The sequence below is a fragment of the Peromyscus leucopus genome, chromosome 8a, assembly GCF_004664715.2.
Source record: "Peromyscus leucopus breed LL Stock chromosome 8a, UCI_PerLeu_2.1, whole genome shotgun sequence".
Taxonomy (NCBI): Eukaryota; Metazoa; Chordata; class Mammalia; order Rodentia; family Cricetidae; genus Peromyscus; species Peromyscus leucopus.
The window spans coordinates 27,388,429-27,454,999 of record NC_051085.1 but is presented as its reverse complement, the minus strand read 5'-3'; the positions used below and the strand labels follow the sequence as shown (position 1 = coordinate 27,454,999).

At 40.5% G+C, this 66,571-nt stretch overlaps 1 non-coding gene and 1 pseudogene across 1 annotated transcript; one reads left to right on the top strand and one right to left on the bottom strand.

Moving 5' to 3' along the window:
* Positions 1-16,273: 16,273 nt before the first annotated feature.
* LOC114698637 lies at positions 16,274-16,427 on the top strand (annotated as a pseudogene).
* A 6,445-nt stretch (positions 16,428-22,872) lies between these two features.
* Positions 22,873-22,945, bottom strand: Trnaa-agc. Its single transcript has one exon. It is a non-coding gene; the product is annotated as a tRNA-Ala (tRNA).
* Between the last annotated feature and the right edge of the window lie 43,626 nt (positions 22,946-66,571).

The window sequence follows — 66,571 nt, the reverse complement described above, 5'->3', positions numbered from 1 at the left end:
CTATGAGGAGGGAACAATGGGTAAGATTTTCAGCTTTGTAAGATAACGACTTCAATACATCAGTGGTACAGAGCAACGTGAGTGCACTTTCTGTCACTAGGCTGTGCTTTAAAATGGTTCAGATGGAAAAACTTTATGTAGAGTTTTTATCACAGTATAAACAGTTTCAAACTGATTTTTAATCACAGAGATTAAGAACCAAGGCTTGTGCCAGGCACTGAGAATACAGAAATAAATAAAATGTCCATAGTCCTAGGAGCACCTATGATTAGACAAGACTCATGTCCTGCTTCTGCCGGGAAAATCCTAGTTGACCACACTGGAAATCTACATCTTTCTTCTGTTCCGTATCTATTTTAGCACTTGTCATATCCTGCTCTGCATTGTATCTGGTTCCTGTAACATTAGTCTCTCTTTGGAGATAATAAAATACCCTAAGGTCAGGAGCTCCATCTTATCTATTCATTTTTTAATCTATCAAAGCACTTAATACAGTTCATTGCACATAATGGGAGCTCAATAAATGCTTGTGGAGTTGAATAGAATGGAGTGGAAGTTAACTCCAGCCATCAGTGATGTTCAGGGCCAGAAATGACACCTTCCTCAGAAAGGGTGTACCAAGGGATGGCACCCTCAAACAAAAAGATCACAGAAAAGCCTTCCTTCAAAACCAGATCTAGGGCTAGGGATGCTGCTCAGGGTAGAATTGTGGCTTAGCATACGTGAGGTGCTTAGTTAGAACCCCCCAGAACCACAAACGAAGCAAAACCCACCACAACTCCATCCCTCTGCACTGGGGATCCCTAGGTATTATGAGCTTAATGGATAGGGCCAGATATGAATAGGCCAAATATCATGAGTATGCTAAAATGTCACAACTAAAGCCATGCTTTAAACATGGAGGACTGGGCTTAGGCACATAATAACATGTGTGGACCTGTAACTTCCTCATCTCTGATAAATTCAATTATAACCCATCTGGATATCAATAGTGACTGAAGTCTCTCTCCTTGAGTGTTGGGAGGTTTTTATTTTTTTCCTTTCCTTTTCTTCTCTTTTCTTTCTTTCTTTCTTTTTTTCTTTCTTTTTTTTTTTTAGATTTCAACAAGCTGGGACTCCTCTTTTTAAACTTCAGGGCCAGAGTTTTTGTCTTATGGCCTAGATGAGGCCTAGGCCTCTGGATACTTAATAGTAATGGTTTTGATTCAGTGAAGATTGCTACATGTCAAGATCTATGCTAAGACCTTTACTGTATTCTGCCATGCTTCTTTCTAACAGCCCCAGGAGAGAGCAGGGTGCCCTTCTTCCCATGTGCTTACCCTCAATGTCTTTACTTTTCTTTCTTTGTGAGATTAACACTTTTCTTTTAGGAAGCTGTATTTCTCATTCCACGAAGTGCTGGGGTCTGTCCATTCTCAGGATTCTCAACAAAGAACTTTGGTGTGACAAAAAAGCGAGATCAACTAGGGTGATCTGATTCCTAAACCCAGCAACAAGAGCCAATACACGTAGATCACTTCACAATACACAAACAAACTCCTGAATGCTGTTTGGTCTTGTCTCTAAAACGCCATCGTTCACAGTTCCCTTCAGTTCAGTGGCCTGTCAAGTCTTGTTCTAATAAATTCTGCTTTTCTTCTATCTTTGCTCATAATCTAAAAGCCTTTGTTAGTGGTTCTCAATCTGTGGGTCACAACCCCTGTGTGTGTGGGTCTAACAACCTTTTCTCAGAGGTCAAATGTTAGATATCCTGCATATCAGATATTTACATTGTGATTCGTAACAGTAGCAAAATTATGGTTATGAAGTAGCAACAAAAATAATGTTATGGTTGGGGGTCACCACAACATGAGGAACTGTATTAAAGGGTCGCAGCATTAGGAAGGTTGAGAACTGCTGGTCTTTGTGATGCAATACGTTTTTTTTGTTCCTATTGCTGTCTGAGCAGGTGTGTAGGCATGTGTTTCTAGCCACACATGTTTATTATTTCATCACTTATATGTACAGAGCTCTGGGTACAGCTCAACTATGTTCTTGCTGAAGATCTTACCAAGGGGCAATCAAGGTCTCCTCTAAGGTTTAGATTCTTGTTCTAAGCCGACCTAATAACTGGTAAAACTCCATATTGAAGTCCCCTTTTCTCTTCTGGTCAAAACCTGGATCTGTCTGCTGTAGTGGGTAGCCGTTCCAGCTTTGACCTGGAAGTGCCACCCCCATTGAGGCTTCAGTAACTGTCACACCTACAAGGCAGAGCCGAGAAAGGACCCCTGAAGACCCAAGATCCAGATGTGCTGGCTGTCTTGGTTCCGGGATCCTGGACGCTGGAGGTAGACTGAGCAGAGTTCTCCAGAGAACACTGCTGGACTGCTCTTTACCTTTCCCGGACCCTGTTACCTATCCCTTCACTTGTAAGTGACCCCACAAAATAAACCTCCCTTTTAACTACATGGAGTTGCCTTAATATTTACACCAATAGTCTGCTCTTAGGTCTAGAAGATCTCTCCACCCAAGATCTTGCCACCCAAACCTATCTGTAGTTCTTTTGCAACACAGTTTGTTTTTTCCCCCAGGACTCTGTAAGAGATGTCAAGGCATTCAACAAATATGTCAAGAATCAACCTACATGAATCACTATGCCAGACCATATGATGAAACCCAAGGTTGGCTTCAAAGAGTCCACTTTGTATCAGAAGACACAGACAAACCCCAAGGGTATGAGTACACATGAGACTCAGTGGAAATGAACATGGAAGGTAGAGTATCAAATTTTTGTTACAATAAGAGTGAGAGAAATCTAAGAGGAAATGAGAATTTGGCTTTAGAGAAAAGTTGGCAAAATGGCTTCCTGGACCTCTATTCTGAAGGGAATTTCTCCTTGCTTTGACAATGCTCCTTATAACTGAACACACAGTAAATTTTCATAATTAAAAATATTGTGATGAGTTACCTCCATATCCTGTTTTCTTGGTTAGTTTAAGGCAGTGGTTCTCAATCTATGTGTCATAACTCCTTTGGGGGTCAAATGACCCTTTCACAGGGGTCACCTAAAACCATTAGAAAACACAGATATTTGCATTACGATCCATAACATTAGCAAAATTACAGTTATGAAGTAGCAATGAAAATAATTTTATGGTTGGGGGTCACCAAAACAAGAGGAACTGTATTAAAGGGTTGCAGTATTAGGAAGGCTGAGAACCACTGGTTTAGGGGAATTTAGGAACCAAGGAAAAGAAATGAAGTTTGGTCATCCTATAGAAAATAAATACTGTTTAATTTAAAAGCACATTTCCACTGAGGTGCAATCTGACTGTTACACTAATTTATTGACTGCTAATTTTCTTAGATGATGTATCTTATTTCTACTTGTAGATTCTATTCTTTCTCTTGGGCAAAGGTGCTACTGGTAGCCAGTTAGGCCAGTAACACAGAGGCCATCAAAGAGCAAAACAAAGCAGAATAGACAATAGCAGTCTACACTCTTTCAATTATAATACATCTATACCAGACACATGAAGTTTTAATTGTTATTTTTTTATATAAAACAGTAAAGCAAATGATGTGATCATAGTACTATTCAAAGTAGTTTCTAAGAGATATGAGTTTTTTAAAATAATATTGTCAGATATATAGAACCAATAGCCTAGCTCAAAATCTCCCATTTATTCAACAATTCAGCACATATTTATTAGTAATCCCTGTATGTCAGGTATTAGATTATGTTCCAAGAGTAAAGCACTAAATAAGACACATAACTTCACTCTCCTTAGGAAGTAAAGTGTAGTGGCTATCACCACAAAGTGGGCAATTACAGTATATCACAGAAGCTCCGTGGGAAAATAAAGGAAAAGAATTTTGTTTCATTTCAAGAAACTATTTGAGGTTTCTTAGATGAGGCATTTAAGTAGAAGTGTGAAAACAGAATGGAAGATATGGGTCACTTTCCTTCAACATCCAAGCAGGAACTCAAGAATTTCTCTGGCTTATCTGAAATAGCCTGCCTGGAACCCACCCCTATCAGCTCTGAGATCTTCTGCAGTGGGTAAGTGTCATCCTTGGCACTGGCCTCTGTGAACTGGGGGTTTTAGAATGCTGGGACCTTACGTTCTTTAGTGTAGCCAGTACCAGTTGCTTCAAAACTTTGAGCAAAGGTTGCTTCAGTTATAAGTCAGGCAAATGTCCCAAACTTATGCCTCCTCCCAAATTACACTGATGATACACGTAGTCAACAATACATTTTATATAATATCATCAATGACTTCATTTTATTTTTTACCTTCAGTTTTTTCTTCCAAACATGTAAATTATCTTCATGTAAACCTACTTACTAGTCAGTTCTATTGTGTTCCTCAGACCACAACTTGCCTATGATATTGATGTGGACTATTTTTATAAGACTGTAATATATTCATTATTTTCTTTAAAAAAACATGACCTTATAGCCTTTACAACATAATATAATGAATTACAAATGCACTTAGTTTTTGACCAGCATCTATACATCTGTCCTATGGACCTTTCAGATAACATGGATATAAAGTTATTCAGTGTAGCATTGCTTATAAGAAAAAAAAAAAAACTTTCCGATTGAGGATACAGCATTCAGGTGGTCCTGAGTTCAGTACACTCAGCACCACACACACACCTTTAACCCATTCATCACTAATTCTTTCACAGGAGAAATGAAGGTTAGCCATTAGAAGAAGAGTGGGGAAATTCTATGAGAGAAAGACATGGCAAAATTCTGAGGATGTATTGTTCACACAGCAGCAAAAAAGTATGTACAGTGTGTTTTGTATTTTCTTCTTCTTCTTCTTCTTCTTCTTCTTCTTCTTTTTTTTTTTTTTTTTTTTTTTGGTTTTTTGAGACAGGGTTTCTCTGTATACTTCTGATGCTTGTCCTGGATCTTGCTCTGTAGACCAGGCTAGCCTCGAACTCACAGAGATCCACCTGGCTCTGCCTCCAGAGTGCTGGGATTAAAGTCTTGTGCCACCACCGCCCAGCTTGTATTTTCAAAGAATACATTGCAGAATTCCAGATACAGACAGATGGAGGGCAATCAGTGTATAAAGAGTTTTCAAAGAAATTTTTTTGATGCTAGATCATTATACCAAAAAAAAAAATTTTTTTTTGCATGCATCATCTTTCATATTATTTACCAAATAAGAATTCGAAGCTTGGCACTGCATAAGAACATGGAGGAAAAGCTCCCTCTGTATGAGTTGGTTATTGAGAAGAGTCAATATAAAAACAAATAGGAATCAACCATGAGCCGCAGGCCTCACCCATGCCTCACCCATGCCTGAATGGATGGAGGACACAGAATGTGGCCCCCACCACCGACATTTTGGTCTGGGGGTGGGGAGGTGTCACTGTTAACCAGGAGTGCCAGAGGTACCGTCATACCAAGTGCTGCTGGAGATCTCTAGGGCTGGGGACGGGAGAGAGGAAAGACAACACTGCACTATTCCTTGTGGCTGGGCCAGGCAGTAATCAACCTACCGCCACCTGCGACCTAACCAATGCCCTGGCGCTGGGCGGTTGGGCACCATTGTGGTGAGAGAATGCAGAAGAGAGGGAGAGGTGGAATGTTTTGTGGGCTGGGGAGAGAGGCGGATCTGGAGAGGTGAGGGTGGTGAGGAACAGGCTGACGTGAACGGCCGGTTGGCCAACCTAGTTCAGGGAGATGGCTGGGCTTGGGCTATGGCCGGAGCCAGGTCTTGGTCCCGGGCCATGGAGCAGCCAATCGGGCCTGTGTTGATGTCTGTGGCTCCTATTGCCACTGGAGGCCGTGCAGGGCCCTGTGGTCTGGGCTACCACCTCAGGTCACATTGGTATCCAAAGGCTGTGCTGCTATGGGGTCCATGCCAATCTGGGTGGCCTGCGCAGCCACCTAGGACCATGGTGACAGCCTGGCCCAGGCTGCTGCCAAGGACTGTAGCTAGAGTTTTCCTGCCTTGCCCACAGTCAGGACAAATCTCTGTCACCCGCCAGTCCCACAGCCGCTCAGACCCAACCAAGTAAACACAGAGACTTATATTGCTTACAAACTGTATGGCTGTGGCAGGCTTCTTGCTAACTGTTCTTACAGCTTAAATTAATCCATTTCCATAAATCTATACCTTGCCACGTGGCTGGTGGCTTACTGGCGTCTTCACATGCTGCTGGTCATGGCTGCGGCTGGCAGTGTCTCTCTGCCTCAGCCTTCCACTTCCCAGAATTCTCCGCTCTCCTTGTCCCACCTACTTCCTGCCTGGCCACTGGCCAATCAGTGTTTTATTTATTGACCAATCAAAACAATTTGACATACAAACTGTCCCACAGCACTTCCCCTTTTCTTTTTTTAAAAAGGAAGGTTTTAACTTTTACACATCTCCAAAGCCAGCTTGGTATATTTGGGGATTTGGGCGTAGCTTCTCTTACTACTTCCTGCTGGAGGGGGGCGCTGTATCTTATGGGGACACAAAGAAAATTTAAGGATCATGGAGTAGTCCGTGAGGCTGTATTGTCTGAGCCAGTTGCCTTGAAACGATTCTGGATGTTGAATCATCTGGGCCATGGTGTCATCAGAGACCTTTCAGGTGGTCTTGGCTGGTCAAACCTGATGTATCTTAATCTGGAACAAATCCATAGGCTCTGGCTTTCTGTAGAAACAAAAGCAGAGCCTCTTTTCCAAAGCAACATATCCTTATAGCCAAATTTTGAAGTCAAGGTACCTTTAAAATACACATTTTGGCATAACTCAAAAGCTTTTGCAATCAAATGTTTTTCTTCAGTTACAAATATCAAAGAGAACATAATCCAGATTCTCTGTGTGGTAGCCATCTTTATGTGGCTTATTTTTTATTACCTTGAGCCTATTGCTTAAACTGCAGCCTTTTAAGCCTGAAATGGTGCTGCGGCTGCTGGCTCCGCCCACTTCAGCTTCCCAACATGGCGGTGGTACGTTTTCCACCAGCTTTGGGAGCCACCCTGGGTCTATGCTTTTATCCAAGCAGTGTGTAGCCCAGAAACCTCTTTTTGTTTTGTACTAGCAAAGGCTAAATCCACCATGCAGCTTAATGTGCCACTTGCAGAGGCCTCATTCCCGCCATACTGCAGGTCGAGCACACACGCCAGGAACCCGCCAGTAACTCAAACCGACAGCTGCCGCTCATTTGAGAGAGACAATTAGGAAGCTGTTTTTAGTTCTGTTTTAGAATCTTTTCTCAGGTTTTAGGTGGAAACTCTTGCCCCACGTTGGGTGCCATTTGTAGCTAGAGTTTTCCTGCCTTGCCCACAGTTAGGACAAATCTCTGTCACCCGCCAGTCCCACAGCCGCTCAGACCCAACCAAGTAAACACAGAGACTTATATTGCTTACAAACTGTATGGCTGTGGCAGGCTTCTTGCTAACTGTTCTTACAGCTTAAATTAATCCATTTCCATAAATCTATACCTTGCCACGTGGCTGGTGGCTTACTGGCGTCTTCACATGCTGCTGGTCATGGCTGCGGCTGGCAGTGTCTCTCTGCCTCAGCCTTCCACTTCCCAGAATTCTCCGCTCTCCTTGTCCCACCTACTTCCTGCCTGGCCACTGGCCAATCAGTGTTTTATTTATTGACCAATCAAAACAATTTGACATACAAACCATCCCACAGCAAAGGACCATATCTTGGTCTGCGGTTCTGCCCCGGCCGGGGTCTGCACTGATGTCCTTGACCCATGTTGCTGAAAGGGGCCATGCGGATGCCTGGGATCTGGGCTGCAACCTGTGACCATGTTGGTGTCTGAGGACCATGCTGCTATGGGGGTCATGCTGGTCCAGGTGGCCTATGCTGCCACCTGGGACCATGGTGACATCCGGGCCCAGGCTGCTGACTAGGACCACGTCTGGGTCCATGGTTCTACCACAACCAAGGTCTGTATTGGTGTCTATGGCCCATGTTGCCATTAAAAGCCCCAAAAAACCTGGGGGCTGGGCTGCGGCCTATGGCCATAAGGACATCCGAGGGCCGTGCTCCTTCCAGGGACATCCTGATGAGGGTGGCCTATGCTGTCACCCTGGGACATGGTGTCATCTGAACCAAGACTGCTACAGAGAGCCAAGTCTGGGTACGTGGCCCGATAGCAGCCAGGGTCTGAGTTGATGTCTGGGCTCTCGTTGTCACTGAGGGCCATGCCAATGACCAAAGTCTGGTCAGCCACTTTGGGCCATGTCACTCACACCAGGGACCATGCTGATCTGGGTGGCCAGGGTTGTCACCTGGAGTTATGGAGACATCCAGGCATGAGCCGCCTGCTGCCTAGGGCCATGTCTGGGTCCATTGCGCTGCGGCATCGAGGACTGGGGTGGTGTTTGTGGCCTCATCCAGAGACTTTCCGCTCTCAGAGAGGTGGTGAGTGAAGATTAAACTCTCCAGACCACTCCGCTTAATACAAAGTTACCCACGGGAAGCCAGAAGAGTTGTCCAAACCAACAGACACGCAAACCGTAACCCAGAAACGTGAAAAACCATGGAAGAAAACATAATGCCTGGAGTGGCCATCACTCCTTAACCCCTGAATTCAAAGATACATCTGCCAACTAGTGAAAACTTCAAGTTTACTAATAAAAATGATCAATGACCTGAGAGGGAACACAAACCAGCAAACGAATTTACTCCAGGACCTGGAGAGGAAAGTCAGCCACAGAGGGAAAAGTCGGCAACACGGAAAGAAAATCAGCAATGTGACATTGCGATCATCCTAGAACCTGACAGCTCTAGGCTCTTAAAGATGAATTGTAGTGTGGTTTCTGAAACCACGTCAGAGTTCCCTTCATACTCTCACTGTCTGTGTTCAAATGCACCAGTCTGTCTTACGCCTTGAAGAGCTTTTTAAGTCTGGTGGTATATTGAGAACTTGAACGACTCACCCAGAAAGTATTTGTCTGCTCAGTTACCCAGCTCTGCCTACTGTTAGTATAAATTGCTCACAATACAAAGAATTGCATTTTCTTGTGTCTCCACCAATTTAATAATAATAAAAAATTAGTTAGACATTGAAAGGCAGTTGAATTTATAATGGTGGATACAAGTTTTACAAAATTTTAATTTTTTACTTAAAAGCTCAAATATTATCATAGGTGTTTCATCTTTTTTTTTTAGAGTAGCAAGTTTATTTTGCTCATTAGAAAATATTTCTCCATCATCTGACTAACCTCAAATTAGCTGTCATTCTTTCGAGTAGAGATGGTGCTTCACAGACTCTTTACCAGCTGCGTTTTTACCCAGTTATAAGCCACATGAGCATCTTTCCTTGGGACTCAGTTTGCAAAGGAAGTGTGCTGTCTGTGTACTGACCCTTGCACCAGACAAGACTGCCCAGAAGACAGACACATAACTGAAAATACAATGGAATCATCTGTTTTTCCCATTTCACAGAGGATATTCTGTACTGCAATTTGTCAGTCTCTGAGTGTATGGCAGGAGGAAACTGAAGAGGTGCTCTTGATTACTTCAAAGATTTCTCACCACAATCTTGGTGTGATCAGAGAAAACAGCAATAGTGAAAATGACCAACGCTGTTTCATATCATTATAAAAGGAGTTTTGATTTCCTGAACTCACTCAGAACATCTTAAGGACCCCCTAGGCATCCACAGCTGGCAGATTGAGATACATTGACATAAAAAGTTTCTGAGTACTAGGATAGAAACTGGTAACATTATTTGTCATCAATAAAGAACACCTGATAACTGGGGTCAGGAGTGAGGGAGATTTTTCACTACATACTCTTTTTTTATTATTATTTTTAAATTTGATCCAAGGGGAATGCATTAGTCATTCTAAATTAATTTTTAATATTTTTTTAAAGTATAAGAAACTCAAAAGATGAACATAGGAAAACAAGATGACAGCTTTATTTATACATAGAGAGTGTTCAACATAGCTACAAAATTTCAAAGTGACTTGCTGGGCCAATATTAAGACAATTCTTGGTCCACAGCTCTCAAGGCTTTTTAGCTTAGAGTCATTGGCTAGGCTCAGACATGAGCTGCAGTGAGGAAAGTTTAGGCATGGAGAGTGAGCAGGAGTCTTGCAATAAATTGCACCTCAATTTGATAATAAAACTCAGGGAGGAAAATCAGAAAGCTGTGTGTAATTTCAAACAATTAAGAACATCCAATCATTCCTGATTCTTATTGTGTTATTGATTTTTCTTTCCTCCAAAGTCTCACTCGCACTCCCAAGTGGTAAATCCACACAACTGTATAAACATGTCATTTGGAATAGATTGTGATTTCCTCTAAACAAGCAGCTACAGTTACCTGCTGGCTGTTCTTGGCCCAACCTGATTTCCCTTGTGTGTCTATCATCTAAAGCAAGCAGTCATAAACCAAGATACTCATGGGTCTCTAGTAGGTCATATCAATGTATAAAACTGGTCAAGAAAAACACCTCTCGCAGTCCTCTGTGCATCTTACACATATTCATCAATGGTAGAAGTAAAGTATAGGAAATATATCACGTTCCTTTTGACTCTTTCATGAGTAAACAGAAATTCAAGTGTGATAATAAGTAGGACCTGTAGCTAGAGTTTTCCTGCCTTGCCCACAGTCAGGACAAATCTTTGTCACCCGCCAGTCCCACAGCCGATCAGACCTAACCACGTAAACACAGAGACTTACATTGCTTCAAACTGTATGACCATGGCAGGCTTCTTGCTAACTTCTTATAGCTTAAATTAATCCATTTCCATAAATCTATACCTTGCCATGTGGCTCGTGGCTTACCAGCATCTTCACATGCTGCTTATCCTGGCGGCAGCTGGCAGGGACTCCTTCTGCCTTCCTGTTCTTTCTTTTCTCCTCTCTGTTAGTCCCCCCTGTACTTCCTGCCTAGCCACTGGCCAATCAGTGTTTTATTTATTGACCAATCAGAGCAACACATTTGCTATACAAAACATCCCACAGCAAGGACCTGTCAGCTGGCCTCTGCCTACAGGGTAATGGGAACTGGTAGGCGCCTTGGTGACCTGCAGGATGCATGTGTGTGCCCAGAGGGTACCTGCTCCTGTTCTCCTGAGCAGCCCATGGGCTGATGCTGCCATTGAAGATCTTACCCCAGTTAGAATGCTGGTCATTAAGGAAACAGAAAACAACAAATATTGGCCTTGATGTAGATAAAAGGGAACCTTTATACACTGCTGGCAGGGGTGCAAGCCCATCCAACATTTATAAAAATCAGTATAGAGGTATAGATGTAACCAACCGTCTTATTAAATAAGAAACACAGAAACAATGTAAAAGAGAAAGCCGAGAGGTCAGAGCTCAGAGCTAAAATCTCATCCTTCCTCCTGCTGTCCCAGCTTTGCGAAAAGAGACCTACTTCCTGTCGGTTCGTTTTTTATAGTATGCTGTTCTGCCTTCTCATTGGTTGTAAACCCAAACACATGACTGCCTCGTCACTGTCTGAATGTACAGCCCCCTAGGTCTTAAAGGCATATGTCTCCAATGCTGGCTATATCCCTGAACACACAGAGATCTTATGGGATTAAAGGCGTGTGCCACCACCGCCACACTCTTGCTATGGCTCTAATAGCTCTGACCCTGAACACACAGATATCTATGGGATTAAAGGCGTGTGCCACCACCGCCACACTCTTGCTATGGCTCTAATAGCTCTGACCCCCGGACAACTTTATTTATTAACATACAATCAAAATAATAATTCAGTACAATTAGATTACCACCACATAGAGGCTCCTTAAAATTTAGAAATAGGTTTACCTTATGACACAATGTAAACCAAAGGGTTACATATCAGCATATCATAGAGACACTTGCACATCGACTTTCACCGTAACAGCACTTATAATAGTTAAGCTACGGAAGCAACCTAGGTGTTCAACCACAGAGAGATGGGTGAGGAAAACAGTGGAAATTTTTTTTCAGCTATAAATGAGAGTGGAATTATGTCTCTAACAGGAAAATGGAGGCAACTAAACATAATCACGTTAAACAAACCAAGTACGTCTCAGAAAGACAAACATCATAGGCTTTCTCTCATTTGTGGTTCCTGGATTTTGTACAGTCACATGAAATTGTGTATCTTAAATGAAAGCAAAAGTGAAATCGCCTAGGAGAACAAAGAGGCTGAAAACCCAGAGGAGAGAAGGTTGAGAAAACAAAGAATAGGAGGAACAGGGTATGGGAGGTGGGGACCCAGTCAGTGCATGGTGTAAACCTGTACAAAGACGTGTGTGCCAGATATGGTTACAGTGGATTTCATTTTACAAGAAAAGATAGCAATCCCAATCATTATGGGACATTTCCCACCCGTATTGAAAACAGGAAAGTTAAAGAGGTTGAGGCATTTGTATGCAGGCAAACACTAACCCAGCTCCCACCCCGAACCCCCAAAAAGAAAAGTGTCTGTGTGCTGACTTTTGACTACAAGCATGATCTTGACATCATTTATCTAAATTGACTTCCTAATATCTTGGTAAATGCCATCTGAGCCCAAAGAGGATTCAAGAGAACTTACCTATTCCTCTCCATCAGGGCAGCACATTCCAACCAAGGCTAACTCCTCTGGCATGTGCATGTGCGTGCGTGCATGCATAGAAGAACCAATTGCAATTAAAGGCATCTTGGCAGTGCAGTAAATTAAAGGGGCTCATTGAACTGGATTAGGTCCTTACTCCAAGCTATGAGTAGCACAGGCAGACTTGGGTACTCTGCTGCAGAGGGCAGCACTATGATTCAGTTCATCACAAATGAGACAGTTATTAAAAAAAAATACCACCAACACACTGCTCTATCTGGAAAAAATAGCAACCCATTACTGGAGATATTTTGATGTCCATTATGATCTTTTTTAGTCTTAAAGTTAAGAAATGCAATCCAAGGGAAGGTAGCCAACACTTAATATCCAACACTAGGCCAAAACTTAGGACCACCTCATAGCGGCTACTAGTTGTGTGGTTCAGAGGTGAGAAAGAGAATTCTTTTTGTTGTTGTTGTTTGTTTGTTTTGGTTTTTGTTTTTGTAGACAGGGTTTCTCTGTGTAGTTTTGGTGTCTGTCCTGGATCTCACTCTGTAGACCATGATGGCCTTGAACTCACAAAGATCTCCCGGCCTCTGGCTCCCAGTCCTGGGATTAAAGGCGTGTGCCACCACCGCCCTGCTGAGAAAGAAAATTCTTAACCAAATCTACCAGATAGACATGTTGCCATGAGTCACACACTCCCACAGACTATCCTTCTGCCATGCTGGGCCACTGTGGTTCTTTAGAGTTTCTGGTTACTCTGCCTTTTCATATTAGCATTCATATGTACAAAGGTCTGGGGATTAGAAACAGTGACTTCAAGACCCTCAGAGTCTGGATTGCTTTTAAGATAATATCACAGTGCATTTCATCACCGACTGCCCACCCTGTGTCTTTCCTAAGGCAAACTGTCATCTTGGTGTCATTACACAGCCTCACCCAAATTGCATGTGTTGTATCTGTGTTGGAGGATCAAACTCCTTTATTCACCATAGTAAGTGTTTTGACTCCACAGCTTCCAAACTACTTCATCTATTCATTCCAGAAAGGAAGTTGTATTCAGACTTGATCATCCATCTATCAGTAAAGTACAACAGAAAGAAGACTGGTGGAAAACTAATTTTGCTGGCAATACAACTGGTCTACCGCACTGGCTTTGTATGTATCTCACTATAAATCTCCACTGAGCACATTCATCCTCTGAGGAAAAATAATTTCTGCTCCTGTTGCTTTCTTTACATCACCAGCTTCACAGAGACATTTGAATGCATAGGTTCACTCCAAGATGTCCAAGAGCAGTTACTGTATTTGGTTGCCTATAACAAGAATAAAAACCAAGGGCAATAGGCCTACAAGTCAGGATAAAAATGAGAAAAGCCATCTGGCAGTGTTCATGACACATTCATACTGTCTAGCTTTTCAAAGTTGCCAGAAGACTGTTTCTGAGAACTACCAAAATCATGAAAGCAATAATCAAACATCAAATTGCAATAAAAATTAGATATGAAATATTCATTCAACATCAGGATGTCTTTGATCTACTTACTGGCCTTAGGAATATAAAAAAGAGTTAGTTCAACATCTAGGCAGAAAAACAACCACCTCAAAGAGAAAGGGGTTGGCATCTCACTTTTCTCTACAGCACTATCAATGCCAGAGATGATAAAATATGAAAAGAATTATGAAGTTTAAAAGTAGAACCAAGAATTTTTTTTTCAAGGCACAAGGAAAGAACATACTCAAACAAGAAAGACCCCTGGGAATTAAATGCAGAGTTCTTGCAAAGAAAAGGAAATTTGCAGCCAACATTCAGTGGATTAAGAAATGAATTAAAATGAAAAAAAAAAAGACGTGGGGATACAGTGGTAGATCTCTTGTCTGGCATATGCAAGGCCTTCAGTTCAATCCCCAGTATCACAGGAGAATGCCAACAACAAAAATGAAAATTGGATAAGTGGTTGTAGAAGAATGGGTGCTAAGTCATTTTTTCTCTACAGCATACAAGATAACAGGACAAATCACTACAGTGAACACTGATAATATAAAAATAAAAACACAGTCATCAACATGGAAAATACAGAGAGGCAGGGGACAAAAAGTGTAGCAAGTCTTCTTCTCTCCCACCAACCAGCTCCCAAATAATGACCCAGAGACTAATTGTTAATTATGAAAGCTTGGCCTTTAGCTTAGGCTTGTCTCAACTAGCTCTTATAAATTAAATTTACCCATATTTTAAAAATCTATGTTCTGTCATGTGGCATTATCTCTCTTCTATCTTGCACTTCCTGTCTCCTCTCCTTGTCTGGTTGATGATTTGCTTTTCTTCTCCCTAGAGCCTTCTCTGTCTCTGGAAGTGCTGCCTAACTTCTTTCTTCTTAGCTATCGACCATTCAACTCTTTACTACACCAATCACAGCAATATACCTTCATACAACGTACAGATATCTCACAACATTTCCCTTTTTTGTCTAAATAAAAAGGGAAGGTTTCAACTCTAACATAGTAAAGCTATATACAATAAGAACAATTATCAAGTAAGAATTACATTCACAATGTCAAGTCCATTTGTTTTTAGAAAATTTAGAGAATATATTATATTATCTTTCCTATCTTAGTGAGTTCAAAGATTTATACATAAACCATTTTCCATCATAACATCTATTGCCACCCTAAAAATATCTTTTTATAACTTAAAACATCTTCATAGATAAACAATTTAAGCTTTTATGTTTATCAACCTGATAAATTTTGTGTATCTTATTTAAGTTTCTTTTCTGAATTTGGTAACAAGAAAAATTGTATCTATAACTATCTCATTTCAACTCCATCAGATACCTAAGAAGGATATCATATTAAGTGAGTAAACAGGAAGTGCAGAGCAAACAACTACCAAAACTAAGAAATGACAGAAACAGCTGGCTGCCTGCATAGTCACCCAAGGTTCCTTTGCAATGTTGGGGCATCTATTTTTGGCCTACAGACCTAGAATATCTGGGAAGACTTTTCTATGAAGCAGGAATTTTGAAGGACTGTCCCACCTTGTCTTGGTAAAGTTTGACAGTCTAATTCCTTTGTGTCCTGCTTGTCCTGTTTGTATAGTACACTGTCAACAGTCAAGACAAGAGCAGTTTTCTGCCCAAATAGCTAGCTTTGCCACATTGAAAGAAAACTCCATATGGAAGTTGTTCAATGACCATCATCCTTTTTTAAAGCAAATTGGTACTTCCAGGAGCAGACATGTCTCACTGTCATGAAAAGCCTTATGTTATTAAAACATTTTTTTAAAGATTTATTTATTTATTATGTATACAGAAGAGGGTGCCAGATCACATTGCAGATGGTAGTGAGCCACCATGTGGTTGCTGGGAATTGAACTCAGGACCTCTGGAAGAACAGTCAGTGCTCTTAACCTCTGAGCCATCTCTCCAGCCCTTAAAACATTTTTAAATGCCATATTCTGTAGGTCGTTGAAATGTTTGAAGACCATTTATCTATTTAAAATATATCTGTTTGACCTTGAAAACATACCTAACATGACTATAAGTTTAACAATTATAGATGACTATTAGTCTGTATTTTTAATTATACATTATATTTTAAATGAGGTGCATAAACACAATACCTTACATAAGAGTAGAAATATACATACAGTATAACAAAATTAACTTTAAATTTGTATCACTAAACCAAAATCCATACCAGTGTAAACTATTTAAGATTAGTAGGTTTCTTTTTTTTTTTTTTTTGGATTAAAATAGATTCAGTACTTACCTGACAGGGGAGATACCATGATCATGAAGGTGGTTTTCCCAGGGTGAGGCTTATCCATTGCACTCCGGATGTGCTGACCCCTGTGATTTCCTCAAATGCAGGAAACTTGACTGCATAATTTGTGGTAGTGGTATTAAAGAATGATAAATAAATAAATAAATAAATAAATAAATAAATAAATAAATAAAATAGATTCAATAATCTACCCTTTTATCCTATCATTTCTTTATCCCCCCTTTTCTTTTTTGAATGAGACCCCTGAATCTAATCTCCTTTGTTCAGCTTTTTTTCCTAACCATTACCAATAACAACTTATAACCAACCCCACGTAAATGATAATAAATATCCATAACCTATCTTTTGGGAATGTACACATAGTTCTGTATCCTGCTTCTTTATTGTGTTTGGGGGCACTGTTAATCTTTGGACTTTGAGAAAATTTAGGATAATGGTTAAGTCTTGGCTATAGTATTCTGTGAGGCTGGATCATTTCAGCTACCAGCCTTGAAGCTGTTTTAGATGTTGGATCATGGGGGCCATTTGTTTTTATTGGTATCTGGTCCCTTGTTCTGAAAATACATAAACTTTTAAAGGTGATATGTGTATCTGCATTAATACAATTATAGACTGCTCATCATTTATTTTTTGTTTTATGTTTGAGCAGGTAAAATATACCTCACCTATCTTGTAGTTCTTTTAGGTTTATTTATGTTTGTAGTCATATTTTTTAGGGGGTCTTCCTTGATCAAATCTGATCCATACTAATCTGGAATGAATCCATAGCCTCTCAATTGCTGTGGAAATAAAAGCATAACTTCTCCCCCAAAGAAACACAAAGTTTGACTTAAATTTTGAAGTCAAGATATCTTTAAAATATATAGGTAGGTGAATCTAGTAGTTTTCATAATCCAGTGTTCCTCAGCAGTCGAAAAATATAAAGCAGTCAAAAATTTAAAGCAGTCAAAAAATTTAAACACAACTCAATAACATACAGGATCCAGACTCTCTGTGTATTTCCCATATTTGTGTGGGCTTATTATATTTTTATTACTCTATTGCTGTGGGATGGTCTGTATGTCAAATCTGTTGCTCTGATTGGTCAATAAATAAGACACTGATTGGCCAGTGGCCAGGCAGGAAGTAGGTGGGACAAGGAGAGAGGAGAATACTGGGAAGCAGAAGGCTGAGGCAGAGACACTGCCAGCTGCCACCATGACCAGCAGTATGTGAAGATGCCGGTAAGCCACCAGCCACATGACAAGGTATAGATTTATGGAAATGGATTAATTTAAGCTATAAGGACAGTTAGCAAAAAGCCTGCCACAGCCATACAGTTTGTATGCAATATAAGTCTCTGTGTTTACTTGGTTGGGTCTGAGCGGCTGTGGGACTGGAGGGTGACAAAGATTTGTCCTGACCGTGGGCAAGGCAGGAAAACTCTAGCTACACTCTATTCCTTTTTAAAGGACTTTCTATACCCTTTTTCTTTTTCTCTCCCAAGCCTACACATATTTTTAAACACACTGTAACATGTTTTGAGTTTTTTTTTCATCTGAATCTGTCTTTATTGTATCTGTAATCCTTTTCTGTCTGTATGAGCAAATTTCAAACTGCTGTGTAACTTAGATCAATGCATGCTGGTGATGGCTTCTCCCTCTCGGTTCCCTGAGAGGCTAGTCTCATGGCAGAGGTACATTTATCACCAGCTCTGGGAGCTATGATTACCACCCCAACTCTAGGAAGATTCTGGGTCTACATCATCACCAAGCAGTGTGTTGCCCACTGCTCATAAACACCATTTAAGTGCCTGGTAGCAGGGCCTCTCAAAAGAGCTGCCTGTTTTTGCCACTAGCACTGAGCCAGGAAGCTGTTTCTTAAAGGACCTGAGCCTCTGTTCATCATCAGCAAACAGAACCCACTGTAGAAAAGGTGGTTACCAAGAACCCACATTTACACTCCATTTTTGTGTGTTTGGGATCCTTTCCCAGCTCTCTCAGGTTTTATATGGATGTAGTTGACTCTTATTGGACACCATTTGTAGGCAGAGTTTTCCTGTCCTGATTGCCTACTCCCAAATAACCGGTAGCTGCTTCCCAAATAACTGACTTAGAAACTTAATATTACATATAAATGATCAGCCAATAGCTTAGGCTTGTTATTACCTAACTCTTACATTTAAATTAACCCATATTTCTTATCTATGCTTTGCCACATGGATCATGGCTTATTGCCTCATTTTCTACATGTCCTGCTTCCTTAATGGCTGGCTGGAAACTCCAGACTCCACCCTTCCTCATCCCATCCTTCTCAGTTTGGCTTTTCCACCTAACTTTATCCTGTTCAGCTATTGGCCAGTCAGCTTGTTTATTAAACCAATCATTGCAGCATATGCTTTCACAGTGTACCAAAAGATTATTCTACAGCACTATACATTATTATTATTATTTTTTTTTTTGGTTTTTCGAGACAGGGTTTCTCTGTGTAGTTTTGGTGCCTGTCCTGGATCTCGCTCTGTAGACCAGGCTGGCCTTAAATTCACAGAGATCCACCTGGCTCTGCCTCCCAAGTGCTGGGATTAAAGGTGTGTGACACGACCGCCTGGCTACATTACATTTTTAAATGATCTGTATAGGTATAATACCTTAAACAAGAGTATATATATATATACAGTACCAATGTAAAATATTCAAAAGTAGACTCAACAATCCATCCTTTTATCCCATCATTTCTATACTATATCTTTCCCTTTTTCTCTTCAGAAAGAGGTCCCTGAATCTAATCTACTTTGTTCACAAGCTTTTCTCCTGACCATGATCAATATCAACTTGTACCCAATTCCCCTAAGCAATGACAAATATCTATAACCCACCAAATGACCAAAAACCACCCACTCAGACTCTTGGGGATGTGGGCATAATGTTCACTAGACTGCTTCCTATTGTCTTCGGCTTTGGCATCTTTAGGGGACTCTGAGAAAGTGGGGATAATGATCAAGTCTTGGGAGAGCTACCTGTATTATTTTTTGTTTAGTCTCTGTGTGATAGGAAAGTATAGTGCTTTTATCTGAAGTCTTGGCTGGATAGTCTGTGAGGCTGGACCATCTCAGCTAGTAGCTTTGAAGTTGTTCCATATGCAGAATTTTGTGGGAACTGCAACAGAGGCATTTTGAGAGGCTAGATCACCTGAGATATTTGTCTTCATTTGTGTCTGGTCCTTTTTCTCTGAAAACATATAAACTTTTAAAGGTGACATATATATCTGCATTAACACAAGTATGGAATGTACAGTGTGCACAAGTCAGCTAAAGATGATGTTTTTGTTCTATGTTTGAGCAGGTAAAAGACATCTGCCAACTTTATAAGTCTGTTTGGACTGTGTAACCAAACCATAATATAAATCTCCATTCATGTTATATGAAAGGATGGCATGTAATAATAAGTCACAAAGACTCTGTAGCCAACAAGATTTATCTCGTCTCATCCAGTCTCGGAGCTGTTCCCATGGTAGGGGACTCAGCATATACATCACCTGTCATGTAGTCTTTCTTGGCTTTTTCCCTCATGTCTAGAGCCAAGATCCTCATGAAGTCTCCCCCAATCCAATATGATCTCTATTAAACTTGAAGGGAACCAGAACATTTTGTTTCCCGTGGAAATAAAGACATAACCTCTCCTCTAATGCAACATATTGTTTTACTTTCATTTTGAAGCTAAGACATTCTTAAAATATATAGGTTGGTTTAATTTAGCAGTTTCCATAATCCAATGTCTTTCAGCAGCTATTGTTTTTTGTACATTAGCATTTAAGAAATTAAAGTCACTAATGCACCATATAGGATCCAGACACCCTGTTTATTCCCCATCTTTATGTGATTTGTTTTTTATATTACTTTACTCTCTCTTTAAAGACTTTATTATTTTTAAACTATTTTTTATGACTGTCTATACTCATTTTTTTCTTACTTTAGCATCGAAGCACATTTAAAAATCTTTTTAGAGTTTTTCTGTGTCAGACGTGGTTTTACTAAGTACCTGCAGCATTTTTGAACCATGTGAGCCAAGGTTCAACTGCCGGGAGGCCCTACACTTGGCGCTGGTTGGCTCTAACCCACAGCAGTGACCCTGAGCCTCGCGTCTGTATGACACAGCCCACCTGAGAGACTGTGGGACTAAGAAGCAGCATCTGGCTCCATGTTTGCACGTTTGGAACATTTTTTTTTAAGCTTTCTCAGGTCCTATGTTGAAATATTTGGCTCCACGTTGGGCACCATATGTATGGAGTCTTTTCTCTCCCTCCAGCCTGCTCCCAAATAATGACCTAGAGACTTATTATTGATTATGAAAGCTTGGCCTTTAGCTTAGGTTTGCCTTAACTATCTCTTATAAATTAAATTAACCAGTATTTTTTTAAATCTATGTTCTGCCATGTGGCATTACTTCTTTTCCATCTTGTACCTCCTGTCTCCTCTCCTTGTCAAGCCAGCAACCCTCCTTTCCTCTTCCCAGAATCCTCTGTCTCTGGAAATCCTGCCTAACCTCTTCTTTCCTAGCCATTGGCCATTCTACTCTTTGCTACACCAATCACAGCAATACACCTTCACACAGAATACGGGTATCTCACAACAAAAATGCAAGAGGTTGAGGTCATTGTCTTTCACAGCAATGAAAAATGAATGCTGCCTAAAACTCAACCATTTAGCTGAAATTTAAAAAATATGTTGACCATATCATCTTAATAAAGTCAAGAATTTCCACCCCCACTTCTGTATCCACCCCCAACTTTGTGTTTCCTTTTTAAAAATAATCCATCAGGTCCAATTGTGTTGTTAATGTACTTTTGAGCATTGGACTATCCACCGAGTATGTTCTGCTTACCAGGAACCACATCCTTACAGAAAACTGACCTTGAAGCCACCCACCATCTGTCCATAGTTCCTTAGTTAAGGGTTGAGATTCTCAAACCTCTTTCCCCTCCATGATAGGATGTTGCATGACTTGATCTTGTGCTTGCAACCACAGTTGCTGTGAGTTCATGAGTGTTGCAGCTCCCTCACATCCAGAAGACACTCTTTCACGCCAGTCTTCCCCAACCTCTGGCTCTGTCAGAAATTCCGCCCTCTCTTCCATGATGGCCCCTGAGCCTTATGGTGGTGATGGTGGGTGTCATAGATGTCCCATTTGTGGCAAAGCACTCCATGGGTACTTATTTTCTGCCTGTGGACTAATTTCATGTAGGCCCTGGTCACTGTACAAAGAAAGTTGTCTAATGAGGTCTTAGAGCTGCATTAATCTGAGTCTAGGGATACAAATTTAGATGGTACTTTGATGCTATGTCCATTTAGGGGAAGAATAGTAGTAAGTTCACCTTTGGGACCTGTCAACTCCCTAACTATGTATTCTTAGCCAGATTAACAGTATCAAGCGTGTGTTTTCTAATGAGGAACCGGTCTTAAGCACTATCATAATGTATTTGTTTACCCTCATAACACAGGGTTCCGGGCTAGGTAAGACTGTTGCTGACTCCCCCTGCTCCCCAGCAGCCCACGTAGCCCCTTCCAGTACTATGAGAACCGGCCAACGGGGAGGAAGCTTCTTGGTCAATATTAACTTGATTTGTCATGTCCTGTGACAAATGTTTAAGGGACCTTCAGCAATGGGGCCATGCAATCAAGTTCTGATGGGCAACCAGGAGCAATGACAGTAGCCTCCGGGACACTTGTCACTTACTCTAAGGGAGATATCCTACACTTGGCCCTGCGTTTGTTTATTTGTTTGTTTTTAACTCCCCTCCCCCCAATCTAGGGCTTCGGAGTGGAGCAAAATCCTCTGTGTATGAGAACTCTAATCAAGTGCTCTTTCTCTCCCTCCCTCCCTCCTTCCCTCCCTCTGTCTTTCTCTTTCTCAAACAGACACACAGAGCTTATAAAATAGTGGGTTTCCATATGTCATTTCAACATCTTTACTGTTATTAGTTATTCCTTTCCCTATCCCCTTAATAAACTTTTAGAGAGGTTTTTTCATTTTTTTGTTTGTTTGTTTTTAAGGAAACAATGTGAAAAACCATGAAATCCAGCTAGGCCTTTATTTTTTATTCTATTAAATACATTTAAAATCACTTTAAGGAAGGACCATGAAAGAGCTCCTCTCTCCATCCTTCTGCCTCAGACAGAAGAGCCTTCACTGGATTAAGCACCTCGCTTTGGTGCTGTCCACGTGGATGAAAGGATGGTTAGGTGGATGTTGACTGTTAGCGCCTACTTCTTGGTCAAGTGGTGTTTTGTCCTTTTCATCTTTGCATCTTTAATATTTCTTAAAAAAGTTAATTACATACATTTTTTTTTTAAACAGAAAGATGTCATAGTGTATACTGAATGTTGACATTCTCCTCAGGAATTAATAGAACCCTAGAATTTGTTCACAACTGACTTTGTGATCTCCTAGAAACTATATATTTATTTTGATTTCCTGTTTGGATACCAAGACTTTAGTTAATTTCGCTATTTTAGTAAGGTTACATATAATACTGTATAATATTAGAGATGATTTTTTTTTTTAACTCTGTTCACCTCTTTCATTTTTTTTTTTTTTTTTTTTTGGAGCTGAGGATCGAACCCAGGGCCTTGTGCTTGCTAGGCAAGCGCTCTACCACTGAGCTAAATCCCCAACCCTAGAGATGATTTTTTTTTTAATGGTACTCCACCATTCAACCTTTACCTTTATTTATAAAATTCACTGAAAGGTGAGCCTTGGCTCTGTGGATGCTGGAGAATACTTAGAAATCCAGCATTGTTCATTGCAGACTCACCTATAGCCAGACTTCAACATGTCCATATGAACCAGTCTCGCATTTGATCTGGAAAGAATAAGGGTGACTAGGCAAGAGCACGAATGGGCTCCTGATCTCACGGCATCACCAGTGCTATTGGCAACACCCTTGTTCCATGGTGGTGGAGAAAAGCCTGATGGGGTAGAGCAGTGTTTCCCAACCTGTGGGGTCGAGGCCCCCTTTGGGAGCCGCGTATCAGACGACTCAGAACAGTAGCAAGATTGCAGTTATGAAACAGCAATGAAATAATTTTACGGATGGGGGTCACCACAACAGGAGGAACTGTATTAAAGGGTCGCAGCGGTAGGAAGGTTGAGAACCACTCAGCTGGAGCCTTCTTTGTTTAGCCAAGGTTGTGATTCTAGCTGTGTTCCTGCCTGTTTTCAAGGCCTGGCATTTTGGTGTTCCTAGTAATCCTGGGGGCTAACCAACAACCTCTTGATAAATTCCTTTTCTGTTTTCATCAGCATACACCAGTGTCTATTATTTTTATTACAACTATGATGTTGTGCTTATGCTTCCTATATATTTACTTACATTTTAAATAATTGGTACAGAACCTCAAGCCTTAAATTCAAATTCCTGTAGTTGTCTGTATTATTTATTCTGCCTATGCCTTTGACAACCTAGTTGCCCCCCCTTAATAATGGACTTCTCTATTTTTTCTTTCTAGTAATTCAATCAACAAACATATATTCTAATAACCACGGTACTGGGATCAAGAGGAAAGGAAATCTGGGTAGGTAACACACACCTGTAATCCCAGAACTTGAGAGGTAAGGTCAACTCCTTGATCAGGAATTCAAGGACAGCCTAGACTATGGTGGAGAGTTTGAGGTCAATCTGGGCTACTAGAGACTCTTTGTCATAATAAAACAAAGTAAAATGAAACAAAAACAAAAGAAAAGAGACTATGTGGCTCTTAACAAGGAATTCAAATTCCAGAGGGGAAGAATGAAGATGAGAGAGAGAGAGAGACAGAGAGAGAAAGAGAGAGAGAGAGAGAGAGAGAGAGAGAGAGAGAGAGAGAGAGAGAGAGGAAGAAAGCAAAAGAGAGAGAGAAAGAAAGGAAAAGAAATAAAGAGAGAAAGAGAAAGAAAGAAAAAGAAATAAAGAGAGAGAGAAAGAAAGAAAGAAAAAGAAATAAAGAGAGAGAGAGAGAAAGAAATAAAGAGTAGTAGATTCAGAAGTGGCATGACTACTACAAGGCTTCATTTTTTTTTCTATTCATGAGTAGAAAAGAAGAGCACAAAAGGTAAGGCTCCCAAGGAACTAAAGCCTCACTCCAGGAGGGGACCTTGAGAGCTGAGAAGTAAGGGAGGCAGAAGGGCACAGGCCATCATCCTGTCAAGCCACACCAGTGTAGCCATCCAGCACAGGGAAGTCTCTCTAAAGTGCGGTGGGCGTGTCTACCAGTTGTGTTCCTCCATTTTATGAGAAAACAGATTCATCCTGAGCTTGTTAAATTTTAGTTCAAAGGGGTTTGAGTTCATCCTTTTAAACCCAGGTCCCAGGAGACTCACATGACAGGAAAACTGTGGCAGGAGGTGAGCTTGGAAGCAAAACTCATGAAGGGTTAAGAAGTTTATTCAAGGACTAAAGACAAGCAGTGACTATATTGTGTTTGCATCTTAGAAAGTTCACAGGCAACAATAACGAGTTTGAGAAAACACATCTTGGCAATGGGAGATGCTAGGTTATTAGAAACACTATGCTGGGAAAGACTACATATTTGAACTAACACTGTAGTCCGAAAAGCAAAGAAAGTCGTCAAGTTGGAGTTTAAATGCCATCAGTTTGGTGACAACATGCCTTGAGGTCCAGAGGAGTCTGGAGTAGGAAGTTGGCTCAGGGGCTCCTATGAAAGGCAAGAGATGGAGAAGTTCAAAACTCCCCAGCAAAGTGTTCCATTTTGCCTATGGTTATGCTGATATTAAGCCAAAAAATAATCCAAAGCCTTGTGAGAGCTTCTGTGCTTGAGTCTAGAACTCAGAACATGGGACTGTATAGAAGCTGTGGACTGTCTTTCAGAGGCAAGGGGAAGATGTAGAAAGTGAACAGGGAGGCAGGTAGTGGCAGCCCAGCCAGGAAGGCCCACACCAAGCTGAAGTTCATTTTGCCTGGAGACTTAGGAAAAAGGATGCTTGCTAGAACCAACAGATTGAGGTCTACGGAAGGACCTAGACTTCTCTATAAAAACTACTTTTTGTGGATAACAGCAGTATAGAACAGTAGTTTCATCCGTTTGTCACACTTGCTACATGATGGAACTGCCTGCTATATAAAAGCTCTTGAAAAATTCAAAGCCAACCTGGGCACAATACATACACTTATAATCACCTGGTCAAGACCAGCCTGGGCTACACAGCAAGGCCCTATCTTGAAAACCCAAATAAAATAAAATAAATTCAATGTCCAGATGCTCTACCTGTTATACCATTCCAATAAAAGAGCATTCCCGGGGCAGAGGGAGGGCCAGGTATCAGTATTTTCTAAAGAACCTCAGTATAATCCAATGTGTAATAAAATTAGGAACCACTGACACAGGCTGCTATTGGCTAGACTGGCCTACGTGAAAATTTCTGACATAGCAGCTGACAGTATAGTTCAAGGGTAGGCACGAAACCAGGCAAGGAGCAAAGCCTGGATCAAAGCTGAAGAGACAGCATCAAGCTTCAGATCTTCAGAGAAGAGGAAGTAGGTAGATCTGACCCATGTGACTTTCTCAGAAGCAAGTCCCAGACCAAAGCCCCAAGAATGTTACAAGGTTAACAATGTACTCCTAAATGGAAACAGTGTAAGTAGAAAAGAGCCAGTCCTATTATTTTTGCAGACTGACATCTGAAAGATTCCAAGAACATTTGAGGTTGAACTGGGAGCAAACAGAGGGAGACTTGGAAGAGGATGAGTCAACCCCGGAGCACGTGATCGTCTAAGAGCATCAGAGGGAGAGATGCTGTTCCAGGGGGTAAGGAAAGGCACATTAGAGGAGGAAAAGGCGAAATCGGTGAGGGCAACATTGCAGGAGTCAATGGCTGAGAGTTACAGGGAGGAACACTTAGTAGTGGCAATGCTGGAGAAAGAAATGGCAGGGTAGCTGAAAAATGTCAGTCGGACTTATCTCTTCATGCATGTGGGGAAAAAAGTAGAGGGTAGGTGTCTTTTCTTCTGCAATCTGCTTGATAGCCACTATCAGAGTCTCATTTGATTGGTGCATTATTGAGGGATGGAGAGGAACTGTTTGAAATTCAAAATGTGCTAGCATCATCCGTTGTTCTCACGTCCACATTACACAGGAATGATCATGGTCCTAACGGAAGCATCCTGAAACAGGCCCCTAAAATAATCAAAGGGAATGGAATAAAGGCTTGGCTGGGAGTGCTGACTTAAAAAAAAAAAAAGTAAAATGCTTTGGAGAGGGGAAGGGTAAGAGGGCTGTGACTGAAGCAGCCAATTAACCATCTCCCTCTGCAACGTGTCTCATTTCCATTCACTTTATTCCCTCCTCACCCCCACTGGTCCATTCTCCAGTGCTCCGGAGTCCCTGCTTCTCCTGTCCATCTCTCACAGCAGTTGGGCTACTGCAGCTCTTTACTCTTTCTGTATCCCATTGGGGTCAGAAATCAGCCAGTGCACTCTTGGCTTGGGCTCTGAGTAGAATGCCCGGGGTCTGTTTTCTTGTTCTGTCGCTCTCCTGTTGTGTGACCTTGAGCAGAGAAGGTAAGCCCCGTGTGCCTTAATTGTATCACCTGAAAAGGTGGCAGGAAGAACGCTTCCGTGATAGGAACATTACAAGAAAGAATAATCAATTCATCCATAGAAGGGCTGTGGAGGGAACGGCAGTGTGAAGCAATCTATCTCATGCAGATTTGGGCTTCTCTTCTATAACATGCCCAGGAAACACATCTACCTAGATCGTTATGGAGATTAAATTAGAGAGTGCACCTGAAGTCCATCAACCTCATGCATAGGCTATACTAAACAGCAACAAATGGGAGCTGTTATAATTACAAAATCCTAAGTAAAACAGCCCGTACTCTGAAGGCTTCCCTTTTCCCAGCCTAAATAAAAAATTTCATATCCTGTGCTCCGCTCTTGATTTTAGTTTTATTGTAGACATTACTTCTCTACTTCTTTTCTCTATTTATTGTTTTTAGGTAGGTTCTTGCAATGTAGCACAAGCTGATCCGAATGGATGGATGGTGGTTCTCCTGCCTCAGCCTCTCCAGTGGCATTTTTTCTCTTGCTTCATTGACAGTTGCTCACATCTTTTATCTTCTGGTCCACGTTACCAGGCTAGAGTCAGAGCATCACTGTGTTAAGCTAACTCACACAGTGTAGAACTGTGTTGTGCTTCTTATGTGTCCATAGTAGGTTCTCATCAGCTGGTGATTGGATTCCTTTATTTATATTTTTATATTGAGCTTTATCTCTTTTAAGTTTATATTGTGACTTTTGATCATGCTCAATATGGATGAGAATGTGGAAAAAGTTGTAGGCGGAAGTGTGAATTGGAGCCATTGTTTGGAAGAAATTATAGTAAGCAGACTCTCTAAAGATAGGAGACTAGTTAAATAAATCGGGGCATATGGATATGACAGAATATTTCATATAATACATTCCATATTAGACACTGCCTGTATACATATATTATACTATATTAATATTGAAAGACCCCTAAAACAGACTAGAAGTGAGTAGAACTATAAAGCAATGTAAATTTCTTTCTCACAAATGTAAATGTCTCCTTTTGTGTAAAATTAAAGATAGCTAGGAGTTTATGCAGATTTATGCTTTTTTAAATTAGGAAGTATAATAAGCAATTGTGCATGTGGAGAAGGTGGTAAGGAAGGAGAGAAATACAGCTTCTTGCTTTCCCTTTGTAACATTCTGCGCCGGGTTCTATAATCTTCTAATTCATCTCTCTTTCTTAAAATGGTGGTGGAAAGTGAGATTAAAGCCCCCCTTTGTTTAGTTTATTTTTTATTCTTTCTATATTGGTATAATATTCATTATTTAGTTATTTTGGCAATGCTTGCAATTGAACCCAGGGTATTGCACATGATAGGTAAGTTCTCTACTATTGAGCTGTATTGAGCCTCTCTCAGCATATTTTTAAAAGTATTGTATAAATGGCCCATGTTAAGTGTTTTGAGATGACATTTTAAAAAGACATTTCTTTTGAGAATCTTACACATCGGTACTGTGTTCACCTCATTTTCCTCCTCCTGCCGACTCCTACCAAGTCCCCCCACCCCCTCTCAAATTCATGACCTCTTCTCCCTTAATCATTATTGCATATAACAGTCACACACATGCATGCACGCACTCACTCACGCACGCACTCACTCATGCACGCGCGCGCGCGCGCGCACACACACACACACACACACACACACACACACACACACACACATTGTGATGGCTATTCTTGATTGTCAACTTGACTACATTTGGAATTAACTAAAACCCCAGCCGCTTGGTACTCCTGGGAGGGACTTTTTTCTTAATTAAATCGTTTGAAGTGAAAAGACATACTTTTAATCTGGATCTTCTGAGGTAGGAAGATACACCTTTGGTCCATATTTTTTGAGGCCGAAAGATGCACCTCTAATCTGGGCTGCACCTTCTGCTGGCAGCCTATGTAAAGGACATGGAAGAAGGAAGCTTGATCTCTTTGTCTGCTTGCTCTCGCTCTCAGTGACAAGCCAATTCCTTCACTGGCATTAGAGCCTACTTCTTCAGGATTCTGGAGTACACTAAAGACCAGCAGAGACATCCAGCCTCATGGACTGCACAACGACTGGATTCTTGGGCTTTCTGTTGGTAGACAGCCATTGTTGGACTAGCTGGACCACAGCCTGTAAACCATTCTAATAAATACAATATATATATTATATAATATATATATATGTATATATTATATAATATATATATTATATAATACCATATAAAACACACACACACACACACATTCTGCTCCTCTAGAGTATCCTGACTAATGCAGCTTTTGGTACCAGAAATGGCTCTAGAACAATGGAAGTATAAGGATGAATTGTTTAAGTATCTGGATTAGACTTTCCAATTTGCTAACAACTACAGTTACTGAAACCTCTCCTAGAAGCTTGTAGAATTCTGAAAGCCCATGGTGTGAACTATTTTACAACCTTAAGGAGACAAATGCATGTAATTATTCTGATTCTCCAGTTGTGAGAAGCAATGGATCCGGTGACTCTGTACACAAAAGTTTTGACAGTTTGTGGGAGAACAAGGAGACTGAAGACACTGCTTGGTTGCTCCTGAATCTCTGGATAAAGTGACAAAGGAAAAGAATGAGGTCTGTGATAAAATTAACCAGCTCCTAGCATCTCGGAATATGATGAAGGACAACAATGAACTCGGTGGTAAAACTGACCAGCTCCAGATGCACACAGACAGTTCAGTGGTTTCTAAGGCTGCTCTGGAAGAGACTCTTCTCTCCAGCAGCCACAGAGCTCAAGTTGCAGAAAATCAAACCAAAGCCCTCATTATAAGTCTGGCTGAATTACAGCAAAAATTCAAGTCCCAGCCTTGGAGGGTGTCAGCAGCTGAAGTGAGGGCATTACTTGGTAAAGAATGGGATCCTGTAACTTGGGAGAGAGATGTGTGGGAGGACCCATTGAAGCTGAGAACTTTGAACCCTCAGATTCCTAGGGATTTATCTCACCTGTGGAGGTTGTCTCTCCATCTTCAGCAGAAGATGTACTCCCACTCCCTGAAATAGTGCCTTTTTTTGCCTTTGAGTGAGGAAATAATCCTTCATTGTCTGCTAAACAGTTGGTTAGTTTCTCTTAAGGGGATGCCAGACAAGACAGTACTCACGTCCCTCAGGGACCACCCATAGTTAGTTACCTTTAGACCTTAAGGCTTTAGACTTAAGGCCGGGCAGGCTCCTAGAGGGGAGATAGAAAGTGTAGTCCATGAGGAGGTACACTACACTACTAAAGAGCTTAATGAGTTTGCTAATTCATTCAAGTAGAAGTCTGGGGAATACGTGTGGGAATGGATTTAAAGGGTGTGAGATAATGGTAGAAGGAACACATAACTGGATGAGGCTGAGTCTATCGATATGATCCTATTCAGTGGAGATTCTAGGTTTAATACGGAAGCTTCCACAGTTTAAAAAAAGATATGCCAGAAATTTGTTTGAATGGTTGGCTGAAGCATTTGTCAAAAAGATAACTACTGAAAAGGAGTGGGAGATGCCTGATATTGCTTAGCTTAGTGCTACTCAAGGGATTTTAAGGCTCAGGGAAATCACAATGCTAGAGTGGGTACACTGTGTAAAATCTAATCCTCCACAATGGGAAGACCCAGAAGACATGCCCTCCACTGATCCTGTAAGACCCAAAATGGTGAAAGGGTCACCGGCACATTTCAAGAGTTTTGTTGTCGCCCTTTTTCTTGTGCCAGATCTTAGGGTTGGAGATGCTGCTGCTCAGTTGCATGGATTAAATGCAATGGGTTTAATTGGGCTCCAAGGTAGCAGGGAAGAGGTGGTAGCATTGAATGACCAAAGGCAAAGGCAAGGTGAGCATAGTTATCGTGGGCAGCATAGACAAAGCAATGTCCATAGTGAGCGGACCTGTTAATGTCAGCACATGTAAAATGGTTTTTATGGTGGCGTGACTCATATGGACCTTTGGTACTAGCTAACCAATCATGGTGTTTCCAGGCATGAAATAGGTAAGAAGCCAGTAAGCAGCACCCCTCCATGGCCTTTGCATCAGCTCCTGCCTCCAGGTTCCTGTCTTGTTTCAGTTCCTGTCCTGACTTTCCTCAATGATGAACAGTGTTTTGGAAGCATAAGCCAAATAAACCCTTTCCTCCTCAAGGTGCTTTAGTCCTGGTGTTTGATTACAGCAATAGTAACCCTAACTAGGACATTATCTATAAAACCAACTCAATGTGACATTTCAATAGTTGTGGAGCACTCTACAAGATGATACATGTGATTTATGATCCCTTTGCAGATTATTTAAATTTATAATGTTTTGGTGGTTATAATACTGAAATGAATATTTATTCCTTTAGAAAGTGCTGGACATGGAAAAAAAATTTTAAGCAACAGTAACATTTTTACTGACAACCTTTTAAAAATCATGGTCTTAGAGTATTCACTCTCCCAGAAGGATTTAGTGCAACTCTGGAATTAGCTATTCTGAAGAACCAAAATGCCTTGCAGATAAGGAAGAATCCTTGAATGGCCAGAGGCAATGTGGCAGTAGGTGAGGGAGAGACAGGAGATAAAGTGAGACTGAGGTGGTGCTTCCGGGCTGTGACTCCCTGTTCTGCAAGGATTTCTCACAGAGGGACTTGTGAAGGAGCTGACCTGCAGTGAAGAGGCAAAAGACACTCGAAAAGCCTGGGACTAATCATACGGTCAACCTGGGAATTAGCAGAAGTCTGGAAGGTCAAAGTCTTACCAGTCAAGAAGTTAGGGATGTGTGGCAGGGCACACCCTTGATCCCAGAGGCAGAAGCAGGCAGTTTTCTAAACTCTGGGCCAGCCTGGTTTACTGAGTTCCAGGACAGCCAGGGCTCCATAGAGAATCCCTGGCTAAAAAACAAACAAACAAACAAACAAAAAACCAAAAAAGGAAAAGAAAAGAAACTAGGGATGGACTCCATGTTGCTAACCAGCTTGCCCAGGGATCAACTGTCCACCCCTTTTCATATTACCTATGCCTCCTCAAGGACCTGTGTGTCCTCTGGTATTATAAAGTCTTCACCATATGGCTCATTGCCTCTCACAGGGGATGAACACATGGGAGCTCCCAGTAACTGAGAGGGAAGGGACCCAATTCACCTCACCGTCACCAAGGGTGGGATATTACAGTTTTTAAATCTTTAGCAATGTAATCAGAAAGTTTTCATTGTTTACAGACATGGCTTTTGAGGTTTAGAAAGATTTATGATTTTTAAAATTTCATCCGATTCCTGGAAAAATGGCATCTCACAGGACCTTTTTTTTTTTTTAAATCAGGCCACACTAATAGAATGGCAGTTTATATGGCATGTGATTTTTGTCAGACAAAATCTTGCTGTGTAGTCCAGGCTGGCTTTGAACTTTGATCCTCTTATCTCAGCCTCCCACGGGTAAGAGATTCTAGGAATGTGCCACTGTGTCTGGCTTGAGCTAGCTGTTTTCTAATTGCTCTTACAAACATTAACTTAGAAATCCATACAGTGAATCTATGACCTAGTAGTACTTTTCCCTCCTGTCCTAGATGGCATTGTTCGGCCAGACTTAACAGTGAACAGAAGTTAGGTTTGCGGCTGGTTCCAGAGTTGGTGTTTCCAAACTCTGCCATGCTGCCTCTTCTTTCACCCTCCTCTGCAAACCGACCTCTATTTTCAGGTTCACGCTAGCACCAAAGTCCACTCACTTCTTCCTAGCTTTGGATAAAGTCGCTATCTACTCTCAAAGAGTGCACTCTTCAGGACTAGTATCAACCCGCTGAAAAACAAAAATCTCAGTAAAAGCAAAAAAACAAAACTAGTCACACTGTATCCCCATCCCCCCCATCACCTCAAAATTTTCTGTACTTCTGTCCAAACTTCCCTTTTTATTTTATTATTATTATTTTATTTATTTATTTGTTTATTTATTTTTGGCTTTTCAAGACAGGGTTTCTCTGTGTGGTTTTGGTGCCTGTCCTGGATCTCGCTCTGTAGACCAGGCTGGCCTCAAACTCACAGAGATCGATCGACCTGGCTCTGCCTCCCGAGTGCTGGGATCAAAGGCGTGTGCCACCATCGCCCGGCTCCTTTTTATTTTTAAATTATGTATATTTATATATGTGTTGGGACAGATGCATGCCACAATGCACGCGTGTAGAAGTTGGAGGAAAACTTTTGGAAGTCAGTTCTCTCCCCAAACCTGGAACCCGGGGATAGAACTAAGGTCCTCGGGTTTGGCAGCAGGTAGCTTTACTTACTGAACCACGGCACACTACACTTTCCATTTCTTTGTGCTGTTACTTCTGCAACCACCCCAATCTTACCTCTGCTTCTACGAACGCTCAAAAAACAGCATCTGTCAAGTGCATCAGGAACCTCAGGCTTTTCCGATTCTGTGGCTCCGTCTTTCATTTCATGGAGTTGGTCGTTTTCTGTTGGTGGCGTACTGTACTCTTGTGGATTTCCTTCTCTGCTCCTTACCTTACTTTGTTTTGTTGTTACCTCCCGTTCTGGTGCCTAACTTCCAATTCTTAAATTCCTAAAAATCTAGACCCCATGATCCCTTTTGCCCCGACTCTTTCAGACTGTCTACATTCAGGCTCATTGTTCTAAACAGTACCTATCATATCTTTTCATTTATCATACATCCCAGCCCCACCAAATTTAAACAGTAAATTGAATTATTTGCCCTCTTCCTATGTAGAAGACAATGTAGCTGTTTTGATGCCATAACCTAGCAACTTGCCTATACACCGTGCTCAGTGCTTAAGAAGGTGATGAAAGAATCATACCCTTTTGCTTGATTTAATCATCCAGAAATCAAACTGCAGTCCACCTGTGGGTTTATAACTCTTCAATAACGTGCAGTTGGGCTAAGGAGAGGGCTCAGTGAGAAAACAAGAAACTGTGTTTGAATCCCCAGAACTTATGTTAAAAAGCTAGACACAAGGGGCTGGAGCGATGGCTCAGAGGTTAAGAGCACTGACTGCTCTTCCAGATGTCCTGAGTTCAATTCCCGGCAACCACATGGTGGCTCCCAACCATCTGTAATGAGATCTGACGCCCTCTTTTGTGTACATAATAAATAAATAAATCCAAAAAAAAAAAAAAAAAGCTGGACACAAAGCATGGGCACCCGTAATTCCAGCTCTGCTATGGAATGGTAGGAGATAGAGACAGGGGGGTCCCCAGAAGCTGGCAGGCTAGCTAGCCGGGCAGAGAAAGAACAAAGACACCAAAACAAAACAAAACCAAGCAACCAAACAAACAAACAAACCAAACCAAACAAAATCATGCACTAAACAAGGTGGAAGTTGAACACTCCACCAGTGGCTGTTTTCTGACTTTCTTACATAGGCACAGGAGGTGTGTGGCTGTATCCACACACACATGTGTGTGCACAAGCTCAGACCCCCCCACACAAAATAATGCACAACTAAAACCAATAATGTACGTAATGAATGACCTTGAAAATTAGTAAAGAAAAAGGACTTGAAACAGTTTTTAGAATATAAGGTCTTCTAGAGTCAGGTGTGGTGGTGCATACCTTTAATCCCAGCACTAAGGGGGCAGAGGTAGGCAGAGCTCTACAAGTTGGCAAGAGTTACATAGTAGGATCCTATCTTTAAAAAAAAAAAAGGAAAAGAAAAGAAAAGAATATAAGGTCTTCTGGGCAGTGGGGGACCATGCCTTTAATCCCAGCACTCGGGAGGCAGAGGGAGACAGATCTCAATCAGTTGGAGGTCAGCTTGGTCTACAGAGTGAGTTCCAGGAAGCCAGGGCTACACAGAGAGAAGCCCTGTCTTGAAAAACAAACAAACAACAAAAGAATATAAGGTCTTAGAGTTGAAAAGAATGATAGTTCTGATCTCATGTTTTACAGGTAAGAGCATGCTAGTTTCCATGTCTAATGAACACCATTATTGGTAGAACAAGAGGACCCAGGGCTTCATACAGAACATTATATGTAGGTCTATGTTAATGTGTATTCACAAATACACACATATACACATTTTTATCCATGCACTGACTATCTAAAGACATTATAGTCTTTTCCATCTTACTCTGCAATAGGGTCTCCATAGCTACCAAAATTTCTGCTGTTTAATGAGTGTTCCACATGAATTACTGAATATGACCCACGGACATTTAAAGTGAGTAACAAAGAAAATATACCTTGAAGTTCTCTTTAAAATAACCACAGTTCACCTATTTTCTTTTTAGACATAGAATCTATTGTAAAGAAGTAGCAATCCTGTTAGAGAGTTGACGAGCCATTTGGAATTCAGCTTATTCCAAAACTTTAGGGCCTGCCTTTCTTCTCCAAAGGGGCAAGTTTCCTCTCTGTAGAGGTATTTCAAAGGCAGGCACGTTTGATCCTGGCAGTCAACTAAGATAGGTGTGGTAACAATTTTACCTGCAAGAAAGGAAAAATGCCAAAAGATTGAATAATTTGCTCAAGACTTTATAAGAAATGAATCAGAGATGAAATTCAAATTCAAGAATACAGCCTGACGTAGTGGCACGTGACTTTAATCCTAGCACTTGGGAGGCAGAGGCAGGCGGATCTATATGAGTTTGAGGGCAGCCTGGCCTATATAGTGAGTTCCAGGACAGCTTGCGCTACATATGAGACCCTGTTTTGTAAAAAATTTTTAAAAAATGTGAATTTGAACCCATATATGTATATATATATGTATATATATATGTATATATATATACACACACACATTGAACCATACACACACACACACACACACACACACACACACACACACACATATCACTAACAAAGGTTTTTCTACCTCTCATAGGTTGTCTTTTTCAAAATGGCAGGAAGAAAGTTTTATTTTCTGCTTAGTACACAATGAGTTCAAATTAATTTAGGATGGGCAAGGGAGGAGGAAAAAGGGATTATGCCTGCTTTTTGTTTCTAAAAAAAAAAAGTGACGCAGAGTTCAGAAGAATCAAACTCTAACTTAATTTTTCATGCTTGAATCCACTTTATGGAGGATGATTTACATAAAATAAATGTGCTCATCTTAAGTCTATAGTTTAATGAGTTTTGACAAATGTGCAGACTCGTGTACTCATCACCGCAACAGAAATTGCCGCATTGCTATGGTATAGAGGATTCCATCATGTCTAACTTCCTGGCTCCAGGCAACCACCCATGTGCTTTCTGTCGATTTAAATTAGTTTTACCTATTCTAGAACTCCACATAAATGCGATCATATGGCAAATACTTTTTTTGTGTCTGACTTTTTAAATTCCTTCGGCCTAATGTTTTTGAAATTCATGTGTGGTCCAAATATCAGCCGCTCACTCCTTATTATTCAAGAGTTTTGTATTTAGTAACTATACTTTTATTGTCTTAGCCATTCGCTTGTTTTTAACCATTCGACTCGGCTCAAGATTTAGGGACTTATCAATAAAATGTCTATGATAATTCATATGTAATCTTTGTATGTTTGATTTTTTGTAGTCAAATATCTAGGAGTGAAATTGTTCCATTATATAGGAACTGTATATCTAGTTTTGTAAGAAAATATCTAATTACTTTTTATTGTGGCTGCACCATTTTACACGAGCATTGTAGTTGCCAGATCTTCTTAATGCTGTCTGAACAGTCTTCATCGTTTTCACCATCTAGTGAGTGGATGAGTGTATTGTGTTGTAGATTATTTTGTATTTCCCCAATGACTAATGGTTGTGAGCATTTTTTTTTTCTGAGACAGGATTTCTCTGTGTTGTTTTGGTGCCTGTCCTGGATCTTGCTCTGTAGACCAGGCTGGCCTTGGACTCACAGAGATCCGCCTGGCTCTGCCTCCTGAATGATGGGATTAAAGGCATGCACCACCACCCAGCTGGTTGTGAGCATTTTATATGTTTATCTGCTATCTGAACATTTTTATTGCTAAGTGAAGATACCATAAGTTTTTCTACGATGATGTATTTTGAGGTTTTGTTGGTTTTTTTATGGACATAGACATGCATTTGTTTCTAACTACTTTCCCCCTTTGCCATTACGAAATGCTCTTCTTAGTCACTGGTAATAAATTTTGCATTAAACATTGTCTGTCTGATACCAATAGAACCATTCAGCATTCTTTTTTTTTTTTTTTGCTATTCTTTGCTTTAAAAAAAAATTCTTTGTCAATTTCATGAATGTATACAATGTATCTTGATGATATCCACTCCCCGCTCCCCCCAGTTTCCCCCAACGTGATCCCCTCCCACTTTCATGTTCTTCCTGCCCACTTCTCATGACCCACTGAGTCCCATGCGTGCTGCCCACCGGCACGTTGACAGCTCATGGACATGACTGTACAGCTACTGTTAAGAAGTGCAGCTGCCGCGTCCATGTCCAGGAGATATTTCATAGCACTCCCATATATCTTCCAGCTTTTACATTCTTTCTGATCTCCTTTTCCATAACCTTCCCTGGGTGTTGGGAGCAATAGTATCGATGCTCTATTTAGGACTGAGTGCTCAACCATCAACACTTGGATCAACTGTCGATTAACTGCTCGTTACTGGTTTTGACCTGTTAGCTGCTGCCCACTGCAGAAACCTCTCAGATGAAGGCTGAGAGCAGCACTAACGTGTATATTAGTATATAATGTAAATATAAACATTTAGAAGACAGTTTGATAACCTATCTTTTTTTTTCATTCAGTGATGACTTTTTTTTTTTTAAGCCGAATGCCATTTATTGAAGGAGGGAGGAGGTCTTAAATACAGGCTTACAGCACAATGGGAGAACCCCGGAGGGCAGAAGTTCGCTACCCATGTTTTACAATCTTGCATCTAAGCTGTTACCGCCCATTATGCAAACTGGCAGAAATGAGTTTCCACATAGGGCCTACGACCTCCTCGACTGCGGACCTTTGACTAGGTTTAGAGCATAAGGCATGAGTTCCTTCGTGTGGAGTAGGTCTTAAATTCAGTTAGGAAGCCGTTACTTATCCCCATAACGTTCATGCCAGTCACACCACTGAGCACATCTTGCCTGGAAGGCCAGCATAGTGACATGCTCGATCAAACACAGGGTAAGACTCTAGAATTTTCTTCCCCAGTGGCCTTCATAGCACCTTCTGGTACTATGACAACTATCCATGCTTTACTTATTATTTGAATAGCATATTTCCCCCCTTCTATTTACTTTCAATCTCATTGTGTTTTATATTTAAAATGGATCCCCTACAGGCAGCATATGAATGGTTTCTTGTATGATCTGACAGCTTTTAAAAATTAATTGAAGTGTTTATGCCTCAATTATCAGTTAATAACTTATTTTCATATGGTTGGGTTTGTTAGCCAGGTTATTATTTGTTTTCTGTCTCATTCTTTTTCCCCCCTCCTTCCCTTTATTATCCACTTTTGGATTATTTCAACATTTCTTTTTTTTTTTTTTTTTGGTTTTTCGAGACAGGGTTTCTCTGTGTAGCTTTGCGCCTTTCCTGGAGCTCACTTGGTAGCCCAGGCTGGCCTCGAACTCACAGAGATCCGCCTGGCTCTGCCTCCCGAGTGCTGGGATTAAAGGCGTGCACCACCAACGCCCGGCTCAACATTTCTTACAATCTCATTCTTATACATCTATTGGTTTTAGGATATCATCCCACCCCCACCCCCCACATACACACACACTTCTTTATGAGATATCATTCCACTCTGTAGCCCTGGCTGGTCTTTTTTTCTTTTTTTCCCCGTGGGGGACATGGTTTTCTGTTCGTAATAGCTCTGTCTATCCTGGAACTTGCATTGTAGACCAGGATGAGCTCAAACTCACAGAGATCCGACTGTCTGCCTTCTGAGTGCTAAGATTAAAGGTGTGCACCACCAAACCCGACTATTGCCTCAGCTTTTTGAGTACTAAGATTATATGCATGTACCATCAAGCCTCAATAAGTTATATTAAGATACACTTCTTTTCATATTTTACATATTGCTTTAGGGATATTCCATATTTAGGGATTATTACATATAAAGTATTTCTTAAACAAACTTATTTATTTATTTATCCATTTATTTAGTGTGTATGTATGTATGTATGTATGTATTTTACATCCTCGCCACAGTTTCCCCTCTCTCTTCTCCTCCCAGTCCCCCCAACCCATTCTCCCTCTGTTCTCACCTCACAAACCACTCTTCCCCTGGTTATGTTTAGTAAAGGGCAGGTCTCCCTTGAGTATCAACAAAACATGGCGTATCAAGTTGCAGTAAGACAAGCACCAACCCATAAGCCCGTAAAAGAGTCAGAGACAGCCCTCTCTTTCACTGTTAGGCGTCCCACAAGAGGACCAAGCTACACAACTGTAACATATATGTAGAGGGCCTAGGTCAGTCCCATGCAGGCTCCTCAGTTGTTGGTTCAGTCTCTGTGAGCCCCTGTGAGCCCAGGTTAGTTGGTTCTGTGAGTTTTCTCATGGTGTACTTGACCCTTCTGGTGCCTACAATCCTTTCTCCTCCTCTTCTGCAGGATTCCCCAAGCTCTGCCTATTGTCTGGCTGTGGGTCTGCATCTGTTTCTGTCAATTGCTGGATAGAGCCTCTCTGGTGACAGTTGGGCTAGGCACCAACCTGGTCACAGGAGATGGCCGATTCAGGCAACATACCTGCTATTGCTAGGAGTCTAAGCTGGGGCCATCCTCTAGATTCCTGCGAGATTCCCTTGTGCCAGGTTTTTACCTGACCCCACAATGCCCCCCTTTCCGGTAGTCTCTTTCTGTACCCTCCCCGTCCACCCCCTCAACCTGATCGCTCATGTTCCCATTCCCAACCACCCTCAGGAAATCTCTTCTATTTCCCCTTCCTAGGAAGATCTGGGTGTCCCCCCATGAACCCTTCATGTTATCCAGTCTCTCTGGGTCTGTGGACTGTAGCATCCTTTATTTTAAAGTTAATATCTACTTATGAGTGAGTACATACCATGTTTGTCTTTCTTGGTTTGGATTATGTTACTCAGGATGATTTTTTTTTTCTAGTTGCATCCATTTGCCTCAAAATTTCCTGATGTCCTTGTTTTTAACAGCTGAGTAATACTTCATTGTGCAAATGTACCACATTTTCAAATGTACCATCTATTTCTCAGTTGAGGAGCATCTAGGTTGTTTCCAGGTTCTGGCTCTTGCAAATAAAGTTGCCATGAACATAGTTGAGCAGGTGTCCTTGTGGTATGATTGAGCATCCTTTGGGTATGTGCCCAAGAGCGGTATAGCTGGGTCCTGTGGTAGGTTGATTCCCAGTTTTCTGAGGAACCACCACACTGACTTCCACAGTGGCTGTACTGTTTTCACTCCCACCAGTGTAGATGTAATTCCGAATGGTTTTATTAAATAAGAAACACAGAGCCAGGTGCAGAGTTAAAAGCCCAGAGGTCAGAGAACAGTAGCTAAGAGCTGAGACCAAGACTGCCTTCTTGCCCCCTCGCTGCTGCCATCCTTCCCCTGAGAAAGAGGCCTACTTCCTGTGTGTCTGTCTTTTTATTGACTTTCTGTTCTGCCTTCTCATTAGTTGTAAACCCAGCCACATGACCTCCTTGTCACTGCCCATCTATACAGACCTCCGGGTCTTCTATGGTTGGTATTGAGATTAAAGGTGTGTGTCTTCAAGCTGGCTATGTCCTTGAACACACAGACTCTGCCTGCCATGTGATTGGATTAAAGGCATGTGCCACCACTGCCAGGCTTCTGCTATGACTTACTATTAGCTCTGACACCCCCAAGCAACTTTATTTATTAACATACAAATAAAATCACATTTCAGCACAAATAAAATATCACCATACACCAGCAGTGGAGGAGTGTTCCTACAGCTGATAAAAAATTTTACTCAAGTGGCAGGATACAGGATTAACAACAACAACAAACAAAATCAGTAGCCTTCCTATATACAAAAAATAAATAGACTGAGAAAGAAACCAGAGAATCAATACCCTTTATAATAGGCTCAAATAATATAAAATATCTTGGTGTAACTCTAACCAAGCAAGTGAAAGACTTATATGACAAGAACTTCAAGTCTTTGAAGGAAAAAAATCAAAGAAGACATCAGAAGATGGAAAGATCTCCCATGCTCATGGATCAGTAGGATTAACATAGTAAAAATGACCATTTTACCAAAAGCAATCTACAGGTTCAATGCAATCCCTATTAAAATCCCAACACAATTCTTCACAGACCTTGAAAGAACAATACTCAACTTCACATGGAAAAACAAAAACAAAAAAAAAAAAAAAAAAAAACCCAGGATAGCTAAAACAATCCTGTACAAAAGGAACTTCCAGAGCTATCACTATCCCTGATCTCAAGCTCTGCTACAAAGCTCTAGTAATAAAAACTACACGGTATCGGCATAAAAACAGATAGGTGGATCAATGGAATCGAATCAAAGACCCAGGCATAAATCCACACAACTATGGACACTAGATTTTTGACAAAGAAGACAAAATTATGCAATGGAAAGAAGAAAGCATCTTCAACTGGTCTAACTGGATGTCAGCATGTAGAAGAATGCAAATCAGTCCATATCTATAAAGTTTTTTTTTTTTCAACTACATGAAACCGATACTGTGTTAGCTACTGTGTCAGACTTTCCATCGGTGACAAGTTCCCTGACAAAGCATATGAAAAGGAGTACTGCCTTATCGCGGCTCTTGTTTTTAGTCTACAGTCTTCAGGTCCATCGCTCTGGACCCCCAGTGGGGCAGAATATCTTGGTGGTGTCAGGAACATGTGGCTGAAGCTACTCATCTCTTGAAGTAAAGAAAGCAAAGAGAAGGAAAGAGGGGAGGGAGGAGCTGGGATGACCCCTAAGGACAAACCACAGTGACTCACTTCCTCTAGAGAGCCACCTCCACTTCCCAAATACCGGCAGCAGCTGGGGACAAAGCCTGAGGTACAGGATGCTTCATCTGCAAAGTATAACAACGATTGGATGTAAAAATACAGAAGCCTTTTGCCAGCCAGTGGTGGCGCACACCTTTAATCCCAGCACTCAGGAGGCAGAGGCAGGACGATCTCTGTGAGTTCAAGGCTAGTCTAGTCTACAGAGCTCGTTCCAGGACAGCCAAGACTAGACAAAGAAACCCTGTCTCAAAACAAAACAAAACAAGCCAAACAAACAAACAAAAACCAGAAATTTTTCAACAGTTTGGGCTACTTCCAAGACGACTTTTTATGCAGCAGATGTTGTGTATGCTGTCAGCACATACAGTGACAACAACACATAATTGTGCCGTAACCTTTGGTTTAAATAGTCGAGTGTATTTTAAAACATTCAAAGAGCTCCTAGCACTCAGGGATGGGGTTGGTGCATTTTAAGAATCGGGAGATGAAGGTTAGTTATAGAGTGCCTAGTATGTTCGAGGCCTTAGCTTTGATCTCTAGTATACTATTTATAAATAAACAAGTGAAAACTTAAAAGGGTTGGCCAGATGGCTCAGTGGATAAAGGCACTTGCCAAGACTTATGACTTGGGTTTAATTCCTGGGACCCAGATTGTGAGGGAGAGAACCAACTCTGCAGTAAACTACACACATATACATAGAGACACACACACACACACACACACACACACACACACACACACACACACACACATACACAGAGAGACAGACAGACAGAAACACACACACAGAGGTAAATGAGTAAATGAATAAGTGGGATAAAAACGTTTTTGAAAGAACTGAAAACTATTCCACAATATGCAAGAAGAAAGAGAAATTCTCTAGTTTGCTCTTTATTATTTCTGATATTTGCTTTTGGGATTCTGAAGTTCAAAATCTTCCTATAGCATCTCTGACTTTGGTCCTGCCAGCCATCTTTTGTGGCATGTTTTACAGTTCAGGGCTGATGGCAGTGAATTTTTTTTACATTTTACTTATTTGAAAGTCTGTCTTATTTTAAATACTGAGTATTCAGTTGGTCACAGAAACTAGGCTGATATTAATTTACTATTCATCACTTTAAAGATGTTGGTCATGTCATCTGGTTCCAGGGCTTCTTGATGACAGGTCTGTAGCCATGTAAATCATCACTGTTCTGTGTGGATGTGTCATTTTAATGGCTGTATCTGACGGGACAAAATGGCCTTTCATCAGTTTGATTATCATATGTCTAGACATAGTTTTTCTTTAAATTTCATCTTGTTTGGATTCCCCAAGCTCCTTGGATCCTCCAATTTATGTCCTTCACAAAATTCACGTTTCTGATCATTATTTGCTTTAAGTTTTTTTCTAACTATCTTTCATAAACTTCTTAGATTCTAATTACATGCACATGTACATTAGACTTTCAATATTTCTGCACAGAGCCCCGGGGCTCCATTTTTTTTTCAACATGGATTATTTATGTGTATGGTATGTGTGTACACACCTGTGTGTGCAGGTGTGCTTACTCATGAGGGGTGTGGAGGTCAGATTTGACATTGGAGTGTCTTCCTCAGTGGCCTCTCCACTGATTGTTTTTTGTTGTTATTATTGTTTGAAAGGGTCTCTGGCTGAATCTGGAGCTTGCCATTTCACTGAAACCAGCTGCACATCTCCATCCCCAAGCCCTGCATTGTAGTTGGGTGCTACCCTGTCCCTGGGTGCTAGAGATTTCAACTCAGGTCCTCATGCTGCGAGCACTTTGGCAACTGGACCATCTCCCATGCCATCTTTTTTTTTTTTTTTTTTTTTTTTAAATAAAAATCTCTGCATGTGTGTGTGTGCACTTCATGTATATGAATGTGTGCATGTGGAGGTCAGGGACACCTCGGGTATTAGTTCTCTACTTTTATTTTGTTTCTAACAAGGCCTCTTTGTTATTTTTTTCCATAATGTACACCAGGCTAGCTGGTCCATGCACTTCCATGGATCCTCCAGTCTCAGTCTCCTATCTTCCTGTAGAAAGTCTGAGATTCTGGACTTTCAGGCTATGCATACAGCCTTACATGTGTTCTGAGGATTCTAATCCAGGTTTTCATGTTTACATGGTGTCCTAGTTACTTTTCAATTGCTGTGACAAGCTGTCATGACCAAGGCAACTTAACAAAAGAAAGAGTTTATTGGGGCCTTACCGTTTCAGGGGATGAGTCCATGATCATCATCAGGGAGCGTGACCGCAAGCAGTCAGGCATGACACTAATGTAGTAGCTGAGAGCTTACATCCTGGTCTACAAGCAAGAAGCACAGAGACGCAGAGAGAGCTGTTAGGGAATGGTATGGGCTTCTGAAGCCTCAAAGTCCATCCCCAGTGGCACACCTCCTCCAATAAGGACACAACTCCTAACAGTTCCACCGACTGGGGACCAAGCATTCAAACAGATGAGCCTGTGGGTCCCATCTCATTCAAGAGCCACATATGACAAGTACTTATATCTACTGATCCATCTCCTCAGCCCCTCTTTCTTCTTTTTTAAAAAATCTGTTTTTTCTCTTTCTTTTAACCTTCTTATTTACCCAAATCAAAGTCCACTAACTCTTTATTTTGCCACCTGTGCTCTGCTTTTGAACCATCCAGTGAGATTTTTGTTTATGTTTTTTTTTATTACAGCCAATCCACGTAAGTCTATTAAATGGGTAACAGAATTTATTAAGGTATAAATTGAGGAAATACACTCATGAATACAGAATGGAGTAGACAGCTAACGTTGTCCTCTGATCTGCCTGGGAGTGAATCCACCTCACAGGCAGGAACAGGGAGAAGGGGCATGTGACCCTTCTCCAATTCCTTATAAGAGGTCATATACAATGGCAGGAAGCACTGCCTCTTTTGGGTCAGATAACCCAAAGTCATGGATGGAGCAAATATCACTATATTTTTTATGTTTTGGGATGTAGGAATTGGACCTAGGGCTTCAGAAATGCTAGCTACATGCTATAACATTGTCTCATACCTCTAATCCCCATATACCTTTTTTTTTTTTTTTTTTTTTTTTTTTGGTTTCTTCGAGACAGGGTTTCTCTGTGTAGATTTGCGCCTTTCCTGGAGCTCACTTGGTAGCCCAGGCTGGCCTCGAACTCACAGAGATCCGCCTGCCTCTGCCTCCCAAGTGCTGGGATTAAAGGCGTGCGCCACCACGCCCGGCTCCCCATATACCTTAAACTCTAATATTTTATGTCCTTTTAAAATGTAATCTATTTCTATAATGCAAATGCCCTCCTTTCACTCATCTTCATCTCAGTGAGAGTTACAAAACCCATGAATAACTTGTATTATAACTCCAATATTGTAATAACCCCAGGGTCACCATCTATTAATTGTCTTTCCTCTTGAAAATGGATCATGCCCCCTGCTGATTTTTATGGTGAAAGTTTAGGTTTGTTTCCTGGACATTGTGACTCTCAGGATGTATAGATTTGGGATTCTGTTACCATCCCGAGAGTACTAACATTCTTTTTTAGTAGGCATTTAACCTCTGTGGGGTCAGATGCTAATGTCTTCTTGCTTCCTTTGAGTGGTGTCTCAATTGATTTCACTGGGCTTTTGCTTTGCTGCTTTGCGTCTGTGTCATGAAAGCATGACTCAGGGGACGGGTAGCACTTCTTTGAGTGTCCATAAACAGAATTAGGTGTCTTCCTTCCCCAGCTCTCTCCCTTTCATGGTTCCTCTTCATTCTCTTCTTGCCTGAGTATGGTCACTATGGGTTCATCTATTTGAAAGAGTGGTCTCCAGTGGGAGGAGCTGTTTGGGAAGGATTGGAAGGCCTGTCACTGGCAGCAGGCTTTGAGATTTCAAAAGCCCATTCCCATTTGAATCTTCTCCAGCTGCATGCCTACCTGCCTGCTACCATGCTCCCTGATAGGACGGTTATGGATTTTAGTCTTCTGGAACCATGGACCCCCAAATTAAATGCTTTCTTTAATAAGTTGTCTTGTTCATGATGTTTGTAACAGCAATAGAAAAGTAACTAAAATACTCAGTAACCATCCGTTTATTGAGAATGACACTGGGTTTTTTTTTCTGGGGGATTCTTCTCCAATTCTGATTTCTCTTTCTGGTTTGCTTGCTGTTCTTTTAATCTTCAGTGCTCACAGGTGATTGATTTTAACTTCTCCTCTCCTCTCCTCTTCTTTTCTCTCCTCTCCTCTTCTCTCTCTCTCTCTTCTTTATTATTGATATCAATAGAGAGATGAGGAAGTTTTAACATCAATGAAGTCTAAGTCATCCAGTTGGGGGTTTTGGTTATTGAGTTTTTCTGTCTTATGAATTTTATCTTTGACTGTCTCAAGATCTTAAGGACTCATATATGTGTTCCTTCAGTACTATTATGGTTTGGACTGTCCCATGATTTATTTTAAGTTTATTTCTATATGAAAAGCAAGGTAGAGATGAAACCTTACTTTGAGTTTCACATGGATATTTCTTCTCTTCAGTATTATTTCTTGAGAAGACTTCCTTCTCCACTGAGCCACCCTGAGAACTTGCTTGGGAATCCACTGATGGATGGCGCATGGTTGATTTTCTTCTACAACTCTCTCCCATTCCATTAATCCATACAACTACTTTTCTACCATTTCCTCTCACTTCAAGTAATGAAGTTACTAAATTGTAGAGTCATGAAATGAAACCTTGCCAATTTTCTTTTTCAAAATCATTTAGGCTATTTGACATATTTGCATTGCTATCTAAATTTTGATTTGTTTATTGATTTTGGATACTGAGGATCATCTAATAGCATGTATGCTATTAGATGTCTTATCCACTAATCTACATTCCCAACCTTTTATTAAATTTTAGAATTAGCTTAGCTTGCCACATTCTGCTTTAGAACATCTTCACCTATTCTAAAACTAAATCTATAGATTGATATGAGATGAGTGAGTTTTGGTTTTTCAGTTCATTAATATTGCTTTCTTTCCAAATATTTAGATCTTTTTCTTTTACCTCTTTAGTACATAGAATTTCTGCATTATTTTGTTGGGTGTATTCTAATATTTCTTCTACTGTAATATTTTATTGATTAATTTATTTACAGTATTGCTATTTGAACCCAGGGCCTCATACTTGCTGGTCATTGCTAGTATTCTGACAAGCATTGATCTATATTCTCAACCTTTTTGTGGGGAGGACAGAGTCTCATGTAGCTGTCACTGGTTTTAAACCCTTATTTCCCTGCCTCCACCTCCCATGTGCTAAGATTAAAGGCATGTACCACCACACCTAGTCTAAATAATATTCTTTAAACTGTACTTTCCAATGTTACTTACTGAAACATATTTTCTTGATTTTATTATATTGGTGCAGTATCCTGCCACACTCTTATTATTAGAATAAATTGTTGTAATAATTTCTTTTGGCTTACAGTTTCTTCACCACTTTTGGAATAAATAATTATATTGCCTACATATTCAAACAGTTTCATCCTTCGAAGTTGTATGCAATTTTATTGTCTAGTTGCATTGGTAATGTATTACTGGATAACAATAGCTGTTTAATTGAATTGAATAACAATTATGAAAAAAAGCATAATCTTGCTTTGTCTTTGATCTTAGAAGGTAGAGACTAAGACTTTCAGCTTGGTATGTGGTCAGATCATTTTTATAGAAAACCTTTATTGGTTTAAAGAGGTTTCCACTTATTTCTAATTTGCCAAGTTTTGGAGGTGGTTTGAATCTTTTTTTTTTTTTTTTTTTTTTTTTTTTTTTGGTTTTTCGAGACAGGGTTTCTCTGTGTAGCTTTGAGCCTTTCCTGGAACTCGCTTTGTAGACCAGGCTGGCCTTGAACTCACAGAGATCCTCCTGCCTTTGCCTCCTGAGTGCTGGGATTAAAGGCGTGCGCCACCACCGCCTGGCTTTTTTTTTTTTTGGTTGAATCTTATTGAATGTTTTTCTGTTTATTGAGATGGTTATATGACGAGTTTTTGTTTGTTTCTTTTTTTTTTTTTTGCTTTTTATGTTAATCTGATGAGTTGATTTTGGCTAATTTATTACATTTTATTATTTGGTTGGGGGGGGGTGTCACACAGTGACCACAGTATGCCTGTGGAGGTCTGTGAACAACCTATGGGAGTGTTTTCTCCTTCTATCCTGTGGGCCTTACAGATCCAAATCAGATTGTCAAACCTGGCAGCAAGTGCCTTTCCCTCCGGGCCATCTCGCCAGCCTCTATTTTGGTAAATGTTCAAAACTTTCACCAGCCCTACATCCCTGATAGAAGTCCTAATTTGTCATGATCTATTATTAATAAATATCACTTTCTTGTTTTTTAACATTTCATTGAAGATTTTGTTTTTCATGTGTACTTTCCTTTTCTGGTAGTATTTTCCCTTTGGTATGGGGAGAATGCTGCTCTTACAATATGAATTGGATGTGTCCCTTCCTTTTCTTTTCTCTGAGTAAGTTTCTCTAGAACTGCATCATCATTATTATAGTTGGATAGAATTTACCAGGAAAGCTATTTAAGTCAGAATTACTTCGTGGAAAATTTTAAATCACACATCCAGTATGTTAAGCTGTATAGTGCTACTTAGAATTTCTGTTTACTCTTGAGAGATTTGTTGCTTTGCCTTTTCTACGGAATTTGTTCATTTTTGTCTAATTATCAAATTAAATCTAAAGTTGGTCGTAATATTTCTTTATGGTTTTCTTTGAAACATGTTGGTTTTGTGGTGATTTCTCCTTTTATTTCTGGTATTTATGTTTTTAGTAATCTCAACTTTTATGGAATTTCTTTTTCTTGCTCAGCTTAGATAGTGGTTTGCAGATTTCATCCATACTTTAGTTGACTTGTTTTTCTGATGGTTTGGACATTTCTATTTAATTGGCGTTCTGCTCTTCTCTTCCTGCTGGTTGGCTTTTTATTACTTATTTATTTATTTACTTATTATTTATTTATATGATCCATTTTTTTCTAGCTTCTTGGTGGAACTAACCTTAGTGCTTTCCTTTCCAGCACCATTATTTAAAAGTGATCCCACCATTGCCCTGGCTGTATCACATAAGTTGTATTTACATTTTTGCTCATTTCAGATGTATTTTCATTTCCCTGTGATTTATATTTGTACACAGATTACCTTTTCACAAACTGATTTACAAGTAACTGGGATTTTACACATTTCTTTAATAGGTCATCCATTCATTAAATTCTGTTAAATTCATTGCTGTTGGGGAATATTTTTCAGCAGTGACAGTAGCCCCAGATGCTGAAGCCAGAGTTCTTTTGAGGAAATTTCAAAATTATGTATCCAATTTGTTCATACATACAGTTCTTTTTAAAATATCTATTCTTTACTTTTTTTTGTGATATATATTTTTTATTTTACAATACCATTCAGTTCTACATATCAGCCATGGGTTTCCCTATTCTCCCCCCTCCCACGCCCTCCCCATACCCCCAGCCCACCCTCCATTCCCACCTCCTCCAGGACAAGTCCTCCCCCGAGGACTGTGATCAACTTGGTAGACTCAGTCCAGGGAGGTCCAGTCCCTTCCTCCCAGACTAAGCCAAGTGTCCCTGCATAAGTTCCTGGTTTCAAACAGCCAATTCATGCAATGAGCACAGGACTTGGTCCCACTGCCTAGATGCCTCCCAAACTGATCAAGCCAATCAACTGTCTCACCTATTCAGAGGGCCTGATCCAGCTGGGAGCCCCTCAGCCTTTGGTTCATAGTTCATGTGTTTCCATTCATTTGGCTATGAATGAATGTTTGCATGTGTGTGTTCCTGAGTGTGCATGCATGTATGTGAGTGTGTGTGTGTGTATGTGAGTGTGTGTGTATGTGTGTGTGTATATGTGTGTGTATGTGTGTGTGTATGTGAGTGTATATGTGTGTGCGTATGTGAGTGAGTGTGTATGTGTGTGTGTGAGTGTGTGTGTGTGTGTGTGTGTGTGTGTGTGTGTGTGTGCCCTAGGTTGCTGCTGGATGTCTTCCCTGACCTCTCTCCATCTTCTTGTTTTAATTGGGGTCTCTTGGGTATGCCTGTGTTCTCTGATACAGAGTCTAGCAGCCAGCTCAACTCTCAGGACCCCATCTCTGTAATTCCCAGCCCTGGAATGACAGGCAAACCGCCAAGCCTGTTGCTATTTACATGGGCTCCGGACTCTGAACTCTAATTCTCACACTTGCTCCTTGTGCAACAACAGCTTCAAACACTAATCTCTCCCCCCATTCCTTTTACTTACTTACTTACCTACCTACCTACCTACTTACCGAGACAGGATCTCACTAGATAGTCAAGGCTGGCTTCAGACTCCTGGAGACCCATCTGCCCCTGCTCCGCAGTGCTGCAGAGAAAGGCGTACACCACTATGCCCAGCTCCTCTCTATATAGTTGCTACCTTCTATCTTTCATGGAATTGTTTCATCTTATTTAAATGCCTGATTCCCCTGTCTCCACCTCCCAAGTGCTGGGATTATAGTGCTGCCATGGCTACTGCAAATAACATTTTATCTTCTTTAATTTCGTTAAGGGTTCTCAGCAAGTAGCTGCCTGAGTCCACAGACAGTGTTGAACTCTATCACACTGCTTTGCCTTATATGTGCATCAAGCTCTGTGGCCATGACCGCTGCTGGCAAAACCAGCACAAATTTCCCTTTTGTATTCACAGTTGAATATGAAGAGAATTCAAACTCACTATAGAGCTCGGCAACCTTAGCATACAATCCTTAGTAAGTTGAGAACACTCACTTTTTTTGCTTTGAATCAACACTCTGGATTCTCAGGCATGTCTGAATTGCCACTCTTGCTATTCTCACACTTCTGAACCCTTATTAAGTAAAATGAGGATTGCTTGAATACAAGAATTGTGGTACCATGACAGTTGATCTGGAAGCCAAGAGAACCACTTACTGACCGACAAGCATGTAGTATATATGGTGCGGACACCCTGGACTGAGGATGCTTCATATTCAGGCAGATGGAGCAGGGTGGTGGGATGTTTTATCAGAGCACTCAGAACAGTATGTGATTTGAAATTTACGAATTGCTGACTTCTGTAATTTTCCCTTTGCTATCTTTAGACCATGGTTGGTTGTGGGTAACTGAAGCAGCAGAAAGCAAAACCTCTAACTAATAAGGGGAGTGGGAAGGGTGGATATGTTTTCAATCTATTTAAATGCCCAATGGCTACATGTGGGTCTGAGGATGTGGCAAGTGTCCCATGCACTCTGGAAAAGTTTGTTTTGTGCCAGGTTTGATACAGCGCTTTCTAAATACCCAAGTGGGGCGAGCCTGTTGATAACAGTCTTCTGTACTCTTTAGAAGTGATTATTCTTGAGTGAGATTTGATACTTTGTATCTTTCACAGAATTTGTTCATTGTATCTAATTATCAAACTTCACTACTGTAGCTAAGGCTGGTCTTGAACTCTTGATCTTTCAGTTTTGAGATGAGATAGTCAGAGTCCAGTTTCATTTGTTCTTGTCTGCCCTTTCAGATGGAGCTCTGTAGATTTCCAGCCTTACACATACAGCTGAAGTTTACTTATTCTTTTCAGCTTGCTTTGTGTTTCTTTTTCTTCTTCTTTTTTTTTTTTAAGAATTTTGCTGTCTACCCCACAATACCCTTGAATATATGATCAGCTGCTTTAGCATCTTGAATGCTACATGTATATATTTTACTATTATTATTACTATACAGTTAGATTTTACTATACAGTTATATTTTGCCTATTTTAGAAACTTCATAATACCTCCTTATTTTTGTGTCATCTAGTTTGTTATTTAAAAGGATTTAAAAATTTTACATCCTTTTATATTTTCTGACATGGTTATAACGTCTGTCACTCTTCATCCTTTGGAATGACATGACTTTCCTTCAATCTGCATGTTCTTTTGCAAGTCTAGAGTTTGAAGTTCACTATTTTTTTTTTTTGTTGTTGTTTGTTTGTTTGTTTTTCGAGACAGGGTTTCTCTGTGTAGCTTTCCTGGAACTCACTCTGTAGCCCAGGCTGGCCTCAAACTCATAAAGATCCACCTGCCTCTGCCTCCCAAGTGCTGGAATTAAAGGCGTGTGCCACCACCACCCTGCAGTCAGCTGTCTTTTTGAGTAACCTCTCAGGGGCTGCATTCCTGAAGAGAACTGACTCTCAATAGCTTCTCAGTTAGGGGTAGGACATTAGGAGCCCCTCCCCAATCCTGCCTTCCAGGTGCTGGGATTCCAGGAATGGCATGCCCTGCCACTTCCAGTCTTTGGCTTTATTTTAAAGAAGGTATCTCCTAGTTTTGTCTAGGCTCTTCAGTTATTTCTGTCATGAGTTCATTTGCTCTATTCTGTAGTTGATACCTGAGGTCCCACCTTTCCTTATAGAAAACAAAGAACCATTTGCCTATCAACATTTGCAGAAAAATGTATGCTTTCCACTCAGGTTTGAAATGTCACATTTATGTCTCAATAAATACACTGATCTGTTTCTGATTTTTTTTTTTTGGTGGTCTTCTTATTTCACATTATGTACAGTGGAAATTAATGGTTGAAACCATCACACAAAAAAATGCCTTCCTTCTTCCTTCCCTCCCTCCCTCCCTCCCTCCCTCTCTCCCTTCCTTCCTTCCTTCCTTCCTTCCTTCCCGTATTCTATAGACTAGATCATTCAAGTATGGGGAAAATCTTGCCTCACATGTTGGCCTAAGACGTTCGTACATTGCTCATGAGAATTCAGTATAGTGCTAACTTGGTAATAGAAGCCTCAGCTACACCTTAAAAACTCCTTATGCATTTGTGCTTTAATACAGAAATATCATTTCAGGAATTTATCCTGAAGATATACATAAAACCTAAAGATTTATACATGTAATATTTGTTACATTATCTTATTTGGAAAATATTGAAATGAGGTAAATGTCCCCATATGGGAGATGGTTGAACACACTATTACACACCCACACAATAGCAATGGAAAATTGTGAGGCTAAAAAGAACAATTAGATCTCTATGAATCTCACAAGATTTCTGTGAAACATAATTAACCAAAAGGTGTGAAGTTAGAAGTGATTATATGATTACAATACTATTTGTAGGAGGAAAAAATTCAAATTTAAATCTGCATCAAAACAAAATACAGAAAGATAACTTAATAAACTTTGGATACAATGCTCTATATTTTTAATAGGATAGAGAGGTGGGAATAAAGAACCAAAGAGGTCTTGAACTTCGCTTGGTAACTAGTGACTTGCCACAAGTGACATTAAGGTGATGTTTCTGATATTGTATTGCTTGTGTTGAAGAATAGAGCAAGTGAGTAAATACATGGATTTTCTTGGGAACCAGAGTTCACGTTGTAGGGGACGGGAGCTATAAAGATACTGTTGAGGACAGGAAGAATAAATATATACTACTAAAATATTTCCCCACATATGCCTTATTAATTCAAAGGAAGGAAATGACTTTCCAGAGATAAACTGACAAACACTCCCTTAAATAAGAGTTCAAAGTCAACATCATCAATCCCAACGCACACTGACATTCACATCCCTTATGATGCAAAAAGCTCTGGAAAGCATATAGTCTCATTGCTTCAATATACCTGCCAAAAAAAACTGGGTAATCTGCCTCTGCTAATAAGGAGTTATTGGACATACTCAAGTGGAAGAACACTAAAACAGCCCCACCATATTATCCAAAAATAGTACAGTCATGGATCACAAGAGGCTGAGAAACTCCTTCAGATTAAGGGAAATGAAAGCTACATAATTAAATGCAGTTCTGTTCTTATGAGATCCTGGATTAGGGGGAAATGGGAGAGTTTAAATGTTGACTTGTACTACATAACAACATTATGTTAAATTTCCTGTCATTTGTAAATAAACTAACTGCACTATTATAAGATGAAATACTGTTCTGGTTCAGAAGCTCTGTGTACTGAAATGTCTACCTGAAAATGGGTATGACATATGCCTCTTCCTCTTAAGTGGTTCTCTTCCTCTTAAGTGGTTCTAGAAGTATTAATAAAATATGTATGTCTATATTCATAGAGATACATATCAGCACACACACCACACACATGTAGAGAGAGTGTGCTTTTTAAAAGATGTAGGAGAAAAGGCTAAAAGTAGCTGAATGGGTTTTTAAAGCGTAGGTCATAGGAATCTAAGTGTCTCGTGGACGCAGATCTGGGCTCAGAACCTTTCACTTATGGAGAAAGTAGCTTATTGTTTCAAGGCACGTTGTGTGTCCAGGAAATAACCAGTTAATGCCCGGAGGAGCCAGGCATCTGGTTGCTAAACCAAAATATGGTATAGACACTATGTTAGGATAATGGGAGCCTGGTGAAAAATAGAAACTATTTTATGTGCATTGATGTTTTTCCTGCATGTATGTCTGTGTGAGGGTGGTGGGTTCCTGGAACTGGAGTTACAGACAGTTGTAAGCTACCATGTGAGTGCTGGGAATTGAAACCCCGACCTCTGGAAGAGAAGCTAGTGCTCTTAACCACCAAGCCATCTCTCCAGCTCTAGAAACTATTCTAAAGATTTGAGAATCCAGAGTTTCAACCCAGTTGCTGGGCAAATATTAAACACCTTCTAATGTAGAATGTTGATTTCTCTCACGTGGCTGGTTCGAAAGAAGGAATTAGTACAGTCATTGGGGGACACAAATATGGTTATGTAAGTCTGAATTGAAATAAGATATGGAAAGTAACATAGTTATGTGAGTAAGGAAAATTCAATATGAAAAACTGTTAATTGTAGGACTGAGGAGATGGCTCAGTGGATTAAAGCGCTTGCTATGCATGGGTGAGGAGCCAAGTTCAAATCCCTAGAGCCTGTGTGAAAACCCTCCTGCAGAGAGATGAGGCCAACAGGCGAATATCCGTAAGATTACAAGCCGGCTAGCCTGGTGTTAGCGGTGGAAAAACAACAGAGACCTTGTCTCAGAGTCAGAGGTGAAGACCAACAGCTGAGGCTGCTCTCTGGACTCCACAGGTGACCATGTTCACACACCCGAATGTGCGTGTGCACCCCGACACACACAGCTCTTCCGCTAGAGGATTAGCATCATCATGAGGGATTGGCGGTGGGAAGAGAACTCTAAAGAATACGGAAATACCTGACTGGGTAAGTACTGTTTTGTGGTGTGGATATGGGCGAGGCAGCGCTCCACAGCCAGGCTGCTGGGTGGAATGGGCCAGGCATGGATGACCGGAGCCTAGGGCTCATTGCGAGGCTATACCGGTAGAGCGTGCTACAAATCTCCCAAGGAGAGACTTCTGAGGACAGTGGTTCCCAGGGTCTCACTAGACTATCCGTGACAAGATCTCCTGAGATGCATTCTGGGGGCCGCTACTGGCTACTGAGTGCTACTGGCTGAAGCATGTTGCTGAAGCCTTATGTGGGAGCAGCTGGGCACCCTTCAGGAGCCATGACCTGGGGAAACTCTCTAGACGGTCAGAGCTTGCCAAGCTGCCTCATCAGGCCCAGGAAGTCAAAGCCTTTTCTATCACAATACCATATTATCATCTTCTATTGTGATAGTTTTACTTTGTACTAGTGGGGAAAAATAATGGGCCCAGATCTGTGTTCATGGAGCTGTCAAAGAGTACCCACTTGAAGCTGGTGGTGGCATAGGTTAAAAATAAAAAATTTAAGGCGTGTGCAAATTGCCACTGGGAAATAATTCTCTGGGAAGAGATAATCTCAATCATCTACTGGCTAGGTAGCAGAAATGATAAATACCATCATAGGAGGAACTGACACCATGATTCTTAGGTTATATCCTTCTAAAAACAGGTGCCTGAGAGAGTACATGAATGGTCTACCTTCAGTCATGCCACTACCATTTGGTTGGGATATCATGATTTGTAGCTACATAATGACTGTGAGAAATGGGGAGCGGGGCTTTGTCTTTCCACCATTTCCCCTAGGTGAAGGTGCATTTATGAGAAAGTTTAATAGATCCTGGGCAAAGAAAACCAATGGCAACTTTTGAGGATAGCATATGGTATATGAGTCCAATATGTAATACATACTTTCAAATGGCCTGAAATCTATTTATCATTACTTAATTTTTAAATGGTTGAAAAAATAGCCATAAGTGAAGTCTTATTGAAACACAGGTCTGCTTCTTTAATCATCATGTGGTGGACATCCATGCTACTATAGCAGAGTTATAGCTATGACAAAGACTGTAGTCCCCAAAGGTTGAGGGGTAGATAACTGAGCCCTTTGTAGAAAACATCCATATTCCCCTCCCCATATTTAAGAGTCTTTCTTCTCAAAGCGTGTTGCAGAGAACAGCAGGCCAAACTTTGCCCCACACTTCAGAGTTACTGAGTATATACTTCTACATGGGCACCAGAGGACGCAAGCATATGTGAAGGACACTGATTCTCAGGCAGGCTGATTAACCCTATGGATGTGCCAGGCACTGAGCTTTACTGTCACAGTATTTTAGGGTCTTACTATTGTCAAAGATCACAGATGCACTAAAGGTGTCTTAGATTAAAAAAAAAACAACAACAACAACAACACTGATTTCTTTGCAAGAATAGTAAGGAAGGGAGCTGGAGAGATGGCTTAGAGGTTAAGAGCACTGGCTGCTCTTCCAGAGGTCCTGAGTTCAATTCCCAGCAACCACATGGTGGCTCACAACCACCTGTAATGAGATCTGGTGCCCTCTTCTGGCCTGCAGTCATACATGCTGTATACATAATAAATAAATCTTAAAAAAAAAAAAAAAAGAATAGTATGGAAGGAATAAGAGAGAGAAAGAGAGAGAGAGAGAGAGAGAGAGAGAGAGAGAGAGAGAGAGAGAGAGAGAGAGAGAGAGAACAATCTGACCCCAATGCTATACGTGGGAGATTCTTCTCATCAGGGCTGTCACACAGTGGTGAGTACATGAGACTTGTATTAGGAAGCATAAATGACAGTGATGAGCAGATAGATCCAAGGGTACCTTTCTCCAGATCTCACAGAGACAGGAATAATTATCTAAGCCTAGTGTGAGAAACAGTGCCTTTGATCAGGGGGTGATTTTCTAATTTCTTTTTTTCTTCTATTTTTCTTTTATCAAATATAGACCTTTTTTTCATACAATATATTCTGACTATGGTTTCCTGTGGTGAAATATTGTATACCCTAATAAAATTTGTAAAAGACTAGAGAGACAAAGGAGCAAGCCACTGCCATGTTTTATCTCGAGGACTCCTCAGTCTGAAAAGCCTCTAGTCCCTGTCTCCTCAAGCCTCACATGCCCCTCTCTGCCCAGCCATCACTGCCTTCTTAGTGTTGGGATTAAAGGCATGTGTGCTTCCCAAGCAAAGGCATGAGATTTCATGCGCTGGGATGAAAGGTATGTGACTCCCAAGTATTGGGATTAAAGGTGTGTGCCACCACTACCAGGCTCTGTTTCTGTCCTAGACTGAGTCAATCGCATGTAGTCCAGGGTGGCTTTGATCTCACAGAGATCCAGGGAGATCTCTGCCTCTGAAGTGCTGGGATTAAAGGTGTGTGTGTGCCACCACTACCTGGTATCTATGTTTAATCTAGTGGCTTGTTCTGTTCTCTGATCTTCAGACAAATTTTATTAGGGTGCACAATATATCACCACAGTTTCCCATCCCATAATTCCTCCAAATCCGGATCCACACCCTTTCTGTTTCTACTGGGAAAACCAACAGGCATCCAATGAATAAAACTAAAATAAAATAAGATAAAACAAATTGGAATAGGATAAAACAAACAAAAGAAAAATAGTCAAAGAAAAAGCACAAGAAACATACACAGATACAGAGAGATATTTACACACACAGGAATCCCATAAAAACACAAAACTGGAGGCCATAATATATATTCAAAAGACAAAACATTATGCAGTGGTTTGAATAGGAATGGCCTCCATAGGCTCATATATTTAAAAGCTTGGTCATTAGAGAGTGGTACTACTTGATAGGGATTAGGAGGTGTGGCCTTGTTGGAGTATGTACAGCCTTGTTACAGGAAGTGTATCATTAGGGGTGGGCTTTGAGGTTTCAAAAACTCAAGCCAGGTCCAGTGTCTCTCTCTTCCTGCTGCCTGTGGATCTGGATATAGAACTCTCAGCTACCATGTCTGCCTGCACGCTGCCATGCTCCCCACCCTGAGGATAATGGACTAAACCTCTGAAACTGTAAGCAAGCACCAATTAAATGTTTTCTTTTATAAGACTTGTTATGGTCATGGTGTCTCTTCACAAAAGTAGAACACTAACTAAGACACATTATGAGGCAAAGAACTTCAAAGATGCCATTGAGTTCATTTGGTATTGGCCTACTGCTGGGCATAGGGCCTTTCCTTAAGAGTGGTTTGTATCCACAGTGAGACTCTATTGAAGAACTAATTTTTAATTTGTGAGTGGTCATCAATTGGAGATGGCTTCTGAGTTAGGGATGGAGATTTGTGTCTACTTCTGTCCGTGCTGGGACCCCATCTGGTGAAGACATGTACAGGCCCTGTGCATGCTGCTACAGTCTCTGAGTTCATATGTACATGAGTCTTGTTGTGTTTAGAAGGCCTTGTTTCCTTGGTGTCCTCCATACACTTTGGCTCTTACATTCTCTCTGCCTTCTTTTCTGGAGAGCTCCCTGGGTCCTGAGGGGAGGGATCTGATGGAGACAGACTGTTTCAACGTGTTTTGCTCTTTGCATATTATTAGTCTCTGGGTCTCTGTATTTGTCCCCATCTACTGCAGGAGGAAGCTTCTCTGATGATGGCTGAGCAAGACACTGGTCTATGAATATAGGAGAATGTCCTTAAGATACATTTTATTGCTACATTCCTTTAGCAGAACAGTAGTATTTGGTTTTTCTCTAGTTCCTTGGCCTTCTTAGTCTCAGGTTCTTGGCCACCCAATAATTTGGGCATGGGTTCCAACTCATGGAGTGGGCCTTAAATCCAATCAGATATTGGTTGGTTACTCCCACAAGTTTTGTGCCACTATTGCATGAGCAAATATTGAAGGCAGCTCACCACTATAGATCGAAGGGTTTGTAGCTAGATTGGCATTCACCTTTCTTCTTTGGTAGCATGCAGAGTAACTTCCAGTATCAGAAACACTGGTCTATAGGGATGAAGGCTCTATGTAGGTGCCCGCTCAACTTCTATGTATTCAGAAAGTTGTGTAGGTATTCTCTTCAGTAATAGGGCCTTACTAATACATACCATATATGTCTTTCTAGGTCTGGTTTATCTCACTCAAGATGATTTTTTTCCAGCTCCAACCATTTACCTGTGAATTTCATGATTTCATTTTTTAAAAACAGCTGAGTAGTACTGTAAATGTACCACATTTTCTTTATCCATTCATATGCTGACAGATATCAATGCTCTTTCACATTTCAGGCTATTATGAAGGGGGCAGCAATGAAGATGGTTGGACAAGTGTCTCTGTAGTGGAATGAAGCATCCCTTGGATATATGCCCAAGAGTGGTTTAGCTGGTTCTTCATGTAGATTGATTCCCAGCATCCTGAGGAACTGCCACAGCCACACTGATTTTCATAGTGGCTATACAAGTTTGCACTCCCACCAGCAATGGATGAATGTTCCCCTTGCTCCACACCCTCACCAGCATGAGTTGTCATTTGTTTTATTGATCTTGGCCATTGTGACTGGTATAAGATGAAATCTCAAAGTAGTTTTGATTTGCATCTCTTTGATGACTAAGGGCGTTGAACATTTATTTAAATGCTTCTCAGCCATTTGTGTTCCTTCTTTTGAGAATTCTTTGTTTAGATCTATACCCCATTTTTCAATTGGGTTGTTTTCTTGATGTCCAGTTTTTTGAGTTCTTTATTTATTTTGAATATTAGCCATCTAGTGGATGTGTAGTTGGTACATATCTTTTCCCATTCTGCAGTTTACTACTTTGTCCAAATGATGGTGTCCTTTTGACACACAGAAGCTTTCCAGTGTCATGAGGTCCCATTTATTAACTGTTGATCTTAGTGCCTGTGCTAAAGGTGTTCTAATCAGAAGACTTTTCCTGTGCCAGTGAGTTTAAGACTATTTTCCACTTTTTTTTTTTCTGTTAGATCCAGTGTATCTCCCTTCTGTTGAGGTCTTTGATATATTTGGAGTTGTTTTGTTCGGGATGATAAGTATGGATCTGTTTGCCTTCTACATACAGACAGTTCGCTTAGCACCATTTATTAAAGTTGCTGTCCTTTTTCCAGTGTGTATTTATAATTTCTTTATTGAAAAAGATGTGTTCATAGGTGTGTAGGCTTATTTCTGGGTTTTAGTTCTATTCCATTGATCAATATATCTGTTTTTGTGCCAAGATTATACTGTTTTTATTACTATAACTCTGTGTAGATCTGGGATGGTGATACCTCCAGCAGTTCTTTTATTATTAAGGATTGTTTGAGCTATCCTGTTTTGTTTGTTTGTTTGTTTTTTGTGTGTTCCCATGTAAAGCTGAAAATTGTCCTTCTAATTTCTGGAATCATATTGGAAATTTTACTGGGATTGCATTGATTCTGTATACTGTTTTTTATAAGATGACCATTTTTGCTATATTAGTCCTACTGATCCATGAGTATAAGAGGTCTTTCCATCTCCTGATATCTTCTTCAGTTTCTGCTTCAATGGCTTAAAGTTTTTATCATTCACATCTTTCATGTGTTGGTTAGAATTACCCCCAAGATATTTTTTTGAGGCTACTGAGAAAGATACAGTTTCCCTGATTTTTTTTCTCAGTCTGTTTATTATTTGTATAATGGAAAGTTACTGATTTTTTTGTTTGTTAATTTTGTATCCTGCTACTATGCTGAAAGTGTTTTTATCAGCTGTAGGAGTTTCCTGGAGGAATCTTTAGAGTCACCTACATATACAATCATATCCTCTGAAATTAAAGATACTTTGACTTCTTCCCTTCCTATCTGTATCCACTTTATTTCCTTCAGTTTTCTTATTGCTCTAGGCAAGACTTCAAGTACTATATGGAATAGGTATGGAGAGAGTGGACAATCTTGTCTTGTAATGATTTTAGTGACTATTGTTTGAGTTTCTCTCCATTTAGGTGGATGTGGGTTGTGGGCTTTCTGTAAATTTCCTAATTATTATGAGGTATGTCCCTTGTATCTCTAGTTTCTCTGGGACTATTATCATGAAGAGTGCTGACTTTTATCAAAGGCCTTTTCTGCATCTGATGAGATGATTATGTGGGTTTTGTCTTTCATTCTGTTTATATGGTAGATAATATTTATTGATTTATGTATGTTTAAACATTCTTGCCATCCCTGGGCTGAAGCCTACTTGATCATGGTGGATGATCTTTTTGATGTGTTATTGGGTTTGCTTTCTAAGTATTTCATTGAGAATTTTGCATCTATGTTCATAAGGGAAATTGGTCTATAATTCTCTCTTTGTTGGGTCTTTATGTGGTTTTGTTGTAAAGGGTAATGATGGTCTTATAAAACTTAAAAAAATAATTGGGCATTGTTCCTTCTGATTCTATTTTGTGGAATAATTTGAGGAGTATTGGTGTCAATTCTTTATACATCTGGTAAAATTCTATGCTAAAATATCTCTCTCTAGGCCTTTTGTTCTTGTTGGGAGATTTTTAATTACTGCTTCTATTTTACTAGGGCTTATAGGTCTGTTTAAATTGCTTACCTGATCTTGATTTGACATTGGTTGGTGGATTATGTCAATAATCTCTCTCTCTCTCTCTCTCTCTCTCTCTCTCTCTCTCTCTCTCTCTCTCTCTTTCTCTTTCTCTCTCTCTTCAGATTTTCCAATTTGGGGGAATGCAGGTTTTTAAAGTATGTCCTTATGGTTCTATTGTTATGTGCCTCCTTTGTCTCTAATTTATTAATTTGGTTCTTCTCTCTCCATCTCTTTTAGTTAATTTAGCTAAGAGTTTGTCAATCATCTTCTCAAAGGACCGACTCTTTGTTACCTTGAATATTTGTATTTTTAAAACTTTGTTTATTTTTAATTGATTTTAGTCCTGAGTTTGAATACTTCTTGATAATGTATCCTCTATTTGTATATGTGGGTAGAGCAGGTCAAAGAAATGATCACCAACTACGGCAGCCTCATAAGTGGACCTGCCAGCTCATTCAATGGTCCTGTGTTTGCCAGGAAATCCTGGGCCAGCACTATGCCATGGGAGTCGCTGAGTCAGGGTGTCTGTTTCTCCTTTTTTTTTTCTTTTTTTTTAGTAAAATAAGGTAAATGATAGCAATAGGAGCTATTTTTTAAGGGCCTCCTGTGCTAGACACTTTTATCTGTATTTAGCCTTAAAGCCACCTCATGTACTAACAGTGTAGCTGGTTCAGGGTTAGAGATGAAGAGACCAAGGTTTACTACTCCTCTTGGGTGTAATTTCTTCTTTTTGTTCTCAAGCTTTCAGGTGTGCTGCTAAGTTACTAATGTGAGATCTCTCTGGCATTTTTATGTAGGCCTTTAGTGCTATGAACTCACCTCTTAGAACTGCCCTCATTGTGTTCCGTAAGCTCGAGTATGTTGTGTATTCACTTTCATTCTGTTCTAATAATCTTTCATTTCTTTCTCAGTTTTTGTCTTGACCTATTTTTTTATTCAATAATGAGTTGTTCCGCTTCCACAAGTTTTTAAACTTTTTGTTGTTTTTGTTGGTGGTGGTGTCCAGCTTTAATCTGTGGTGATCAGATAGGATTCAGGGAGTTATTCAATTTTTTTTTTGTATCTGTTAAAACTTGCCTTGTGTCTTAGTATGCGGTCAGTTTTGGAAAATTCCATGTGATGCTAAGAAGAAGGTATATTCCTTTGTGTTTTGGTAAAAAAAGTTCTGTAAATATCTGTTAGATGAATTTTCTTTTTATGTCTGTTAGCTCCAGCATTTCTGTTTAGTTTTTGTCTGAATGACCTGTTTATTGGTAAGAGGGGGTTATTGAAGTCATCCACTAATCACTATATGAGGGTTAATATGTGATTTAAGCTGTAGTTCTATTAATTTTAGGAGTTTTGGTATCCTTATATTTGGTGCATAGATGTTAGGAATTGCAGTATTCTCTTGGTGGATTTTTTCTTTGATGACTATGTAGAGTCCCTTGCTATCTCTTCTGATTAATTTTGGTTTGAAATCTATTTTGTCAGATATTAAAATAGCGATACCAGCTTTTTTATTTCCATTTGCTTGAATATCTTTTTGCATCCTTTAACCCTGAGGTAATGTCCATTATTGATATTAAGATGTGTTTCTTGGGTGCAGCAGAGAGATAGATCTTATTTTTTAATCCATATGTCACCTTGTGTCTTTTCACTAGAGAACTGAGACCATTGATATTGAGAGTTATCAATGAGTAGCATTTGTTGCTTTATGTTATTTTGTTGTTGTGGTGTGGAGTTTTTCCCCTTTATTTTGATTTGCTCATCTGAGATTATTTATTCCTTGTGTTTCCAGGGGTGTGGTTAACCTCTTAAGGTTGAAGTTTTCCTTCTAGTATCTTTTGTAGGACTGGATTTGTAGATAGGTACAGCTTAAATTTTGTTTTATCATGGAGTATCATTCTTTCTCCATCTATTTTGATTGATAGTTTTGCTGGGTATAGTATTCTGGACTGGCATCTGTGGTCTTTTAGAGTTTGTACTTCCTAAATTTTTTATTTTTAGTGTTCCCTTAGTTTAGATTTTCTTTTGATTCCGTTTCCATTTTCATGTCTTGAACAGGTTTCATTTCATTCCATTGTTACTGGTTTTTTGGTTTTTTTTTCACTAATAGATTCATTCATATCATCCCTTAGGGACCTCTAACATATTCAGAAAGGCTCTTTTGAAGCGCTTGTCCTGTGCTTCAGCAGTGTTGCAAGTATCGGGGCCCCCTGTGGTAGGGTCCTGGGCTCTAGTGAAGCTATTCTGTTCTGGCTGTTACTGTGTTTTTATGCCGGCGTCTCGGTATCCGGGTTTGAGCTGATTGTACTTTTAGGTCCTGATAGCCGGTCTTGTCTTTGTTGGGTGGGTGTTTCAGACCTTGGTTTCTGTTTACCCTCTCTGGTTCTATGCAGAGTGTGGAGGTTGTGGGTTGCCTGGAAGGGAATGCTTCTGCGATCCTGCCAGGTGTCACCGCTGGGGGTCCCAGGTAAAAGGCGTTTCTAGGTATTGCTACTTGGCACCAGGGAATGGGGATGTGCTTGGGGAGGAAAGAGGCTGGGAGAGTCAGTCCAAAGGAGGGAACAAAGCGGGGTGTGCCAATAGGGTCTACACGGAACCCCGGCAATCGGGACAGAGAGAAAGGAGAGGCCGCAGCAGCAGGTGAGACTGGGGGATTGGAATTGGAGGAGAGGAGGAAGAGTGGAGATTGCCTACTTGGTCTTATGGCCAGTGCAACTTTCCAATTTCTATTGAGGCACATGGTGGACAAGGAGGCAGAAACTCTGCCAGACAATAGTAGTCTTCTGTGACTTTGTCCAAATATAAGGGAAGTTTATCCTCTTCCTACTTCCTCCTTTCCAATGCAGTGCTGGTCCTCATTCTAGGTGATATTAACAACAAATTAGACCAATTGTTTATTATGTCACATGACATTTGACATTTCAACATTGAACATCTTACTGTTAAACCATTCTTCTGCTTTTCCATATTACACACCATCTAAAGCTGTCTCAATAGTTTCTCAGGCCATAAGGATCTACCTTGAATATTCTACCTATGAGTAAGACCTAAGTTGCAACTGAGTCGATACCCTATATCTTTTCCTTTTATACTGTAGCTGCTGGAAGTGGCTAAAAAATTAATAACTGTACAGAATGTTTGTATTTTGTGTTTATGCTAAAAAAAAATAAGTGCTCCTGTGTATACCCAATAGAATTGACTACACTGTCAATGGATAAGTGGCCTATGATCTTACCATCCTTGCACACTAATATAGCAGTGTACCACAGTTTCACAACTGCTGATAGAAAAGACACGACTCCTGAGTAAAAATCAAAGAATGTCCTTACTCAGTACACAGCAAGGATATCAGTATGTCCACTGTCAGGTCCCTGCCTTCACGTCAAGTCCAGATGAGTCCAGAGAAATCCCTGCACAGGCCACAGGTTGTGCTCAGGAGAGGAGGGGCCCTGCCCAGGCTTCCCCCTTGTTCCACAGGGAGATGTGTTCATCTTCTAAGACTGGCAATCATGCCAGTATCCATGAAAAGATAGCTGGAAATAAAAGGCATCTGTATCTCTACTTGAATATATGCAAAGTCAGAGAGAAATGTCTCCCAATATTACATTGATTCGGGAGAATATTCACAAACTTTCTAAGGCTCCTATATAATTTTTCAATGTGTAAGTGAAATACTATCTCTTTTTTTAATTGATTGCTGTTGTTATTGATGGTTTGGAAGAGGTCTTATGTACCCTGGGCTAACTTCACACTTTCTACGTAGGCCAGGCTGGCCTTGAACTCTTGATCTTCCCTCCTGAGTTCTGGATTACAGGTGTCTGGCACCATGCCTAGCTCTTAGGCATCATCCACCACAACTAAATCCTCAGAAAGGTTCCAAAATTTTAAAATGAAGAACGGAAAAAAAAATTCTGGGCCTTACATCCCCTTTCAGATAGCCTGCTTATCTTTCCCTCTAAACGTTACCTATCTCTCTCCTCAGTCACCTTTCATTTTCTATGAATCTCTGCTAGTCCACTGAAATGGCTCCTGTTGAAGATGTCAGTGATGCTCATCCTGCTTAAGTCAAAAGTCAGTTCTCAGATCTCATCTTAACTGATTTCTCAGCAATATTGGCAAAGTTACAATAATCTTGAAATGTGGGTTTTACTTGGCATCCAAATTCTCCTGAATTCTCCCCAAATTACTGGCTGCTTCCCTCTTTTATATCTTTTTTGCCCACTCTTTTTTAAAATGATTTATTTATTTATATTTTACATGTATTGGTGTTTTGCCTGCATGTATGTCAGTCTGTGTGAAGGTGTCCCCAGTAACTGGAATTAAAGTCAGTTGTAAACAGCCATGTGAGTGCTGGGATTTGAACCCAGGTCCTCTGGAAGAGCAGTCAGTGCTCTTAATCACTGAACCATCTCTCCAGCCCCCTTTGCCTACTCTTATATGATCTCATTATGTCTGGTGGCTTCAGGTCCTGTGCACACTCTGATGACATCTGGCTGAATTTCTGTAGCCTAAGCTCATGCCATCATCGGAGGTTTCATACAGGACTGGATATTTACTTTTCCTTTTAGATGCTTAACTTTTTAATCTGTTAATCACCTCCCCAACATGCTTCATGGAACTCTTCTCGTGGAGTCTTGCCTACTTCAGTAAAACGTATCATCACTTAACCTTGGAGCCATGACTCATCATTTCTTTTTCTCGAGTATCACTAACCCCTATGAATTCTACATTCAAAATGCATTAGAAATCTAATCACCATACCAATACTAATACTCTAATACTAGCTGCTATGGATTATTGCAACAGCCTCCTAAATTGCCACCTACATTATTCTTTATGCAATATTCAATTTTTTTTTTTGGAAATGGGCTGGAGAGATGGCTCAGCAGTTAAGAGAACTTACCGTTCCTACCTCCCCCTCCCCCAGACCAACCCATAACCATCTATAACGCCAGAGGATCCAATGGCTTACCTGGCCTTCATGAGCTCCTTTATGCACACGGTGCACATACATCCACACACACACACACACACACACACACACACAGAGAGATATATTTAAAATTTAAAACATCACAATGACTTTTCATCACACTAAATGTAAAATTCAAGGTCTTCCAAAATAAGCAACCCCAGCAATGTGTCGCAGAGCAATGTGTCACAGCATCCCTCTCCCTCTCACCCCACCCCAGCTACAGGAAGTCCTTCTTCCTCTATCCACCCATGATCTCTGGGAAGCACTT